This window comes from Grampus griseus (assembly GCF_964374135.1).
Source record: "Grampus griseus genome assembly, chromosome: 9".
NCBI lineage: Eukaryota > Metazoa > Chordata > Mammalia > Artiodactyla > Delphinidae > Grampus > Grampus griseus.
Genome location: NC_139003.1, coordinates 90,694,500 through 90,766,588, shown reverse-complemented (window position 1 = coordinate 90,766,588; position 72,089 = coordinate 90,694,500). Strand labels below are relative to the sequence as shown.

The following is a 72,089-nucleotide window of genomic DNA, read 5'->3' as shown; positions in this document are numbered from 1 at the left end:
TATGACAACACTAACACACTCCCTTGGTTTTCAGTTTACTTCATTGGCTCTTGACTATGCTGAATCCTTATGTTCCCAACCAGGCCTGACATAATTTGGAGTGTGCAGTGCAAAATGAAAATGCAGAGCCCTCATTCAAAAATTATTAGGAATTTCAAGACAGTGAGAACAGAGCATTAAACAAAGCACAGGGTCCTTTAATCACAAGGTCCTGTGTGACAACACAAGTTGTATGCCTATGAAGCTGGCCCTGTTCCCATCCTCAAAATGCTTCAGTGCCGATGGCTCAGTGCTCATCTGTTCATACTTGCTCCTTAAATAATCTCGTCCAATCCAATTAGCTTTAGATGCCACATACAGCAACAAGCCCTATTTTATCTTTAGCCTTAACCTCTCCATTTAAGTCCAAATTCAAGCAGGAAAGGATAGAGAGTAGATCTAGAAGGATACATGAAGAATAATCAGTATACTCTTTGTCCTCTTATTGTGTTCTTTCTTTTTATTGCAGACTGATGTTTTATTATAGATATGTATATATGCATGGATGTATGCCCCTTCATGACAAAGATCCCATCTTTTATATTAATTGCCATATCACCAGCTCTTAGAACAGTGACTGGCACATAGTAGGCACTCAAAAATATTTTTGTGGAAGAATGAATGAAGATTCAATACTATATTGACAATTTCTCATCTTGTTTTTTTCACTCTACACAATAGCTTTTGGTTTGCTTTTTATGTGACTGAAGTATTTTTTCTAAAGGAAATGAAGGTTTATTTGGAGAATCTAATATAAATATACAGAAAATAAAGGTACTACTGAACTAAATTGGTTAAGCAAGATATTTAAAGAGTATTAGTGACTTTATAGTAAATAATTATTCAGATGGTTTAATTGGTCAAAAAAAGATAAAGGTGATAGTGACAACTAGAGCTATTAGAAAAGGCATTTGCTAGGTAGGCTGCAAAGAAGCATCAGAAAATTCAGAGCAATTGCATATTCAAAAATACAAAGCAGAAATTATCTGTAGTAAGGGAAGTAGGGTCAAAGATATTTTGGGAGAAGAATGGGAGAAGAATGGCCATACTGAACCCTGTTAGCTGGGAAATAAATATGGGTACAGAGTGGGGCGGTAAAAGACTTGGTGCTTTTCAGAAAACAAAAAGTCAGTCCTCATTATGTGAATACATTTAAAACACAGTAGTTTTAGACACTAAAGGGATTTTTGGTTCCTTTTCTTTGTCAACTTCAAATTGTTCATTCCTGAAGATAAGCCATTGAGCAAATAACTTCTAAAACAAGCTGATAAATGTATAAACTTCTAAGTGAGTAATATTAATTCTTAACATGTTTTATACAAACTCTATTCACATGCAAAGCTATGGGTTTATAATGACTTTTTTTTAAACGTATATACAACTATATTTATTATAGAAAGTTTAGAAAATGGCTATAGAAAAAGAAAATGAATCAAAACAAAAACAACCACTGTAACATTTTAGTATATTATATTTCTAGAAGTTCTAGCCTACGCAATTAGGGAAGAAAAATAAACAAAAGACATCCAAATCAAAAAGGGGGATGTAACATTTTCTCTGGTTGCAGATACCATAACCTTATATAGAGAAGATCCTAAAGACTTCACCTAAAATGTTAGAAATAATAAACAAATTAAGTTAACATTGCAGGATACAGAAATCAATGTATAAAAATCAGTTGCATTTCTACATACTAACAATGAACTGTCTGAAAAAGAAATAATGAAAGCAATCTCATTCACAATAGTATCAAAAACAATAAAATATGTAACAGTACATTTAACCAAGGAGGTGAAAGATCTGTACACTGAAAACTATAAAATTTTGATGAAAAAATTTAAAGAAGACACAAACCAATAGAAAGATATCTCATGTCATGGCTCAGAAAAATTAATATTGATAAAACGTCCATATTACCCAAAGTCATCGGGAGAGTCAATGCAGTCTTTATCAAAATTGCAATGGCATTTTTCACAGAAACAGAAAAAATCCTCAAACTCATAGAAAACCACAAAAGACCCAAATATCCAAAGCAATCTTGATAGAGAAGAACAAAACTGGAGGCATCACACTTCCTGATTTCAAATGATATTACAAAGCTATAGTAATCAAACAAGTATGGTGCCAACATAAAAACAGATACATAGACTAATGGAACACAACAAATAGCCCAGAAATAAACCTATGTGTACACAGCCAATTTATATTTGATGAGGGACCCAATACTCAATGAGAAAAGAATACTCTCTTTAATAAATGGTATTGGGAAAACCAGATATTCAGATGCAAAAAAAAAAAAAAAAAGAAATCATATCCCTATCTTATATCACTCACAAAAATTAACTCAAAATGGATTAAAAACTTAAATGTGGGCTTCCCTGGTGATGCAGTGGTTGAGAGGCCGCCTGCCTATGCAGGGGATACAGGTTCATGCCCCGGTCCAGGAAGATCCCACATGCCGCAGAGTGGCTGGGCCCGTGAGCCATGGCCGCTGAGCCTGCGCGTCCGGAGCCTGTACTCCGCAACGGGAGAGGCCGCAACGGTGAGAGGTCCGCGTACCACAATAAAAAAAAAAATGTTCAAAGAATCTGAACAGTTTTCCAAAGAAGACATACAAATGGAAAACAGCCAAATCTCCAGCCACCTACATCACCCATGTGCAGAACCTCTCAGCACAGAAGTTCAACTGAACAATCTCTTAACTTGGTTAGTACATTTGAACTGTCTCAAGTATGAGCTATGCTAAGCACCCTGGGTGGGTGGAGGTGGGGGAACACAAAATTGGGAGATCAACACTTACACAATTGTTTACTTTAAAAAGCCAAAATTAAGGAGGACAAAGCATTGTAGAAGCCCAAAAGAGGAACAAGCAGTTCTGACTGGGACAATTCAAAAAGCTTTAGGTATGAGAAGTTAAGTGAGGTATGTAAGAAGGTCTGGCCCTCAGAAGAGATTTGCATTTTATAAACTCTGTGTGTGTATGTATGTGTAATAATAAATATATGTATTTTATATATATATATATACCTATATTTTTATATGCAAAGTTGTAACAATACTACACTAAACTCCCACACAGTCTATATTCATATCAACTGAATTAGAACTGAATCTCAGAGAAAATTCACATCTCCTTTTTAAAGTACCCTAGAATGGAAATGTTTACATAAATAAAGTAGTATTGATCCTAAAAAAAAACAAAAACAAAAACAACCGCTGTGATCATTTTGGTTTTATAATGTTCCAGATGCTTTTCTATTCATTCATAAAAATAAATAATTATATATAATTATGAAAAATTGCACTCAGTGATGTTTAATAACCTGCCTTGGGTGTTGGTTTTTTTTTTGAGTGATGGAACATAGCTTAGTTTTTATTCAAGTTCATTTTTATCAACTTTGTATTTTGTGGTAGGCACTTGACTAGACTGGCATACAAAAATAACTGTGTCATTTCACCCCTAGGAAGAAAAAGCTAAAAAGAATGACAGAAAGAGTGACTTGATAACATGAAGTACTATGTGCCATAATGTAGAAAGTATATTGAAATAATTTGAAAAGCGCAATAATGGCAAATGTTGCCAGGGATATGAGGATACAAAGCTATCACACACTGCCAGTTATAGAATAGATGGGTGGGGACTTCCCCGGTGGTCCAGTGGTAAAGAATCCACCTTCCAATGCAGGGGACGTGGGTTCGATCCCTGGTCGGGGAACTAAGATCCCACATGCAGCGGGACAACTAAGCCTGTACGCCACAACTACTGAGCCCACTCGCCTCAACTAGAGAGCCTGTGTGCCACAAACTACAGAGCCCATGCGCTCTGGAACCCGCACGCCACAACTACAGAGTCCATGCACTCTGGAGCCTGTGCGCCACAAATAGAGAGAGAAAACCCTCATGCCACAGCTAGAGAGAAGCCTGCATGCCACAACGAAAGATCCCGCATGCCACAATGAAGATACCACATACCACAACTAAGACCCGACGCAGCCAAAAAAATTTTCTTTTAATTTTTTAAATAAAATAAATAAAAATTTTTTAAAAGAATAGATGGGTATAGGCATTCTGGAGAACATTCCTGCTATTCCTAGTCAAACTGTTTGAATAGTCTTGTTCTGCAAATCTTCTCTGGGTATTCAAAACAAATTTTCAAATATGTATATAAAAGGATGAGTATGAAGGTGTTCATTGCAGGGTCAGGTGGAGGGAGTGTAGAAGCCCCTCGGAGTGCTAGGCAGGTAAAATGTAACAGCTGCACATCATGAAGAACCAGAAGGTCATGCAACACAGCATCCTAGATGTACAATAGCAAAATGGGTGGGTTTGATTACCAGTTTATTATAAAAGGATATAACTCAGGAACAGCCAGATGGAAGAGATGCATAGGGCAAGGTATGAGGAAAGGACTCAGAGCTTCCATGCCCTCTCCAGGTGTGTCACTCTCCCCAAATTTCCATGTGTTCACCAACCTGGAAGGTCTAATAACCTAAGCTTTGTTGACAAAATAATTTTTATGTATAGTTCTCAAGATAATTATGTTACTATGTTTAAAACTATTAGCATAATAACACATATTAATAGATTTTCTAATGTTGAACTGTCTTTATAGTTTAAAAATTAAAGGGGAAAAATTAAAATTCTACCTAGGGCATATTATTATTTTAATTTGAGGCTAGTTTGATTTCCTAATATTTTACATATAACATAATTGAGATTAGTTTGTAGACTTCTTTTTTGTGGGATATTTGTAAGATTTTAGTACCAGGACTTTATAGAATTAATTAGGATAGTTTACATGTTCTTTTATGCTCTAGAACAGTGATTTTCAAATGATCTGTGGTTAGAGATCTTTTTTCTTCATTTCCAACTCATCATTTATTACTACTTTGTTAAAACAAAATAAAAAGAAATTAAGAGAAAAACAAAATTAAAAAAACAAAAACAATGAAAATACAAGTTAAATTTCTTCATTATTAGATTTAATGGACATAAAATAACTCTGTCAAATTACTATCAAAGTTTTAAAATACTGACTCTCAATTGCTGTATTTATCATGGACCTGCAACAAATAGTTCATGACTGGTGCCTATTCATGGACCATGCTTGAAGAAGAGGTCTAATATTTTTGATGATGCACACCTATCAGCAAAAAATGATGTTAGAATATAACCACAGTATATGTATTTTTTTTATTTTTAAGAGCTTATTTTTATGGAAGCATAGTTGATGTACAATGTTATATAAGTAACAGGTGTACAGTATAGTTATTCATAATTTTTAAAGGTCATACTCCATTAATAGTTATCATAAAATACTGGCTATATTCCCAGTGTGGTACAGTATATCTTTGTAGCTTATTTTATTCATAATAGTTTGTACCTCTTAATCCCCTACCCCTGTATTGCCCCTTTCCCTTTCCCTCTCCCCACTGGTAACCACTAGTTTGTTCTCTAGATCTGAGTCTGACTCTTTTTTGTTATATTTACTGGTTTGTTGTATTTTTTAGATTCCACATATAAGTGATATCATACAGTATTTGTCTTTGTCTGACTTATTTCACTTCACATAATACCTTTCAAGTCCATCCATGTTGTTGCAAATGGCAAAACTTCATTCTTTTTATGGCTGAGTAGTATTCCATTGTGTGTGTGTGTGTGTGTGTGTGTGTGTTATATTATCACATCTTCTTTATCCATTCATCTGTTGATGGACACTTAGTTTGCTTCCATATCTTGGCAGTTGTAAATAGTGCTGCTATGAACATTGGGGTGCATGTATCTTTTAGAATTAGTGTTTTGTTTTTTCAGATTTATACCCAGGAGTGGAAATGCTGGATTATATGGTAGTTCTATTTTTAGTTTTTTTGAGAAAATTCCATACTTTCTTCCAGTATTTGTATTCCACTATATATATTTTATTTATTTATAGATTATATATATAACTAAAATTATTTATAATATTCTGGATGCTTAGCTTTTTTTTTTTTTTTTTTTTTTTTTTTGCGGTACACGGGCCTCTCACTGCTGCGGCCCCTCCCGCTGCGGAGCACAGGCTCCAGACGCGCAGGCCCAGCGGCCATGGCTCACGGGCCCAGCCACTCCACGGCACGCGGGATCCTCCCGGATCGGGGCACGAACCCCGCGTCCCCCGCATCGGCAGGCGGACTCTCAACCACTGCGCCACCAGGGAAGCCCTGCTTAGCTTTTAAATGTCATTGATCCTGATGATTTCATCCTTTTATTAGTTAACACACAAGGCACAATGTACACTTAAAATAAGTTTGTTTTTGTTGATATTGTGTGTAGGTTCGAAGTCTCCAGTAACATTTTTGATCACATTAGCATTATTTGGGCTGATGTTTTTCATATCTAATTAGATCATCTTTGTGTTTGCCTCATAATGTGACTGATGTAGTCTTTTTTTTTTTTAAGTATGAATAGAAAAAGTATTATCTTATTAGGAGCACTCTCTCCAATCTGTTGCTTCTATTCAAGAATATAATCATGCCACTTGTCCATTTTGTAAGGATTCGTTTAGTGCCAACTATAAGATGTAACCCAGGAAGATTGCACTGCAGTGTGAAAGTGCAAACGCGACCATGAGAGGGCCAGGTGGCACCCATACTTTTCTCCCAGGACTTTTCTCTGCTGGGCTATGTGTTCGGCTTGGCCACCTGACATATAAACTCAGAGAGGGTAGTAGATCAATCAGTTTAGAAAAAACTTTAAAGTAAAATGTCTTTCTTTCACTAGGAAAAAAAAAACATAAATGAAAGTTCTATTTTCTTCCTCACTCTATTGTAATTTTCAAGCAAACTTCATATTAAAGACCATGGCTTTAAACAGGTTTCTCAAAGAATAGTATAGTTTTCCAAATATCTGTTTGCTTAAAATTCAGATTCCTGGGTCCCATCCCATAACTACTGCATCAAAGTATTAAGAGAAGATAAGGGTGTTTACTAACTCCTCAAGTGATTCTTTTGCCTAGATATTTTGAAAACCAATGCTTAGAGGCATTTTTTAAATTATAGGAATTATATGTGATCCTTCAAAGCATCACACATAAAACTTGGCATCCTCCTTGTGAGTTAGTTTAGTACTTTGACATCTTCTGCAATTTGTTTTCTATGGTTATTAACCTATGCTATTTTCTGTTTCTTCTTGAGCCAACTTTAGGAACTTTTTTTTTCCCCAGGAGATCATACATTTTAGCTAGATTTTAAAATAGTTATTTTAATAAAATTATATTTTGGAAAAAGTTAATTAATATGATGTTTTTCCATACTTGCCTGATCATATATGTCCCTGTATAGGGATTCAGACCTTAGAGATACCCTTTAGTTTAAGGGGAATGAGAAGAGGGGAGTTTAAGATTGATTTAGCATGAACACAAAGAAAAACACTCAATTTTTTGAAGTTAATATAAAATATGATAGTTTTGAAAGCTCTTGTTTTATAAGAACCAAGGTTTTTTGCAATAGTAATTTTTGAAAACCAAAAGACAAAGATTTGAAAGATCAGCATATAAAACAGCCTACAAATAATAAATTAAGACTGCAGTTTTCCAGGGAATCAATAGGAAGATAGAGAACCTGACAAGGATGGAGGTCAGGGTGACCTTCTGGACAACCTGGAGGGATTGCTCCAAGGAGATTAGAGATCATTTTCAGAAAGAACCTAGTCTCTACCCAAAGAAAGACCAATAAGGCCAATCCAGGGATAGGCGATGGAGCCAAGCCTGTGCTGAGAGCTGTCCATCTCCATTCAACAGAGCCCTGCATGTCATCCTGCCCAGGAGCATCGCTAGTGTCTCTCTTGTGGCCTTCTAGTGAAGATCTTCCTCTGAGAGTTGTTTGCACCTCACCCCCAACCCAAGTACATCCCTGTAGGAATATCGCGTGTATATCATGAGATTTCACTCAGCCCATTTAAAATCTACTGTATTGCTTTCTTTTTTCTTTTTCTTTTTTTTTTTTTGGCCATACCACGCAGCATGCGGGATCTTAGTTCCCTGACCAGGGATCAAACCCGTGCCCCCTGCAGTGGAAGTGCAGAGTCCTAACCACTTGACAGCCAGGGAAGTCCCTATATTTCTTTTTCATAGGTAGAACTTTTTAAGACTCCTTAAAAGAAGGTGAAGACCTGAATATCTGAAGGGAGTGTGGTGATACAGAAGGAACCAGCACCTGAACTTGTGTTGTGTTAGAAAAAAGAAAACAAAAACAGCTCAAAACTTTGGGCCAGAATGGTGGAGAGACTCACTCCTGTTACATCAGCATGAATATTAGTAGAATGTGCTTAGGTCAGTCTTCAACTTTTCTTACTTGGAGAATTAAAACCACCACTTAAGTGATCTCTCTGGAACTATTCTCTATACCCTCCAGTCTTTTTTCTATATTGTTTAGAATAATCACCTTCCAAAAACCCAAATGTTGTCATGTGGCTACTCTAGAAATTTTCATTACCCTGTTGTTACATACAAGAGAAAGGTCGAACTTTGTAGCATTGACTGCACTGCCCTTCAAAACCCAGCCCCAGCCCAATTTTATAGACTCATCGTATGCCTCTGCCCATGATTAAAACTATATTTCTACCATGCCAAATAGACCTGAGCTTTTTAATACTGTTGAATTTTTACTTACTGGTCCTTTCTCATAGAACATCATGAACTCCCTTCTCTGTAAGCTCCTTCTTCCCATCGCAACTTCAGGTGCCTTCTCTGCCTTTCTCCCCAGACCCTGTGTAAAGGTCTTCTGTGTACCAAACGTGCTTCATTCAGACTCATTTAAAGCATCTACCAAATTCTTTTATAATGTTGTACTTACATCTCTGTCTCTCTACCAGGCTGTGGGCATCTTGAGAGAGTTGACTTGGTCATCTTTCTATCTCTGGCTCCAAGCACAGTGCCTGATGCAGAGGAGGCACTCTGTAAACATTTTCTGAATGACTTGTCCACAATGAGTGACACAGCTGACCAAAAAAGCTAAAATACCCTTTGTTCACATAACAGTTTACATCCATTTTTTTGTTGTTCTGATCCAGCTATCTTTTGGACTTAAGAGAAGTTCATTTTATTTATTCATTGTACATCATTTCTTTAGATTTGGCCAATCATTCTCCCCTGACAAGATGGTTTTCTTTTATCTTCTTTTTAAAAGTTTGAGTCTATTTTCCAAGGAATACATTGCCTCTTCCAACTGTATCATCAGCAACATGTATTATCCTGCCATCAATTTCTTCATCCAAGTTATAAATAACAATTCTGGACAGGACATTTTACATGACATTTATCTTCTCCTCCTTAGGATCGCAGTTATCCCTTCTCTTGTTTTGTTAACTGGATTGCAAACTCCTCAAGAGAGGCATCATAGCTCACTCATTTTTATATTCCCTTAGCTTTCTTGAGATTAATAAATACTATGAGATATCCTAAAATTGCTTGAAGGCAATAGCGGGAAGCTGGTTCTGTAATCAGACGTCCAAGGATCAGATAGCAGCTCTCCATTTGGGGATAAACTGGGACAAGTTTCTCAAACCCTGTCATATACAAAATGTGGATCATATTAGTACCTGCATCATAGAAGTATCCTGAGAGAATAAGATAGACAATGTATGTAGCATGCTTAATTCTGTACTTAATACATAGTAAATGCTTTGTGTTTGTTAGGGATTATTATTATTATGGGTGTTAATTGAATAAAGTAAAAAGTAGAAATACCAATATCATAAACTCTGCTAATTTGTTCATCAGTGCACTAGTTTGCTAGGGATGCTATAACAAAGCATCACAGTATGGGTGACTTAGAAATTTATTTTCTCACCATTCTGGAGGCTAGATGTACAAGATCAAGGATTTGGAAAGGTTGGTTTCATTCTAAGGCCTCCCTCATTGGCTTGTAGATGGTCGTCTTCTCTGTGTCTTCACATGGTCTTCCTTCTGTGTGTGTCTGTGTCCTAATCTCCTATTCTTATAACAACACCAGTCATATTGGATTAGAGCCCACCTCAATGAACTCATTTAACCTTAATTATCTCTTTGAAGACCCTCTCTCAAAATACATCACATTCTTAGTTACTGGGGGTTAGGACTTCAACACATGAACTTTGAGGGGACATAATTCAGTGCATAACAATCAGCAATAGACATCACATACATTATGAGTAATATCTAAGTAACTTTGGCAGGTGTATAACCACTAACAGCTACTCTTTTAAGAGGATTGTACATCCCCACCCTCTGCAATTTTGACTGGCATTGCTTCCATGGTGGGAGGGAGGCTCCACAGGCATGGGGCTCAGCTATGTGACTTGATTTGGTCAAGGGTCAATGGTAGGTGAGTGTGTGTGGCATACCCCACTCCCAAGCAGAAGTTTTAAGGGCCATCAATTATTTTCCCATTCTCTTGCTCCTTTCCCACTGCCACAGGAACAGTTAGGGCTGCTCTTTCAGCCTAATGCCCAGAATGAGGGGCTAGTGGAGCAGAACTGCCTAGATGATGAGCAGCTGCTAATGTGTAAATGCAAGCGGCCAGTACATGTTTGTTTGTTTAAGTCACTGGGATTTGAGGGATTGTTTATTACTGTACAGAAGTTGTCCAACGTGATAACCAACAACAATTTAAAAAACAAATGCAGGGCTTCCCTGGTGGTGCAGTGGTTGGGAGTCCACCTGCCGATGCAGGGGACGCGGGTTCGTGCCCCGGTCCGGGAGGATCCCACATGCCGCGGAGCGGCTGGGCCCGTGAGCCATGGCCGCTGAGCCTGCGCCTCCGGAGGCTGTGCTCCGCAGCGGGAGAGGCCACAATGGTGAGAGGCCCGCGTACCGCAAACAAAAACAAAAACAAAAACAACAAATGCATATATGCTTATTACTTTTCCTTGCAAAAGGCATAGAAATTCAATATACCATCAGTGAGGTCATTCTAATAAACCCTAACTATAAAACAAGGAGCAGAGTGTAAACAACTTTATGAGGGATCAAGACCCGTTGGACATACTACTTTCCCCATTTATGTGTAAGAACACATCAGCCTCCTTTGTGGTTAACTTTTCTCCTGAATATACAGGAATTGCACCTCTGTAGCTTTTGTAGCCCTGCCTCTCCCTGTGCTAGAGAGAAATCACAGTGGATATAGAAAATCAGAATTGTCTGCCATCACTTGGCAAACACTAGGACTCCCTAAACCAGTACAACTTCACTCCAACCAGTATCAATTCATCAAAACACATGCTAGGCTCACAGTGCAATTCAATAACCATACTACAATCTCCTGCCATTTCCCAGTTCCTGAGTGCAGGTGACTATTGAGCTAGACTCTGAGGAGTGAGCAGGGTGTTTGGTTGCTAGAAAAAGAGAATAAGGACATTTAAGGTAAATGGTGCAGTTTAGACAAAGGCACAAAGTATGTTCTGGGAATACGAATGGTTGAGGGTGGTTGTATTGTACTAAGGGTGGAGAGTGGCTACAAATAGGGCTGAAAAGATAGCTGACGGACTATCCTTGGCAACGAGTGTTTGTGATTCTAGTTCCGAGCACAACTCAAAAACAATGGGCAAAACTTTAAATGTTATGGGTAAAAAATTTATATGTTCGTGCCTGATTTTGAAAATATTTCTCTTTAAACATACATAATATTGTGTAGCAGTTTAAAACGAAGGCTTTTAAAGCAGACAGCCTGACTTCATACCACAGCTCTACTGTGGCCATGCCGTATTGAACTTGTGCACATTAATTTACCTATGTAAGCTTAGGGTTCTGCTTCTGTACAACAGAATGTGATAATAAGAGTGCGTTCCAACCTGTGTCCATCAACAGATGAATGGATAAAGAAGATGTGGTATATTTACAATGGAATATTACGCAGCCATTAAAAAGGAATGAACTATTGCCACCTGCAGCAACATGGATGGACCTGGAGGATATTATGCTAAGTGAAATAAGTCAGACTGAGAAAGACAAATACTGTACATTTTCACTTATATGTGGAATTGAAAACAAAACAAAACAAAAGATCAAATATAACAAAACAGAAACAGACTCACAGATACAGAGAACAGACTAGTGGTTGGCAGAGAAGAAGGGGATGGTCAAAATAGGTGAAGGAGATTAAGAGGTACAAACTACCAGTTATAAAATAAATAAGTCACAGGGATATACTGTACAGTAGAGGGAATATAGTCAATAATACTATAACTTTGTATAGTGCATAACCTATAAAAATATTGAATCACTATGTTGTATACCTGAAACTAATATAATATTGTAATTCAGATATACTTCAAGAAATTTTTTAAGTTCTTTAATTTAAAAAAAACCACAAAAAATAGTGTTTTCTGTATACAGTGAGGATCATTGAATATAATGATGCATATAAGACTCTTGGCAAACATATATGAGTCAAAGTAGAAGCTCCAGAAATGGTACTTGCTGCATAAATTGTTGCTATTGCAGGTGTTCTGAAATGAAAATTTAGTCATATACCTCTATGAGATTTGACAACCTGTATCCTTTAGTTGTCCTCTGGCATCCTAAATATTCCTTCTTATCTGTCCTAAAATGTTCATAAACTAGAGCCAAAGAGAAAGCCCCACACAAGATGATCAGCCACTGCTGTGGCCTGAGCCCAGAGGCCCTCAGCCATGCCTCTCAGTTCGTGTCTCAGCTCCAACAGGGCTAAGCTCACACAATTCTGAACCAGCCATAGGCCTCACTTCCACTGTGGCCACACCAGAAAGAACTTCAGAGCAAGGAAAAATGAGAAAGCACCTAGCAACTGCTCTCCTAGAAGGTACTTGAGAAATCAGTCCTCTTGGCCACTATCCAGGCTTCTGAGCAGCTTAAATTGAAAACTGTGATTCCACATGAGAAGGTAACTTTTTCTCTATGTGAATATTATTTTCCTTTTCTTTATTGAATCACTGGCTTCATCACTTTGGGGTATATGAGCTGAAATTTCTGTCTTCCTTGAATTAAACCCTGTGGTTAGGTAGTGGTTCTTTTATACTTATTCTGATTGATACTTTTGAAGAAAGGAGGGGAAAAGAAGGAAAAGAAAATGATGAAGATAAAACCACCAGTAAGCTTTTTTCTTCTTAAATATTTTCTAGTTTAGTTTTAGGTAAAACAGTGTTTGATCAATGAATGTTTAAAATATTACTGTACTGTGAGAACTTTGAGGTGGTGTTGTCATGGAAACAGGAAATGGCATAATCCAGAATCATTTTTCCCATCTCCACAAAAAATAAAATATATGGGCACAGGTCTTGAATGAACAGTAACTATTGATATATTTTTTTATAGAGTTTCTCATACTTTTTTTTTCAAGACTCAACCAGAAAAGCTGCTTCTGTTATTAATCAAATGGTCTTAATAAAATATGCCATGCAAGTTTATGATATGGTGTCTCATCCTGAATATAATAGCTGTTTTTCATTACTGATGGATTGAGGGTTCCACTTAAATAATCCGCTTTTATTGGATGATACTGACCATTCTAGACAGTGTTGTCTTAAGTAAAAGAATTTCTCAAATCAACTTTCTCTCTCTCTCTCTCTCTCTCCCTCTCCTGCCTGTATCCCCTATCTCCTTCTCTCTGTCTCTTCCCCCCTTTTCATTCTCTCTTTCTCCAGTTCATTTGTTTATTCAGTCATTCATTCAATCTACATTTATTAGCACTTAAAGGAGCTCCCAGTACAGAATAGGGTAGACTTGGAAATAATCACAATTCAGAAAGATACAGCAGCCCCTAATTAACCCTAAAGGTCAAATATCTCAAAACACTCAAGGGAGAAAAATTTAAGTTGAGATATTTAATCTCTGACGAGCATAAACCAGGTAGGTGTCTAAAGTAACATGTAAATCTATTAAAGGCCGTATATATATATACACACACATACACATATATGTGTATATATATTTAAATTTATTTTATTGAAGTATAGTTGATTTACAATGTTGTATAGAAAACTGATTCAGTTATCATATACCTACATTCTTTTTCATATTCTTTTCCATTATGGTTTATCACAAGATATTGAATACAGTTCTCTGTGCTATACAGTAGGACCTTGTTGTTTATCCATTCTATGTATAATAGTTTGCATCGTCTAATCCTAAACTTCCAGTCCTTCCCTCCCCAACCCTCCCTCCCCTTTGGGAACCACAAGTCTGTTCTCTATGTCTATAAGTCTGTTTCTGTTTCATAGATAAGTTCATTTGTGTTGTGTTTTAGATTCCACATATAAGTGATATCATATGGTATTTATCTTTCTCTTTCTGACTTATTTCACTTAGTATGATAATCTCTATTTGCATCCATGTTGCTTGCAAATGGCATTATTTCATTCTTTTTATGCCTGAGTAGTATTCCATTGTATATATGTACCACATCTTCTTTATCCATTCATCCGTCGATGGACATTCACGTTGTTTCCATGTCTTGGCTATCGTGATAGTGCTGCTATGAACATTGGGGTGCATGTATCTTTTCGAATTATAGTTTTGTCCGGATATATGCCCAGGAGTGGGATTGCTGGATCATATGGCAACTCTATTTTTAGTTTTTTGAGGAACCTCCATACTGTTTTCCATAGTAGCTGCACCAATTTACATTCCCACCAACAGTGTAGGTTCCCTTTTCTCCACATCCTCTCCAGCATTTGTTATTTGTAGACTTTTTAATGACTGATGTGAGGTGGTACCTCATTGTAGTTTTGATTTGCGTTTTTCTGATAATTAGCGATGTTGAGCATCTTTTCCTGGCCATCTGTATATCTTCTTTGGAGAAATGTCTATTTAGGTCTTCTGCCCATTTTTCGATTGGGTTGTTTGTTTTTTTCTTATTGAGTTGTATGAGAGCTGTTTGTATATTTTGGAAATTAAGCTCTTGTTGGTCACATCATTTGCAAATATTTTCTCCCAGTCCATAGGGTATCTTTTCATTTTGTTTATAGTTTCCTTTGTTGTACAAAAGCTTGTAAGCTTCATTAGGTCCCATTTGTTTATTTTTGCTTTTATTTCTATTGCCTTGGGAAGCCTGTATATTTTTATTATTTACAGTGACCAAAATAAAATGTCCACTGCTTTTCCAACTTACAGACTCCAAGTTCTTACTCCCTCTGACTAGATTCCACTGAGTTTCCAGAGATACTGAATGGCTTGAATGTTTGTTGGTATAGCGAGTGAAAAAAACAGATTATCTTAATAACTGGTTGACTTGGTTTTGCTTGTCAGGCAAAGGGATTCACCTCCCTGCCCGATTTTTAGGGACCTGGATGACACTGAAGTTTTGACAATCAGGACATTTTCCTGCTCATCACTGAAACCCAGAAGATGTGAGACTCTCATGGTTGTTGTCTAACAACCCAGAGTCTGTATCAGGGGCATGTCCTGGGGCTTCTCATTTGCCCCATTCTGCTCCTTCTAGAGACAGATATAGAGTGATTTAAATATGCTTCTGCTGAGGAGACTGTGAATGCCCAGAGTGAAATATATCTCTTTTTTAAAAAAAAAAAAAAAAGGCAAAAACACCTGCAGAGTTAGGTAAAAGAGAGCTGCCATTGCTAGTTTTATGTTTATATCCATATGGGTGTACAACTCCTCTAGTAACATGAAATGCTCTGTGTTTATGTTGTGTTAAAAAAAATTATCATCTTAGTTGCTGGCTCTTATGGAAACAACAGCCTTAATTTAGCAAAATACCTGAACAAACCACTTGAAATAGCTGAGTCACTGAGAGCCTTGGTTAGAAAAGGAAAGGAACTAAAAGAAAGCTCAACTCCTCTCAATTAGTAAAGGACAAGGATGTGGGAACTGAGGAGAGGAGAAAAGAAAGGAGAGAGAATTATTGAAGGAGTTGGCCAAGCAACGTGGGGCAACTTCCAACAGGCTCTTGGAGAGTTTTCAGGTTCAGTCTTAGGATGCATCCCCTGCTGTCTGTAAACTCCTTCTGTCTGCTGAAAACTGCAGCAAAGACCTTGAATAATTTTCTTGTTTGTTTGCTTGTGGAAATAATGGAGAAGGGTTGGATCAATGTCTCAATCAGTGCCAAGATGTGGACCGTAAGGAAAAGCAGCAAGTTCGGAGCAGGGGATGATTCAGCAGTGTCTGGACATCATGGCTGAAGGTGACTGTGAGAATGTAATCCCTTCTAAGAATTCAGTGCGCAGGTATTAGCTGCAAAACTGTGAGCACTGAGGGGGAAAAAATCCAGAAGTAGAGACACATATATTGGGATTACCCAACATTGGAATTCACCGTTGAAGAATGATTACTGTATATGCTAATGGGTTTTGTACAAAACCTTTTGGAGTCCCCAAGGATAGAATGACGTACTGAATTGAACAGAAAGGAATTTGCCCAGTGTACTGGGGTTTGGTTGAATGAGCACTTGCTCAATATATTCCATTAAGATGACTAGAGCAGATCATTCTTGCTGGACAAACTTCCATTCAAGTTCCTTATTATAACATTTCTGCCATGAGAGCAGGGGCAAGTACAAACAATTTAAGGAAGCTGTTGTTGGAAGTGCCCAAAGGCCTTCTTATAATCGATTCTTCCCTACTTCGTCCTCTCAGAGTTCTCTCCTGTTCTAGAAGGGCTCAGCCAAATAGACAAGTACAAGAATTTTGCATTCGGTAGAATCACGAAGCATCCAAGGACCTAAAAAAGCCCAGTATGGGGCTTCCCTGGAGGCGCAGTGGTTAAGAATCCGCCTGCCAATGCAGGGGACTCGGGTTCGAGCCCTGGTCCAGGAAAATCCCACATGCCATGGAGCAGCTAAGCCTGTGCGCCACGACTACTGAGTCTGCGCTCTAGAGCCCGCGTGCCGCAACTACTGAGCCCACGCACCTAGAGCCCATGCTCTGCAACGAGAAGCCACTGCAATGAGAAGCCCATGCACCGCAACAAAGAGTAGCCCCCTCTCGCTGCAATTAAAGAAAGCCCACGTGGCAACGAAGACCCAACGCAGCCCTCCCCCGAAAAAATATCCTCCGTCTAGAACTTGCAATCTCTTAAAAAAAAAAAAAAAAAAAAAGTCCAGTATGACCAACGACGGGCCCAGCAGGCAAATCCTTAATAAGCACTAAGTTAAAGCCAGTAAAAAAAATAAAAATAAAAAAGCAAGTTCAAGTGTCAAAGAGCATGAACTGAGCCGAATCAGGAGGAAAAACCTAGACCAGCAGTCAGGACGAACTGCCATAAAATGGGAGAGATTTAGGGGCTAGGACACAGGTGATTGTCTCAGTTGAACTGCCGGGTCCCTGGCTTGCCAGTACTTGCTATCAGCCATGTGGTTTGGGTTTCTGATTGACTGGGTTCAACTTAAATGCATAGGTCCAGGACAAGACATCTCATGGAAAGAGCTCAGAAAACTCAATGGTAGCTGAGTGTTCATGGGAATGAGAGAAACCGGAATGACTCAAAGTTCTGATTAGTTCACCAAAGCTATGATCTAGGCTTTGTGGTATAGTTGAAAGAACATCAACTACAAAAGAAAAATGATTGATTTCCAGCCCAAAATACCCACCTTGCCAGGCTGCTTGTGAGGATAAAGTATATTTGTGAAAATAAATCATGCAGTGTTTAGTAAATACTGGTTTGAGTCTTTTCCTCCCTCCCTCTTTTCTTCCATTCTCTCTCTCTCCCTTTCTTTGTCTCTCCTATTCCTCCTGATTGTCTTCCACAGTAGGCACCTTAGAAGCATCACTTCCTGAGCATCAGACCTACCACGACTTCCAGTTAAGTCTGATTTTCAGTACTCACATAGACCTTCCCACAGTGACCTTCAAATGCATTAATCCGCTGGCTTCCTCCCACACCATCTCAGCTAGGGCGAGGCTCTATGCCCACATGGACGTAAGCAGAGGGTGATCGTAACCCTGAGTCAGGGTCCCTCAGGGAAGATGAGCAGAAACCTCAGCAAACTCAAAGCATGTGTTTCATATATCAGGAGAGAGCACAAGGGCAAACTGTCTGTCAACTGTTTCCACTGCTGACTGGGGAGGCCTTGCTGAGAGCACCCCAGCAATCCCTGTTCAAGCCTCCCTAAGGCGATGCGTTCTCCTTGGCGTTGTGGCAAATCTGCGTTAATGGTCCAGATGATAGGGATTTGGTAACGTCCTCTAGAAGGAAGCTACCCATAGAGTTCCAAAGCAGAGTTCAAGCAGACCATATTGATATCCATGTGATCAAAATTATGCAGTGTTTATTTCGTAAGCAGATGGGGAAAGGCAACTGCAGCCCAGAAAAAAAAAAGTTTTGGAGGTATCTGCAGAAGGGTGGTAGCTGAAACAATGCAATAGGATGAGATCACTCAGGAAGAGAGTAGAAAGCAACATTTAAGGAACAGAAAGAAAAACTGACATTGAAAAGACATAGCCTGATTAATAGGAAGGTACCAGAATAAAGTAGTATCTCTAAAGAATTTCAAGAATTCAAGAGGGGTAGGACTAAGAGTATGCGTTGAAATACAGGTTAAGAGAGAGAAGGCTTTCAATGGTTCTCCATTTCTCCTAGAATGAGATCCCAAATTCTTCACAATGTCCAAATGTCCTTCACCTTCACCTCACACCATTCTCTCATTCTCCCACCTTCTCTGCTCCAGCCTCGTTGGCTTCCTCTTAGTTCCTCTAAGGTACCATGGTCCCTCATACTGCAAAGGCTCCTACCAGGGCCTTTGTATGTGCTGTTCCTCTGTGTGGAATACTCTTCCCCTTAGGTGCACTTGAATTTGTCGTTCCAGTCTCAGATGAAGCATCATTTCCTCAGTGAAGCCTTCCCTGACGAATTCAAGCCAAGTCTAATTCCTTAATTATGTGCTTTTATAGAATCACATTGCTTTCTATCCTAGCACTAATCTCAATTTATAATCATATGTTGATGAAAATGTCTCACCCACTAGAATGTAAACTTTATGAGTTGGACTCAAGGATTCTTAATAGAGCCATTAGGATTTTAATCAAACAGCAATGGTTGCCAACCGGAATCAAGTCTGGTGTGGAAAGAGACTTTCTGTACTCTCTGTCCATTAGTACATGCCTAAACAACCCCATCGAAATCACCTTGGTGTTTCTCCATGATTTGGCACTCAAGACACACCCTGGCACCCTGGCACATCTCAAGCTTACAGACTTGCTGATTAGGTTTATATAAGACAAGCCAGGTTTTCCTGCCACTAGTTCTTAATCTTTGGAAGGGCTATAGACTCCTTTAAGAATCCAATGAAAGCTATGGATATTGTTATGAATGAATTGTGTCCCCTCCAAAGAGATATGTTGGAATCTTAACCCCAAGATCCTGGGAATGTGATCTAATTTGGAAATAGGGTCTTTGCAGATGATCAAGTTCAAGGTGAGGTCATTAGGGTGAGCCCTAATCCAATATAACTGATATCCTTATACAAACGGGAAATCTGGACACAGAGACATGTACAGAGGAAGACAATGTGAAAACACAACGAGAATGCCTTCTAAAGCCAAGGAGTGCCTGAGGCCACCAGAAGCTGGAGAGAGGCTTGGAACAGATTCTCCCTCACAGGCTGCAGAAGGAACCAACACTCCCGACACCTTGATTTCATACTTCTAGGCTCCAGATCTGTGAGGCCATAAATTTCTATTGTTTAAGCCACCAAGTTTGTGGTCCTTTGTTGAGGCAGCCTCAGGAAACTAATACAGATACTTTCTCTAGCAATAAAAGCCCTTATGAACATAAACAACTCATCATGTAATTTCAGGGTGTGTGTTCACAGATCCACCAAAGCCCAGTTAATAATTCCTGCACAGACGTTATAAAATTCCTGGGCCAAAATCCCGTGGGATAAGGCAGAAAAAGAATAGAAGAAAATTGGCATCAGCTACTGTTTGCTACAAGGTTGGCCCTTCACTAGACACTTGACATTTATTATTTCCCTGAATCCTCATAATCACTCCATGAAGTAGATGTTAGCATCCCCATTTCAAAAAAGACGAAATCGAGACCCTGAGAGATTTAACTTCGTGCACAAATTCACATATCTAGAGAGTGGTTGTGCTGGGAATATGACCTGAGTTTGTTTTACCCTAAAACCAAAGCTTTTTCCGTACTTATCCTGCCTCTGAGCATGAGTGATATGTGAGATCCAAAGCACATGATGTGTGGTTTCCGGGGCTGTGAGGTTACAGAGAGACCGGGGTTATGCATGTGTCAGTGGCTTCAAGGGAAACAGGAGAATAGCTATAAGAAAAAAAAGTTAAAGGACGTTTCTTTTAACTGCTTTCCTTCATTGTTTGGCATTATAACTTCTTTTGAACTAAGGATTTTGGCATAGAAGGATTTTTGCCTTTGCTTGGCAAGCATAGAGACAACAAAGGATTAATTAAGTCAAACTGATGGTAATAATTATCAACAGGCGTTTTAAAATAGGATTTTTAGGGGTAGAAGAGTAGTGTGGCTGAAACAGCAAAGCAAAGGAAAGTCAATCTCTCATTCATCAAAAAACATTTTTTGATGACCCACTCGACAGAAGGCTCCATGTTCTGTGGACAAACTCTGGCCACATGGAGCCTTGAATCTCGAGGGGGAAATCAACAGTTATATCAGTCAATACAGTAAAGTAAAATGTGTGTGATAAGCAAAGAAGAGTGAACTATATAGCAAATAGGAGGGGTAACCACTGGGTCTAAGTTTACCTCAAAGTCTGAGTAGTGATTATCCTACCTTAGGGAGTAAGAGAGAGGTGGTTTCAGGCAGAGGAAACATGTGCAAAGGTCCTGAGGCAACAGAAAATATAACACATTTGAAGACGTGAGCCCAATTCATCACAACCTGAGTGTGGAATGGGAAGGGGGAGAAAATAATGACACCAGAGGGCTGTGTGGGAGCTAGGTCTTGAAGGGCCTTGTCAGCAGCTGTGGGATGGAGACTGGGTTTCCCCCAGAGAGTAGGAGGAGGTCAATAACCATTGGCAATAGAGGAAGGAGGTACAGGAGAGAGGGCTGCTGGCTGTGGGAATCCAGCCAGTCTCTTTGAGTCTCTGTTGCCTCATGGTAAGAGATAATATGGGCCATTGTGAAGACTAAATGAATCATGTCATGTAATACTCTTAGAATAGTGCCCCAGGAAGCATCAGTTCTTATATCATAACAGTAATACGGGCCAGACTGGTGGAGCCCTGTAACTGTCAGGTGCAGTGTTCCAAACACCATGCCTTTCCTTCCACACGTCTCCAGAGAACTCCTCAGAGGCAAGTGCTGTAGTGATGCTCTGCCCATAGCGCCCTGGATCGTACACAGGTTTCCAACAGGTTTGTCCTATTCCACCTTGGTCAGAGAGCAATGTTTTTTCCTCCTACCATCCTCAGACAAGATCTGCAAGTCTCCAGGTCTGTGGAAAGAAGGCTGTCCTTGGCTTCCTTTGAGAAGTCAGATGACTTCCATACACTATAATATACTATGAACCTATTATTTTGTTATCTAATAAATCAGCAAACGAACATGCAAAAAACAAACAAACAAACAACATCCCTACCCTACATCAGGGAGGGTGGCAGGCAGAGTCCAGGGCACTGGGCACTCAGCAGCGGACTGCTGGCCAATGGCCCTGGCAGGCCCACCCTCCATCTCAGCTTGGAGCCCACCAAGGCTTATCTCGTTAGGGGATTGCTGTGAGATGGCAGAGACTCACCCCAGAAGTATGCATGTATACTTCTTTGTTTTGCAGCTTTGAAAAAGCCTACAAGCTTTTGTGAGGCCTGTGGGTGGTAATACTTAAAAATATCACCCTGCTTCATCACCATAGAAAAATCCCAGGAAATTCAGTTCACTTGAGGGCTTCCCTCTTGTCTCCTTCATGTGCAATTTTAGAGACTTGGTCAAAATACATGTGGGTGTGAGTGACAGCTCTTCCAAACATGCAGGCTGTGGGACATGAGAGTTAAAATCACATTCATGCTGTTCTCATCTCCTGACATGGGGCCTCTGAAGATGAGGACAGAACCCCTAGATACATGGGTACCAGAGAAAGGAGAATCTCTTTGTTCTGAAAATTTCTTCTCATTAAAGATAGACTCTCATATATGTTGCGTACCCACTATGCTCAGGGACCTATTGTAGCTTTTGGCTCATACATTATCTTTTACTCTACTAAAGCCATGAAGTAATTATTATGATTCTCATTTTCTGCAGCTATGGAAAATGCAGCCCAGAAAGGTCTATAGATTGGACCACAATTTCACATGGGTATTTTCACTCAAAAGTCAACAGGCTCCCTGTACCCCATTGCAGTTAGAGCCTGACATGTGTGAAGCCCAGCTCTACCACTACCTGGCTCTGTGACCTTGGACGAGCTACTTAATCTTGCTGTGTTTCCAATTCCTTAACTATAAGATAGGTAATAAAAATATTCATCTAATAGAACTGCACTGAGTTAAATGAATTAGTACCTGTGAAATACTTAGGACAGTACCTGATGATTAGTAAGTGCTATAAACAAGTTAGCCATTACTATTACTATAACTGGAAAGAGAACAAAGTCCCATCATCATGAGAGCAAAATAGGATATTGCCCAAGGATTCTGGGCTAAAAGTATATATATATATATAAAACCAAATAAATACATTTTAAAAAGAACAAGACAAAGAACATTCAATACGCAACCTCAACAGCTCATTCCAAGAAATCTTCCCTTAAAAAAAAAAAAAAAAGAAACGTCCAAAGCAGATACATGAGAAATGTTGGTTTTTAAAAATTGTCTTCCCATAAGAGCTAATTCCTGTATTTGCGTCTCTCACACCCCCTCTCACTTCCCCGCAGCTTCATTAAGGATCTGGATGAACTGAATAATACCATCTTAGTCACATGATTATCTACCATTACTATTGGCATCCTGAAGTAGAGCCCATACAGAGGAATTTAGAGGAGGTTTACAGTCATTAAAATCTTCAGCCTCAAAGTTTATTCGGCTTATCCTCAGCTACAACTGGGATAATGGAAAGATAAGGATTTTTTGACATTCCTTAATGGGCCTAAGCACTAAATCCTAAATTGTAGCTGTGGTTATGGGCCCAGAACTTGCTATAGGCTCTTCTCAGAGTTTGTTGTTCTACGAATTTCGTTCAATTAGCAAATCTATATTGATCAGTTACCTGCGCAAATAACTATGGGGAATTCAAGAAAAGCTGAAGATGGGGACTTGCTCTTAAGGAAAATAAAGTCTAGCTGGGAAACCACAAACTGGTCTCATATTAAAACTAGTATGTGACTGTCAGAGTCTGGCTGGGGTATTAGGATGGCACCAAGATATCTCTCATACACTGGCTGAAATGTGATTGAAACCATCCCATCATAATTTCACTTTTTCACTCACATTTTTGCCACCCCTCCCTCCTAAAAAGAATCAAATGACTGTCCTGCTCACCTTAGGAATGATTTCCTCTAGGCCAGTGGTTCTCCGACAGCATCAGCATCACCTGGGAGCATGTTAGAAATGCAAATTCTCATGCCCAACCTCCGATCTATTGAAACTGAAACTCTGGGGGTGGAGACCAGCAATCTGTTTTATCAACTCTTTCCGGTGATTCCAGTTCATGCTACAATTTGAGAACTACCACTCTACTCATCCACCCCAAATTGGGCTAAAGTCCTGTGAAGGACACGTGTTTTTGCCTGAATATGTGTGTCTTGGAGAAAAGAGGACCCAACAATTCCATTGCCAGTAAAGGGAAGACTCCAAGATTTTAACAGCCCATCAAGTTGAATTAATACCTTTGATAAAAGATAAACTGATGGTAGAAGAAGATTGCCCCAACTCTCAAAGGTGAATCAAGGGAATGCCAGTGTTCTCCTTAAAAAACAACGTGGAGCCCTATGCAAGAACGGTCAAATTGTTCATTAAAACCTGAAAGTTCTATAACCACAGCCGGACTGCAGGAACTTAGTTGGAAATATGTTTACAGTTGGCAATGCTAAATGCTCATCTCAATAATTTGGGGGTGAGAGTGGAGGGAGGATGGCATAAGAATTTTGTAAGGCTCTCAATTCCATATCACAAAACACTTTCTAGAAATTCACCAAAGTGCAGGTTAGCTGCTGTGTATGAGAGTCCTTATTCCATCATCAACCCTCAGACATCACTGGGAATTATAAACTTTTTAATACTTACAAGTCAAAGAAGGTGAAAATGGCGTTATATTGTTTAACTTGCCTGTCTTCAATTGCTACTGAAGTAGGACATTTTAAACTGTTTATTAGCCATTTGTCTTTCTTCCTTTATAAATGATCTACTTGTGTCCTTTGCTTATTTCCTAATGAACAATAAATATTAATTGATTAGTAAAATGTCGTATTATGTAGGAAGTACATGGTAAAATGTTTTCCTCCAGTTGTCAATTGTCTTTTAATCTCCTTTATGATATTATATTATTTATGATACATGTAATATTATAATCTATTATATATTATATAAACCACATATGTAATATTGTATATATTTATATAATTTTTTTATATAGACAACCTTATATAGTCAGTCTGTTTCTCTCTCTCTCTTTGCTTAAATTTTTTCAATCTGACATCGACATCAGGCTATGTTTTCCTGTATTTTATTTTAGTATCCTTTTAAAAATCCTGGAGTGGTATTCTACTGTTTTAACATCCACCTCTTTAATACACTACTGTTTATTTCAGTGCATGGGTATGGGTAAAACTACAACTAGATTTTGTTTCTTAAAAAAAAAAAGAATGATTTTCCCAATACTTTTTTGTAAGAAAATCCATCCCTCCCATGGGCTTATGATGCTTCATTTTAAGATGTTAAATTTGTGTATCTCTTTCAAGACTATTGTGCCCAATGATTTATCTGTGAATTTTAAAGTCTGTCCAACTTTTTATCTAACACTTCATTTTATAACTAGCATCTCACAGGGAGAGTCCACAGCTGTGCTTTGTTTTCTTCTCTAGTCCCAGTTATTTATTTTTCCAAGGTAAAATTTAAAATTACTTTGTCAACTTACAAAGGAAACCACTTTGGGGTTGGAATTCGATTTTTTTAACCCTTATTTTAAGTGGAAAAAATTTTCTCTGTAGACTACTTAGTAGGTAATCTCAGGAAGTGATTAAAAATTATTATATACTGCTGTACATTTATGAAGTTTATGTATGTTTTTTAACATACAGGTTCCACAAATTCTTGTAAGGGTTATTTCCAGGAGTCTTTGTTTTCCTGATGCTAGTGAGATTATAATTTTTGCCTTCATTTTATTTCTGATTATGTCTAGAATTTTTTAAACTATTGATTTTTAAAATATTTACCTTGAAAATATCTTCTGCTAAACAGATGTTCAACTGAGTAACAAGAGGCCAGTCTCTCCAACGGGCAGACACATTCAGTTTACAGGTGTTGTGGGCAGAGGAAGGTGAGCCTCTTTTCAGAAGCTGTGCACTTCCTCTTCATAGTCCCTGCCTGTATCTTTCCTCACACAAGATGAACTCACTGCATACTGGCTCTCGATCTTTTCATAACTACCTGCTTCTTGACGTTGAGCGCTCTAGTTAAAGGGCACCTCCTCAGAGAGGCCTTCCTTGACCATCTCCATCTGAAGTGGCTATTTATTCACTCTACTTCATCACCCTCTTTTTTCTCTATATAGTTCTTGTTACACTCTGGCTTTTTCAGTGGTTCCCTGCTTACCCACCAACACCAGAATGGAAGCTCCCTGAGGATAGGACCTGGCCTATCTTGTCCTTCACTGTATCCCAGTGCCTAAAAGAGAGTCTTACACACAGTAGCATCTCAGTAAAGCTTAGTGATTAAATGGGTTCCTGAGAATTTGGACAGGTGATGCTTCTTCAGCCTGAAAACCACAATCGCAGGACCCTTTTTTCTCTTTGGGGGACTTCACATACTGTTAACAATGGCCCACTGGCTGTCCTATTTCACTCTTGGCTGCGGCTAGAAAGAGTATTACCTGGAGTTAATTCAGGAAAGTGATGCTATTGAGTAGTGGCATGAAAATAGAGGATGAAGGAATGACTTTGGCTGTCCCCAAAATATTCTCCCACTAGGGGAGATACCTGCTGGCGTCCTGACTGATCAGGCCAGGCTTTTGGCAGAAGTAGTAATAGTGGGTGAGAACATTTTCCTACCTTATTCCTGCTTGCCTGTTGCTTTTCAAAGCTTAGGAGCGGGGCTTCCCTGGTGGCGCAGTGGTTGAGAGTCCGCCTGCCGATGCAGGGGACACGGGTTCGTGCCCCAGTCCGGGAGGATCCCACATGCCGCGGAGCGGCTGGGCCCATGAGCCATGGCCGCTGAGCCTGCGCATCCGGAGCCTGTGCTCCACAGCGGGAGAGGCCACAAAAGTGAGAGGCCCGCGTATCGCAAAAAAAAAAAAATAAAGCTTAGGAGCGGAATGGTCAAGGCCCTTGCTCAGCTGAGCCCTCTGATGGCTAGTTAGTGATCATTCTTGCAGGTTGGTAACCTGCTGATGGATACTTCTTGTTTCCAGCACTGTTGTGGCTTTATATCTTTGTTTGCTTGTTTAAGTGGACATTTGGCTGTGAAGTCTGGGGAAAGATAAGAAGGTGCTGCCACAACCCAGAAGTCCACATGCACTGCTGTCAATCAAACAGACGTGATGTTCACGGTCTTACATGTAGCTTATATTCAAAATTGGTTGTAGAGAACTGTGTTTTAATGTACCCATTCAGTCTTTTCCTCATTTAATAAGCATGACTTTTTTTTTAACATCTTTATTGGAGTATAATTGCTTTACAATGATGTGTTAGTTTCTGGTTTATAACAAAGTGAATCAGTCATACATATGCATATGTTCCCATATCTCTTCCCTCTTGCGTCTCCCTGCCTCCCACCCTCCCTATCCCACCCCTCTAGGTGGTCACAAAGCACCGAGCTGATCTCCCTGTGCTATGCGGCTGCTTCCCACTAGCTATCTATTTTACGTTTGGTAGTGTATATATGTCCATGCCACTCTCTCGCTTTGTCACAGCTTACCCTTCCCCCTCCCCATATCCTCAAGTCCATTCTCTAGTAGGTCTGTGTCTTTGTTCCCTTCGTAATATGCTAGTAGCATATACCTAGGAGGTAAAATAGCAACTGAAAATTGTTATCAGTTATCTTCTCAAGTCAAGCGCATTTGAAATGAACCTCAGTGTTCTCATTTATGAGGTGGTAATAATAATAATAACAACAACAATAATAATAATTTCTAGCTCAAAAGTTGTTGTAGAGATTAAATGAGGAAATCAGTATAAAACTCTGAATAGAGACCCTGACACAGAGTAAGTACTGGTTTCTATCGTCTAAGATTGGGGATGATACTATTTTAATTTTCTCTATCCTTAATGTATTCTGTGCAAAATGGCAAGAACCATGAGAGCCACGTTGATTAAGAGAAAGTCACTGTTATTTTTTAAATCAAGCTTATATTAACCCTGATGGTACCTGAGTATGGCTAAGGATGGGTACATTACTGCCAATGGGTGTGAAGCAATGGAGAACAGACAGAGGTATCCCAGAGGGATGGCCAGCTAACGGATCTATGAGCACATAGAAGGCACTGCCTTCGTGGGTCACCATAACCTAGATAAAATCCTTAGCAGATTTACACAGTCATGAAGGATTGATATTGTTGGTCCATGAAGGGTTGGTCAAACTCTCAGGGGAAAGAAACCAAAGGTAGGAAGTATCTAACATTTTGAGTGCCTATTACTTGCAAAGTCACTGGCTACATACTTTATAAATGCTGTTTCATTTAATCCTAACAAACCCTTTAGAAGGAAGAGGAGAAAACTTAGGCTCATAGAGAGCTCCAATAATTTGTCCACAGTGATAAGTGACCTAGTCAGCCACTCAAGTACGTATGATTTCAAGCCCTTGTCCTTTCTGTTATATCCCATAGTCTCCCTCAGAAACTGACAAATATTAAGCAACTTAACTTTGTTAAGAGACTGGTATATAAACCAGAATGACAATGCATTATTCTACGATGGTGCTTTGAATCTTTGCAGTGAGTGGAATACTTAAATCTGCCATTTAGGACATTTACCTGTGGTAACAAATTATTTGAGAAGTAAAATTTCTAATCAGAGGGGAATCCACCTAGTCTGGAGGAATAATTCTTCTAAGCCACAGAGTTTATCGAATTCTGTCTGTCCCGTAGGCCTTGTTAAATATTTCTCTCGGGTTTGGGTGTTTCTATTCATTGCTCTGAACAGCCAAGGTCTAGGGAAGGCAGTGTTGGACAATGAGGCAAATACTTATCTCCTGTGTCCTTGTTCCTTTCCTCTGGTGCCAGAGGGTCTGCTCTGTGTGACCTTTTGCTGACCTGAGAGTGATAAGATCTACTTGAGTTGGGATTTGTAGTAGAGTGGACCAAGCTAGTAATTTACCCTGCTTTGATTTGTGGCTTCTTTGGCCTCTACTACCTCCACTTGATCTCGCCTAGTTCACCAGAGTTCTACAGAAGTGCTTGGGAGCCAAAGTTCCAGCTAAACAATGGTGCTGGTTTGCTTGGCTCTGTCTTCTGAGTGTGCTCCTCTATGGATCCTAGACAGGAAGAGGGAAGTAAAATCTGGGTATTCCTGGATCTTGCCCAAAGTAACAACACATAACTTTAATCTCAAAATTGTCCCCAACATTCTCCAGATATCTGCCAGATTCCATAATTTTCTCTCCTGCACACAGTTAGATAAACAGCGCCAAATCCTTGGTCTTAGATTCCCTAACTAAATTCCACATAAACCAATCTCCTTCTGTGAAACCGCTTTGTCTTCAAACAAAATGAGAACATTTGAGTGTTCTCTCACATCAGCCCCATTCCAACAGCATCTTGATGAGATAGCATTCCAATGGCAATCTTGCTTTAATAGAACTTCATGAATTCTCCAGTTTTTCAGCCCTGATATGCAGACCTTCTCTTTCCATGGCTTAAATCTCGAAATAACTCCTTTATCCATTCATTATGTATTTATTGGTCTTATATTTTAAATCACAGAGCTTACCATTATATCCAAGTTTGGAAGCAATTAAGTTTAGCCCATTTATATCTAACTTCATTAAGTAAATTTGCTACTATCACTCTTCTAGAGACATATGGATTTATCTTAATAGAAAAATTATTAAACAGTTTATTTTGAACTGACTGGTCATACTGAATGATTATATATGGCAAGAGTCTGGGGAAAACTTTATCTGCATTGCAGGAGCACCCACTTCAAATGCCATTTTAAAAAATTGTCATTGTTGTATTATCTGAACTATCTGAACATCTGAAGAAAAATTGTTTTCCCCTCTTTCTAACCTTTGACCCAGGAAATACAAAGTTCTCATGACTGACTGGGAAGGTAAGGGGTTTAGGAAGAGTAAAGTAGACTCATGAGTTTTCACAATTGTATGATAACCCGTTATCAAACAAGGACTATATACATAATATAATTTCCATACAAAGCTAAACTAAAAAGTGTCCTCCAAAGTTCAATTGCTACACACTTGAACACATCATAATACTGTACTTTAATTGTTCTGAGTAGACAAAATAAAAGTCATTTTAAATTGATTGAACTGAAAAAGCTGAGACAGTATTTCCCAAACCAGTAGGCCTTCTCATTCAGGCTATTTTCCTTTCTCATTAAATGGCAATGTCCACTATAAGGGGCATAGATCCATAGGCATGGAGATAATTCTGAATTTCTGATAGAAGGGGCCAATGGTTAGTGGCTTAGGGAAGAACATTCAGTTTGGAAATACTCTATATTAGGGTGACTTCAAAGGGAGATATTTGAACTGAAAATCTCTAAGGTGCTGGAGAGAGACCTTCAAGATGGCAGAGGAGTAAGACGTGGAGATCACCTTCCTCCCCACAAATACATCAAAAATACATCTGCATGTGGAACAACTCCTACAGAACACCTGCTGAATGCTAGCAGAAGACCTCAGACTTCCCAAAAGGCAAGAAAATCCCCACGTACCTGGCCGTGTGGCTGACAGGGTCTTGGTGCTCCGGCCTGGTGTCAGGCCTGAGCCTCTGAGGTGGGAGAGCCAAGTTCAGGACATTGGACCACCAGAAACTTCCTGGCCCCACATAATATCAATCGGTGAGAGCTCTCCCAGAGATCTCCATCTCAACACTAAGACCCGGCTCCACCCAATGGCCAGCAAGCTCCAGTGCTGGATGCCCCATGTCAAACAACTGGCAAGACAGGAACACAACCCCACCTATTAGCAGAGAGGCTGCCTAAAATCATACTAAGATCAAAGACACCCCAAACACATCACTGGATGCGGCCCTGCCCACCAGAAAGACAAGATCCAGCCCCACACACCAGAACACAGGAACCAGTCCCCGCTACCAGGAACCTACACAAGCCACTGAACCAACCTCACCCACTGGGGGCAGACACCAAAAACGACAGGAACTCCAAACCTGCAGCCTGCGAAAAGGAGATCTCAAACACAGTAAGTTAAACAAAATGAGAAGACAGAGAAATATGCAGCAGGTGAAGGAGCAAGGTAAAAACAAACCAGACCAAACAAATGAAGAGGAAATAGGCAGTCTACCTGAAAAAGAATTCAGAGTAATGATAGTAAAGATGATACAAAATCTTGGAAATAGAATGGGGGAAATACAGAAACGTTTAACAAGGACCTAGAAGAAGTAAAGAGCCAACAAACAATGATGAACAACACAATAAATGAAATTTAAAAATCTCTAGAAAGGATCAATAGCAGAATAACTGACGCAGAAGAACGGATAACTGACCTGGAAGATAAAACAATGGAAATAACTATCACGGAGCAGAATAAAGGAAAAAGAATGAAAATAATTGAGGACAGTCTTAGAGACCACTGGGACAACATTAAATGTACCAACATTTGAATTATAGGGGTCCCAGAAGAAGAAGAGAAAAAGAAAGGGTCTGAGAAAATTTTGAAGAGATTATAGTTAAAAATTTCCCCAAAAAGGGAAAGGAAATAGTCAATCAAGTTCAAGAAGCACAGAGAGTCCCATACAGGATAAATTCAAGGAGAAACATAAAAGGCACATATTAATCAAACTATCAAAAATTAAATCAAAGAAAAAATATTAAAAGCAGCAAGGGAAAAATAACAAATAAATACAAGGGAATTCCCATAAGGTTAACAGCTGACCTTTCAGCAGAAACCCTGCAAGCCAGAAGAGAGTGGCAGGATATATTTAAAGTGATGAAAGGGAAAAACGTACAACCAAGATTACTCTACCCACCAAGGATCTCATTCAGATTCGATGGAGAAGTTAAAACATTTACAGACAAGCAAAAGCTAAGAGAATGCAGCACTACCAAACCAGCTTTACAACAAATGCTAAAGGAACTTCTCTAGGCAGGAAACACAAGAGAAGGAAAAGACCTACAATAACAAACCCAAAACAATTAACAAAATGGTAATAGGAACATACATATCGATAATAACCTTAAATGTAAATGGATTAAATGGTCCAACCAAAAGACATAGACTGGCTGAATGGATACAAAAACAAGACCCGTATATATGCTGTCTACAAGAGACCCACTTCAGACCTAGGAACACATACAGACTAAAAGTGAGAGGATGGAAAAAGATAATCCATGCAAATGGAAATCAAAAGAAAGCTGGAGTAGCAATTCTCATATCAGGCAAAATAAACTTTAAAATAAAGACTATTACAAGAGACAAAGAAGGATACTACATAATGATCAAGGGATCAACCCAAGAAGAAGATATAACAATTGGAAATACTTATGCACCCAGCATAGGAGCACCTCAATGCATAAGGCAAATGCTAACAGCCATAAAAGGGAAAATCAACAGTAACACTGTCATAGTAGGGGAATTTAATCCCCCACTTTCACCAATGGACAGATCAGCCAAAATGAAAATAAATAAGGAAACACAAGCTTTAAATGACACATTAGACAAGATGGACTTAATTAATATTTATAGGACATTCCATTAAAAACAGCAGGATGCACTTTCTTCTCAAGTGCTTCTGAGACATTCTCCAGGACAGATCATATCTTGGGTTACAAATCAAGCCTTGGTAAATTTAAGAAAACTGAAATTGTATCAGGTATCTTTTGCAACCACAATGCTATGAGATTAGATAGCAATTACAGGAAAAAAAACTGTAAAAAATACAAACACATGGAGCCTAAACAATATGCTACTAAATACCCCAGAGCTCACTGAAGAAATCAAAGAGGAAATCAAAAACTACCTAGAGTGACAATGAAAACACGACAACCCAAAACCTATAAGATGCAGCAAAAGCAGTTCTAAGAGGGAAGTTTAGAGCAATACAATCCTACCTCAAGAAGCAAGAAACATCTCAAATAAACAACCTAAACTTACACCTAAAGCAATTAGAGAAAGAAGAACAAAAAACCCCCAAAATTAGCAGAAGGAAAGAAATCATAAAGATCAGATCAGAAATAAATGAAAAAGAAATGAAGTAAACAATAGCAAATATCAATAAAACTAACAGCAGGTTCTTTGAGAAGATAAACAAAATTGATAAACCATTAGCCAGACTCATCAGGAAAGAAATGGAGAAGACTCAAAGCAATAGAATTAGAAATGAAAAAGGAGAAGTAACAACTGACACTGCAGAAATACAAAGGATCAGGAGAGATTACTACAAGCAACTCTATGCCAATAAAATAGACAACCTGGAAGAAGTGGACAAATTCTTAGAAATGCACAACCTTCTGAGACTGAACCAGGAAGAAACAGAATATATAAACAGACCAATCACAAGCAATGAAATTGAGACTGTGATTAAAAGTCGTCCAACAAAAAAAAGCCCAGGACCAGATGGCTACACAGGCAAATTCTATCAAGCATTTAGAGAAGAGCTAACACCTATCCTTCTCAAACTCTTCCAAAATATAGCAGAGGGAGGAACATTCCCAAACTCATTGTACGTGGCCATCATCACCCTGATACCAAAACTAGACAAAGATGTCAGAAAGACAGAAAACTACAGGCCAATATCACTGATGAACATAGGCGCAAAACACTAACAAAACACTAACAAACAGAATCCAACAGAACATTAAAAGGATCATACACCATGATCATGTGGGGTTTATCCGAGAAATGCAAGGATTCTTCAATATAAGCAAATCAATCAATGTGATACACCATATTAACCAGCTGAAGGATAAATACCATATGATAATCTCAATAGATGCAGAAAAAGCTTCTGACAAAATTCAACACCCATCTATGATAAAAAAAAACCCTCCAGAAAGTAGGCATAGAGGGAACTTACCTCAACATAACAAAGGCCATATATGACAAACCCACAGGCAACATCATTCTCAACGGTGAAAAACTGAAACCATTTCCTCTAAGATCAGGAATAAGACAAGGTTGCCCACACTCACCACTATTATTCAACATCATTTTGGAAGTTTTCACCACAGCAATCAGAGAAGAAAAAGAAATAAAAGGAATCCAAATCAGAAAAGAAGAAGCAAAACTGTCACTGTTTGTAGATGATGATACTATACATAGAGAATCCTAAAGATGCTACCAGAAAACTACTAGAGCTAATCAATGAATTTGGTAAAGTAGCAGGATACAAAATTAATGCACAGAAATCTCTTGCATTCCTATACACTAATGATGAAAAATCTGAAAGAGAAATTAAGGAAACACTCCCATTTACCATTGCAACAGAAAAATAAAATACCTAGGAATAAACCTACTAAGGAGACAAAAGACCTGTATGCAGAAAACTATGACAATGATGAAAGAAATTAAAGATGATACAAACAGATGGAGAGACATACCATGTTCTTGGATTGGAAGAATCAACATTGTGAAAATGACTCTACTACCCAAAGCAATCTACAGATTCAATGCAATCCCTATCAAACTACCAGTGGCATTTTTCACAGAACTAGAACAAGAAATTTTACGATTTGTATGGAAATACAAAAGACCCTGAGTAGCCAAAGCAATCTTGAGAAAGAAAAACGGAGCTGGTGAATCAGGCTCCTGGACTTCAGACTTTACTACAAAGCTACAGTAATCAAGACAGTATGGTACTGGCACAAAAACAGAAATATACATCAATGGAACAGGATAGAAAGCCCAGAGATAAACCCATGCACATATGGTCACCTTATTTTTGATAAAGGAGGCAAGAATATACAATGGAGAAAAGACTGCCTCTTCAATAAGTGGTGCTGGGAAAACTGGACAACTACATGTAAAAGAATGAAATTAGAACACTCCCTAAAACCATACACAAAAATAAACTCAAAATGGATTAAAGACCTAAATGTAAGGCCAGACACTAGAAAACTGTTAGAGAAAAACATAGGCAGAACACTCCATGACATAAATCACGGCAAGATCCTTTTTGACCCACCTCCTAGAGAAATGGAAATAAAAAGAAAAATAAACACATGGGACCTAATGAAACTTAAAAGCTTTTTCACAGCAAAGGAAACCATAAAAAAGACGAAAAGACACCCCTTAGAATGGGAGAAAATATTTGCAAATGAAGCAACTGACAAAGGATTAATTTCCAAAATTTACAAACAGCTCATGCAGCTCAATATCAAAAAAACAAACAACCCAATCCAAAAATGGGCAGAAGACCTATAGACATTTCTCCAAAGAAGATATACAGACTGCCAACAAACACATGAAAGAATACTCAACATCACTAATCATTAGAGAAATGCAAATCAAAACTACAATGAGGTATCACCTTATACCAGTCAGAATGGCCATCATCAAAAAGTCTACAAACAGTAAATACTGGAGAGGGTGTGGAGAAAAGGGAACCCTCTTGCACTGTTGGTGGGAATGTAAATTGATACAGCCACTATGGAGAACAGTATGGAGGTTTCCAAGTAGAAATAGAACTACTATCCAACCCAGCAATCCCACTACTGGTCATATACCCTGAGAAAACCATAATTCAAAAGAGTCATGTACCACAGTGTTCATTGCAGCTCTATTTACAATAGCCAGGACATGGAAGCAACCTAAGTGTCCATTGACAGATGAATGGATAAAGAAGATGTGGCACATATACACAATGGAACGTTACTGAGCCATAAAAAGAAACAAAATTGAGTTATTCGTAGTGAGGTGGATGGACCTAGAGTCTGTCATACAGAGTGAAGTAAGTCAGAAAGAGAAAAATAAATACCATATGCTAACACATATATATGGAATCTAAAAATAAAAATGGTTCTGATGAACCTAGGGGCAGGACAAGAATAAAGACGCAGACGTAGAGAATGGATTTGAGGACACGGGGAGGGGGAAGGGTAAGCTGGACTGAAGTGAGAGAGTTTCATGGACATATATACACTACCAAAGGTAAAATAGATAGCTAGTGGGAAGCAACCACATAGCACAGGGAGAGCAGCTTTGTGCTTTGTGACCACCTAGAGGGTTGGGATAGGGAGGGTGGGAGGGAGATACAAGAGAGAGGGGATACAGGGATATATGTATATGTATAGCTGATGCACTTTGTTATACAGCAGAAACTAACACACCATTGTAAAGCAGTAATACTCCAATAAAGATGTTAAAAAAATAAATACAAGAAAATTTAAAAAAGAAAAAAAAAGTTTTCAATTTAACTTTTATACAACTTTGTTTTTGCTGGAAGAGAATTCTGCATTTTATAGTACTGGGTTGGCCAAAAAGTTCATTTGGGGTTTGGGCCAATCCAATAGAATTTAATGGAAAACTTGGCTTTGCTAAGATGTTCTTATTCCATAAGATAGGACAGCTGTACCATGACTCTACAACAAACCACTTCTGCCACGAGGAGTGAAACAAAATCAAGAGACCCTAAATATCTATTTCATATAACCACCCACTCTAGCCTGAGACTATACTGTTTATCAAACAAGTTTGTGTATTTAGTTAACTGGGAATTTTTCAAAAGTTTAGGTTGGTACCTCCTGGTTGGGAAACTAACACCAGTGTTTTCCCAACCTTTCTCCAGGCTGAGAGAACTAATCAACTAGGCTGAGAGCTTAGTTAAAAATGTACCTTAGGTCTGAGAAACGATTTCACAAGATAACCTTTAATTTATTGTGTTTTTTGATAGTTTTCTTTATTGATATTATAGAGCTCAAGTGAAATTGCAATGATAGCAGACGTATTTTAATAAGAAGAGTACTTATTTTGTCATCAAAAAGTACACTGATGAAGGAAAAGAGCACTTAGTTATCCAATTCGAACAAATGTACTTTAAAATAAATATACACTGTACCACTGGGAATGTTATAGGTGTAGCTGCAGCACAGAACACACACATGTAAACTCAGATTACCCGAATACCATGAATGTTGTATCCACTGCAAATTATTCCTAAATTATAGGATAACTACATCCCACTTCCCGATTGCTGAAGCTACATTACCCTTTCCATCTTAATTAGGAAATAGATACAGTAACTATGGTTAATATTTGCCCTAATGAAAACAATATGAATTTTAAAGTAGGGATACAAAAGTGTCATTCTCCCTGAATAAAATATACAATAAATTATAGCTCAATGTCTTTTCTGCACATTGCTGAAATAATAATTCTGCTTTAAAACAAAAGTACATTTCAGTTGTAATTATCCTAGCAGAGTTCTTAAAAGATTATTGATGCTAGAATATCCATATATGAAGTTAAGTTTATCATTTTAAAAAGATGGCCGCCCACAAGGCCTTTAAATCTCATAAATTACTCACAAGACTTCGGCTGAGGAGGCCATTCTCTCCTCCAACTGAAGTCAGCAGAACAGCAAGGACGCTGTTCCTGCATCTGAGGTGCCTTCAGTAGATGGAGGAAAACACAATCCACATGCTTGGAAAAACTGAAAAACACCACCGTGTGGCACAGGTGAATACACCAGTTTAAAACAGAGGGAAAATTGAGAGGGTGGAGTTAGTAAAGAAAATCCAGCAAGGGGTGAGTATTGAGTTTTCAAATGGTGTGGAATTTAGCTTGGTGGGAAATTTAGTACTTCACAGGAAATTTCCTCAGAGATCTAAACTTTCTGGCCTTTTAAAAATATTTAAATGCTTTCCTATTTTGAATACTGTGTCCTAATCTTAGGAAATGCAGCATTATCTCAATTAGCAAAGCTTCTTGTAAGAAAGTCACCCTGATAATTAGAACAATTGGGGCCAGAAAGGCCAGGCCCGTTTCACTCCACATGGGCCAGTGGGAGAGGGAGGGATGGCTCTCTCCCAGGGCAGGGCCTTTAGAGTTGAAGGCAGAAGGTAGAGAAGACCACGGGGCTCGCATGGATCCTGGCAGTTTGCCTTGGGAGGGGTGCAAGGAAGTTGCTCCGACATAGCATAAAGGATCAGCAACACATGAGCCAGGGGGTCCGCAAAGTGGGACCTAAGCCTGGTGCAGGCCCACGTCAGGAATGGCATCCCTGTCCGCAGATAAGTGAGGCGTCAGATGCTCCTCTTCACTAATACGGACCAGTTCCTGCCCTATTCAAGAGCACTCTTAGTTTTTACTATGATGGCCACTAGCGAGTTTTACACAAGATTGGTGACTGAGAAAACCCCCTATAGTCAGAGGTAACCCAAGCTTCACTTCTCAGGCTCTTGTGGCCATTGGGAAACAGAGAACAGTGCCAAGGACCGAGGCTGGAGAGGGAGTCAGGGCCTGATCAAAAGGGCCTTGGACACCAGGCTAGAGAGCCTCAGCTTTACCTGTAGGCAGTGGAGAACCACAGGGGCAGGGCAACCATCAGGTGTGTATTGAGGTCCCACCAGACATAAAATCCTTCCGGAAGGAAGACTTGGCTTAACTGCGAAGGGGTTTAACGACCAAAACGGGCAAACTGAAAAACGAAAGGCACCCACTTCACGTGTCCTGGATAGAATGAGTTCCCTTCCTTTCTGCTTTGAGTGGGGCTGTGGACTGGGGTGGGCAGATGCGAAGATCCGAGGCTAACTAAGAGGGGTGTGCAGTTTGGAATGGAGCGGGGCTATCTTTTGGGTGGAGAGAGAGAAAGTGGGGGAAATGCTGTCACAAAGGCTTGATCAGGCTGGACTGCCTCGAAGGCAGCTGTGAAAGTTTCCCCAGGTGTCATTCCAGATTCCGGCCTTGACTGGGCTGCACGCTACTCTGTGACTCTAGGAACCCACATGGGCACTGGAGACAACAGGGATTCAGGACTGGCTTATGAATGAATGAATGAACAAACGAACAAACAGAGGTTGGCTTCTAGAACAAGGACAAGGACAGAGTGTATAGAGATCTTGCAAAGGCCAGCAGTGCTAAGAGACTGGACCTCGATGATGGCTGCTGAGGGGATGGACAAGAGGCAGTAGCTTTACTCTGATGGGACTCGGGACACTGACCGCCTATGAGGACTGAAGGAGAAAATATAGGTCAAGAATGACTCTGAGGCTTCTGACCCAGGCAACTGGACTTTAAGAGGAAGAGCAGGCTTTTGAGAAAGGAAAATGAATTTGGTGTAGATCACAGGAAGCACTTTATTCATTAGAGAAGCATTTTAACTCCCTTATAGCCGAGATAACCCATATTTATTACAAAAACAAATATATCAAAAAACACTAAGAAATGCAATTAAATTTGTTTATTGAAACAATATAGATAAACTGTGAGTAATACAGATTGTTTTCAGCGTAATATAAGCATCGCACATTTCTCCTGGTAACAGATGATGGATAGATGGCCAGATAAAACACAATAGTAGAAGGAATCTAGAATGATAAATTTTATTACTAGATATCTCCCTAGAGATCAGCAAACCCAATCCCATTTAACAGATGAGGAAGTAAGGACCAGAGAGGCTAGCATTCTCCACTCTACATATGTTTAGGGCACTGACCACGTGCCAGGCACTTGGTGCTGGGCATATAAAAGTAAACAGAACATGGTACCCGTACTCACGGCGCTCATAGCCAGGCTAGTGAGTGAGAGCATCCAGGAAGCAGGAAATTTAGACACAGTCTAGTAAGCATTGTCAGACTAGCATGTTCAAGCTGCGAGGTGTACCCAGTCCAGGCTTGGGAGCAGCCTCCAAAGGCCATGCATGAGCTGACCTGGGAAGGCTGAGCAGAAGTCAGATAGACAAAGAGGCTGTGAAACGCTGCCCCAGCGATGCAGAGGTGAGGGGAAGCATAATATGTCTAGTGAATCAAAGGAGTTCCAGTACAAGGCAATTCTTGTCCTGGATTTCGGAAACAATAGTCCCCTGACTCCCAGTTCAGTGCTATTGTTAGAATGCTACCTGTCTCTACAGGTCTCTTGACAAGTATGTGATGATTCAGCACATATATCAATCCTCTTGCATAGAAAAAAAGGAAGCATATATGGCTCATGCTTACCCAGAAATAGACATTAAGATTTTCCAAACCCTCCTGTTTAAAATATATCTTTAGAGGAATCATTACTTTGTGTTACAGCCTTTCATTTCCTCCCCAAATGTTTACATCCATTGGGTCATGCCATAAAGCTCTTAAGGCCGGAAGGGATTTTAAGGCATCACACTGTCAGCAGCCAAGGGAGCACAGGGTGGGGGAAAAGGAGGTGCTGGAGGCATGCAGCAGTGGGCTCAGCCACTACCCTGGCGCAGGCAACAAGCGGGTCATTGTCTGTAAAGAGCTGGGGCATTAATACCAAAACTGACCAAAGTCGTTCTGCTCCTTTTATCACCATGTGCCAGCCATCTAGCAATTCCCAGTAAGGTCGATAACAACACATTCACCCCTGCTGACCCTCCCCTCGCCCCGTGTATGCCACCGCACTTCCCATACACCTGCACACAGAAAGCGCAGCTCCCAGACAGGCTTCGGAAACATCTGAGGTCCCCGTGTTAGCCATCTCTTCATATATTATCACATACTCTCCATTCCATTCCTTTTTGTAAACCTAGCCCAAGTAGTCACAACCACACATACAAAACAAAACAAAACACACATCGAAGTTTATCTTCCTAGAATTATGATATTTATCTCTAATGAGAGTCTCATCTCTCAAGTCTCAAATCTGGTTCGAGCTGGGGCGGCTGGCATCTGATGTCTGATGCTGTCCCTTCCGTGTTCACACGCTTATCAGGAGCAGTCCTCGCTCATCCTCTCCGGCTGGGCTGTCTGGCATGTGCTTGGCGGGGTAAACACCGACGGGTCTTTAATGCCCAGCTGTATGTCGAAAAACCGTGTGGACAACAGCACACTGTAATTTTTGGTGAAGGTTTCCTGGACAGGATAACAATCCTTGAGTGTATAAATGCCAATCCAGGTTTCATCTATAGGAGGAAGGCAAGTTGAGTTTTTAATGTACAAGACAGGCAAAATGTGTGTATTTTTAATTATGCAAAATATACATAAAATAGACCATTTTAACCATTTTTAAGTACAGTTTGGTGGCACTAAGTACATTCACATTGTTATGAAAGCGTCACCACCATCCATCTCCAGAAATTTCCCATACCCCCCAGTTGAAACTGTCCATTAAACACTAACTCCCCATTCCTCCCTCCCCCCAGTCCCTGGAAACCACCATTCTACTTTCTGTCTCTATGATTTTGACTATTCTAGGTACCTCATATAAGGGAAATTATACAGTATTTATCCCTTAGTGACTGGCTTCTTTCACTTAGCATAATGTCCTCAAGGTTCATCCATGTTGTACCATGTGTCAGAATTTCCTTCCTTTTTAAGCTTCAGTGATTTTCCACTGTGTGTATACACCAGCTTTGTGTACCCATTTGTCTGCTGATGGACGCTTGGGTTGTTTGCACCTCTGGCCTTGATGAATAATGCTGCTATGAACATGGATGTCCAAATATCTGTTTGAGTCCTTGCTTTCAGTTCTTTAGGGTATATGCCCTATATTGCTGGGTCATCTGGTAATTCTGTGCTTCACTTTGGAGGGAACCATCATACTGTTTTCCACAGCACAAAGGCCTGTGTTTTTGAAACAGTCTTGGGGGAGGTGTGTTGGCAGCATTGCAGAGAAGAGCTTCACATCTATGTATAAAAGCAGATATAACAATGGCAGTAGGTCTGGTCGCTGCAACTTTAGTTAGTGTTTGGGGGAAAGGAAAAGGAGGCACGCAAATCTAATGTGTGACTTAGACAAACACCTTCCATGTCACAGACCTCCAGGGCATCATGAAACATCAGAGCCAAGGCCAAGCCCATAATAGTCAAAGTGGCAGAAAGTTACAGGGGGCCTTAGAAGGCTGAGGTGTTTGTTCAAATGCCTTGCTTAGATCCCAGCACTACACAACTAGCAGAGTACATTTGGGGACTGCAAATGGAGTTAAACAATTTGATTAAGCTTCTAAATTTCCTTAATGGACTTAAACATTATTTCCCATCCTGCTTCCTGAGATGCAATACTTGAATACTTTGTTGAACCCTTACACGATCTGGCTGACTTTCTGTCCGACCACTCCTGGACGGTGATCTGCTCCTGGGGTCCCCCAATGGAGTACTGGTCCTCAAAGGTGGAGTTCTGAGGGATGTCTAGAGGGTCCCAGGGGTCTGTCAGGGTGATCTTGGAGCACTGCTTGGTGGCTTGTTCAATCTGAAACATCACTCCATCCTTATAGAGCAAAATATATTCAAATAATCTGGAAGACAGATTGAAAGAGAACAGTTCAGGACTTTATGTTACAATCACCATGTCTTTTATCAGCATAAAAGCCAAAGACCTTTGATACAAGTTATTCTTAAAATAGAAAAAAATAGTTTTGCTGCTAGGCAATCATTTACTTACTTATAAACACTAGGTGCATGAACTTGAATATAAACTAATTAAAATTCAGGGATCAAAACCGAATATTCATGAGACTGTTAACCTATCATACCTATCAATTACCTATTACCTTATCAAGTACTTATTGTATGACAGACCCTGTGCTTGAGATACAAACATGAGGAAGGTGAGGCCCTGGGTTAGCAGCTGGTTTGTGACCTTTTAGCCTCAGAGACACAGGAGGATTTGACTCTTGCCTTAGTTGTTGAGTCCTTGTAGCACTGAGTCAAGGGACCACAGGGGTATGCTGAATGCAGGATGCCAAGAGCCTGCTGAGGACGCATCAGACTCCTGTGCCCCACTGTCTCAACTGTCATCATAGGAATGGGCTTTGGTGAGGTGCAGCTGTGCTGGAAATGGGCTGAGACAGGCAAGGACAAAAGCTGAGGGGACCCCAAGCGAATGGCTTCGCTGAACTGAATTTGTCTGCGTGTTCTCAGCCTCGTCCCTCATACCCAGTGCACACCCTACGTGCAGAGCAAGCCGGAAGTATTCCCAGTCTGTGCCCGAGCCCACAGACTGCCCGCCGTCACCTTGCACGCTGTGTGGTCACCAGCCCTGTGTCTTTCCTAAAGCTAAGCCATCTTGGTGTTGGGTGAAGCTCGGTGAGTTTCCATGCATTCAACTGTCAATCTAAAACTCAGGGCACTGCTATTGATCAAGTGGAGTAAGGTTGCAGCCCTGATCCAAAAGTGAAATTTGCAACACCTGAGGGCAGAAGAGCCCAGAGAAGTAGCTTTTCGTGAGCAAATAATAGCCAACAGACTATCTGTGATATGTAAGGCTCACCCCACTCCACAGCCCCCAACGAGGATGCCTGTTCTCCATCCCAAGTCAGGGTTTGAGATTTCTTCAGAAAAAATATTATAAATGATAACTGTCCATATGGTCAAAATAGTACCATTATTAGGATTATATTTCATTTTCTATGAGCTAGCATAAAAATATAAACATAACCTCATTTTACGTATTTAGAAATATCGACCCTGCTTATTCTAGAAAATGTTTGAAATGACTTACAAGGGTAAAACCCAAGCACAGACCTTGAGAAGTGGGAGTGAATGGAGAAAGAAAAGGAAGTGTTCACGTTATGCGCTACGGCTCAAACATGGAGCCAACCTCCTAGACTATACATGCAGGGCTCACATCAAAGTGCAAGCCCTTTGGAGGAGTTTGGAGTTGGACTGTCACTGCTTCCTCATTCACGGTTAAGTCCCTGGCGCATCACAGTCTAAACATTCATGGAAGGAATATAGAAACATTAGCATCAACTATAGAGCATACTCCAGCCATAATATGGGATTCTTGGTCCATACACAGATCCTGCCCCACGATCCTCTCAGGGAGAGAGGCCGCCCACGAAGCCCCTATACCGTGTGCTGTCAGGCCTGGCTATGTTCATCCTCCCCATCTCCTTGTGCTTTCCCAAGTTCAAGGTGTTTAGGCTAGAGAGTCAGGCCTAGCTTTGGCTGATACTCCAGTTGCGTGCAGTGATTGTCCCCTCAAAGCTTTGCACCCATGTGCAGGAGAGGGGGGTTTCCTTCTTGAAACTCAGCCCCCGAATCCACAGAAGCACAGAAGTGGGAGCCTGGCGGCCATGTTTGTGTACATGACCTGGCCACCCTCCTCAGAGGGGGACATCTGACCCAGGGTGGGACAATCAGATGCTCCTGCTCGGACATGTGGAACTGCCACTGAAGGTCTGCTAGTCAGTCTCTTCGTGTGGCTGGTCATGTCGTATGTAAACACAGGAGCCATGGGAGGCTAATTTCCAGCAGGTGAACTGGATAAGAATAAAGAATGAAGCACAGAGAAGCAGCTGCAAGCTGGGATTCCAACAGCTGTTCATTTCCTGGATGCATTTCCTCTCTGAGGCCTGGTGCCTACAGATCCACCTGCAGAGTTATGATAATAAGTTTCCTTTGTTCTAATAACTTTCCTTTTTCTGCTTGGAACTTTTTGTGTGACTCATAACCAGGACTCGTTTCTAATACAGTTGAGGACTCCACTGTTCCATCTAGAGCCCTGGAACAGCCGCCAGCACAGCTGTTCTGGGAGAGGCACCACACGGGCCACTGAAGAACCAAGGGCCATGGATGCCTGGTCAGTCAACTGCCAGGGAAGGGGGCAGCAGGAAAGGAACTCTGCTAACTTCACTGTTTTCCCGAGGCCAGCTCTGTCCATATACAGAAGTAAAATGAAAATTCTAGACTTGGAACAATCACTACAAAATGTTAACATTGGTTAATCCTGGGGAGTCTGAACACAGGTGTTTGTTATGATGTTCTCTGTACTTTTCTAAGTTTTCAAAATATTTAATTTGAAAAAAAGAGGGCACAGTATGATACTGAGGTTATGTTGACAGTGCCTTAAGTAAAACAGAAAATATTAATTTAATGGGAAACAAAATAGAACTGTATAAGTCATTTTTTTCAAAATCCCATGTGGCTATAAATGCTAGTACTGCTACACTGAAAGTTTTGGAAAAGAAGATTTTCATGGCTTGTATGTTTATATGAACGTCTTCATAGTCAAGATGTAGGTTCTCCATCACAACTAGGATAAAGGGCCTGGAGCCCGATAGAGCCAGAAGGTCAAAATGTAGAGATCAGCCAGGGTTGAAATGAATCATCTGCTTGGGATGCTGTGCGGGTAATAACCCGTAGATCTGAAGCAGTGATGGACTTCAACAGAAACTGGATCCTGGGAGGTGAGATCAAAGCCTGGCTCTGAAGTGGAGGAAGCTGTGAGGGCAGGAGTCACCCCAGGGTGCAGTCAGGCAAGGTGAGGGGCTGGAATGGGTGTGAAGGACGAGGCAGGCGCGCCAGCACTGGGTCAACAACAGCCTGCAAACTTCGCCTCCTCGCTGGCCAGACACCAAGCAAAGCATTGTTCCTGGAAGGGCCCTGCCGCTGGGTCTCAGGTTCTCCCCACCCAGTCAAGAGGTCAGCAGGCCAAGCTTTTCATGGCAACCAAATGCAGAGGAGGTGCCCGGCGGGCCACTTGGCCTCTCACCTCATGGGACAAAGGATTTTTGTGTCTTCTGACAAAATTCTCAGGCTGTGTGGACAATTTCTATTGTTTCCTGAAAAATCCATTTTCCTAAAAATTGAAACTAACTTAGAGAAATAACAACTCTCTGCATACGTGTCTACTGATTTTTTAATTTTAATTGTGGTAAAATACACATCACATAAAAGCTACCATCTTAACCATTTTTAAGTGTACTGTTCAGGAGTGTTGAGTATGTTCACATTGTTGTGCAACCAACCTCCACAACTCTTTTCACCTTGCAAAACTGAAACTCTGTACCCATTAAACAGCTCCACATTTCTCCCTCCCCCAGCTCCTGGCCACCACCATTCTACTTTCTGTCTTTATGAACTTGACTACTCTAGGTACTTCACATAAGTGGCATCATACAGTATTTCTCTTTTTGTGACTGGGCTATTTCACTTAGCATAATGTCCTCAAGGTTCATCCATAGTGTAGCATGTATCAGAATTTCCTCTGTAAGGCTAACTAATATTCCATTGAGTGTATATATCACATTTTGTTTATGCATTCATTCAAGGATGGACACTTGGGTTGTTTCCACCTTTTGGCTATTTTAAATAGTGCTGCTATGAACATAGGTGTGCAAATGTATTAATTTTTAGTGTACTATACACATTTTACAAAAATAAATAATGATTTATATATTTTCTAACCTGCATTTTAAATTCAACAATTTGTCCTTGGTAGTCTCCCAAGTATTTCCATAAAGTACATATCAATGGAATCATTTTTCCCTAATTTATTATGAAAATTTTAAAACTGCAGAAGAGTTGAAGGTCTAATACAATGATCACCTTCGTATCTACCATTTAGATTCAACAATTGTTACATTTTGCCATATTTGCTTTATCTATTTCCTAAATATCTCTTACAAACAAGACTCTGTACTTCATGTCCCATCACATCAGAAGACAAGTGATGTCCCATTCCGCTATTAATGCTACCAACTTTCATCACCACGCCACGTGGTTACTCTAGATGTCTCCATCATAAAGGCATTTCCTTTTGCAATTACCAAGTAATCGGTGGGTAATACTTTGTGATGCTGAGAATATCTTGTTACCCCATAACTGTCACCTAATCATTTTAGGTAAAACAATTTCTTGAATCAATTATTTCACTGGAGGTTGATATGATGCTACCAATTGTACAGCAAATGGTACCTATCCATCTGTCTATCTAGTATCACTCTGCACTCGGGTTTTTATTTATTCAACATACGGCAAATAATTAAAGTCATTATTCCATTTGATGTTCAAATTATCCCAAGTTCAGTCAGTGGGAACTCCTTCCACCTGCTATTTGTGACTTATAACATGATTCCATTAGTCTTTTGAGTGATTCCTGGGTTTCTGTGACACAAGTGTCCCAGGCTCATCTTAGACTTTCCTTGCACCATATCTAAAATCAGTCATTCCTCTAAGGAAACCTGGAACTTACTGGGAAACAACTTAGAAACCAACATCTGGGCCCTAGATGTGCTCATTGTCATTGGGATATCATTGTTTTAAGGACCTTTCAGTGGTCAGAACTTCTTACGTTGAAAAAAAAAACCAAAAACATGAATTCATACTGATATTTCCAATCTAAATTTGACATTATAGGTTCTCCCCTATCATTTTTGTTTTTATGTTTACATATATTTTCTCTTCAAATAAAAGTCATGCTTCCCAAAAACATTAGCAAATTTACTTATTTGCTTTATCCTACAATAGCTTTGAAATAATACTTTTAAAAGTGTTATCAAAAAAAAAAGTGTTATCAAAAAATACAACTGCCCGGTGAAGTTGAAGATTTTATTGCAGTTCTTTTTGTCCTTAGAATATAACTCAATACTGCATTAAAAATTCACTTGGACTAACCCTGTTCCCTGGGTGGCTATGTTTCCAGATTGATATATCATTAGGTTCATTTGTTTGTTCTCAATTCGGGGACTTCACACTCTTCCCCTTTGATTTAATTATATTATTTAAATATGTAAAGTTTTTCATCTTTCAGAACTCAGAACAATATAAAAAAACACATTCAGGGAAGTCTCACTCAAAATTAGAAAAAAAATTTTTAAAAACTTGTTTAGGAATTCCCTGGCTGTCCAGTGGTTAGGGCTCTGCGCTTCCACTGCAGGGGGCACGGGTTCGATCCCTGCTTGTGGAGCTAAGATCCCACATGCCATGTGGCGCAGCCAAAAAATAAAAAAAAAATTTAAAAAGAGAAGTCTCACTCCCATCCCAATCCCTGCCCCATCCCTTATTCTCCCAATGGATAGCACCTTTCATTGGCTTCCATGTTATTTTCCTTCATTTCTTTTGACCAAACTAAGCAAACACATGTGTGCACTCTTATTTCTCTCTTCTTTCCAGAAAGGGTAGAATTCTGTATACACTTTTCTACACCTTGCTTTTTCCTGTCTCTATTAATACACAGAGGTCGTCATTATTCTTTTCTATGGCCATATAATAGTTTATTGTGTGTAAGTACCATTGGTTATTTAGTCAGTCTCCTGCTAATGAACATTGGCTTGTTTCCATTCTTATTATATTGCCCAAAACAAAACACTGAATAACCTTGTGCTATTTTGGAGTTATATATTTAGGATAAATTACTGATATGAAACTACTAGGGCAAAGGGTATTTTGTTAATATTATCAGATTTCTTTTCAAAGAGTTGTGCAGTTTTGCACTTCTATCAGTAATATATGAGAGCACCTGTTTCCTTTATAGTCTTGCCAACAGATCATGTTGTCAAACTTGGATTTGTGCCCATCTGATAAGTAAGAAATGTTATCTGTCAGGATTTTTTTTTAAAGACCTTTTTCCTTTTTTGGTAAGCGTAATGAACATACAATGGACTGCATACATCTAAAGTGTAGAGCTTGAGAAATTTTACAAAGTGAAGAATTAGGAAGCCCCCACCCAGATCCAGTTATGGCACACCAGAAGCCTTCCCCAGCCCCTCCCAGCCACTTCCCTTCCACAAGGGATAGTGCAGGTTTTTTGTCTGTTTTTTTTTTTTTACATCTTTCTTGGAGTATAATTGCTTTACAATGGTGTGTTAGTTTCTGCTTAATAACAAAGTGTATCAGCTATACGTATACATATATCCCCATAAATCCCCCCTCTTGCATCTCCCTCCCACCCTCCCTATCCCAACCCTCTAGGTGGTCACAAAGCACCGAGCTGATCTCCCTGTGCTATGCGGCTGCTTCCCACTAGCTATCTATTTTATATTTGATAGTGTATATAAGTACATGCCACTCTCTCACGTCGTCCCAGCTTACCCTTCCCACTCCCCATGTCCTCAAGTCCATTCTCTACATCTGCATCTTTATTCCTGTCCTGCCGCTAGGTTCTTCAGAACCATTTTTTTTTTAGATTCCATATATATGTGTTAGCATACGGTATTTGTTTTTCGCATTCTGACTTACTTCACTCTGTATGACAGACTCTAGGTCCATCCACCTCATTATGAATAACTCAATTTCATTCCTTTTTATGGCTGAGTAATATTCAATTGTATATATGTGCCACATCTTCTTTATCCATTCGTCTGTCAATGGACACTTAGGTTGCTTCCATGTCCTGGCTATTGTAAATAGAGCTGCAATGAATATTGTGGTACATGACTCTTTTTGAATTATGGTTTTCTCAGGGTATATGACCAGTAGTGGGATTGCTGGGTGGGATGGTAGTTCTATTTTTATTTTCTTAAGGAACCTCCATACTGTTCTCCATAGTGGCTGTATCAATTTACATTCCCACCAACAGTGCAAGAGGGTTTCCTTTTCTCCACACCCTCTCCAGCATTTATTGTTTGTAGAATTTTTGAGGACAGCCATTCTGACTGGTGTGAGGTGATACCTCACTGTAGTTTTGATTTGCATTTCTCTAGTGATTAGTGATGTTGAGCATCCTTTCATGTCTTTGTTGGCAATCTGTATATCTTCTTTGGAGAAATGTCAATTTAGGTCTTCTGCCCATTTTTGGATTGGGTTGTTTGTTTATTTGATATTGAGCTGCATGAGCTGCTTGTACATTTTGGAGATTAATCCTTTGTCAGTTGCTTCATTTGCAAATATTTTCTCCCATTCTGAGGGTTATATTTTCATCTTGTTTATGGTTTCCTTTGCTCTGCAAAAACTTTTAAGTTTCATTAGGTCCCATGTGTTTATTTTTCTTTTTATTTCCATTTCTCTAGGAGGTGGGTCAAAAAAGATCTTGCTGTGATTTATGTCATAGAGTGTTCTGCCTATGTTTTCCTCTAAGAGTTTTCTAGTGTCTGGCCTTACATTTAGGTCTTTAATCCATTTTGAGTTTATTTTTGTGTATGGTGTTAGGGAGTGTTCTAATTTCTTTCTTTTACATGTAGCTGTCCAGTTTTCCCAGCACCACTTTTGAAGATGCTCTATTTTCTCCATTGTATATACTTGACTCCTTTATCAAAAATAAGGTGACCATATGTGTCCGGGTTTATCTCTGGGCTTTCTATCCTGTTCCATTGATGTATATTTCTGTTTTTGTGCCAGCACCATACTGTCCTGATTACTGTAGCTTTGTAGTATAGTCTGAAGTCCAGGAGCCTGATTCCTCCAGCTCCGTTTTTCTTTCTCAAGATTGCTTTGGCTAGTCGGGGTCTTTTGTGTTTCCTTACAAATTGTGAAATTTCTTGTTCTAGTTCTGTGAAAAATGCCACTGGTAGTTTGACAGGGATAGCATTGAATCTGTAGATTGCTTTGGGTAGTAGAGTCATTTTCACAATGTTGATTCTTCCAATCCAAGAACGTGGTATATCTCTCCATCTGTTTGTGTCGTCTTTAATTTCTTTCATCAGTGGTTTATAGTTTTCTGCATACAGGTCTTTTGTCTCCTTAGTAGGTTTATTCCTAGGTATTTTATTCTTTTTTGTTGCAGTGGTAAATAGGAGTGTTTCCTTAATTTCTCTTTCAGATTTTTCATCACTAGTGTATAGGAATGCAAGAGATTTCTGTGCATTAATTTTGTATCCTGCTACTTTACCAAATTCATTGATTAGCTCTAGTAGTTCTCTGGTAGCATCTTTAGGATTCTCTATGTATAGTATCATGTCATCTGCAAACAGTGACAGCTTTACTTCTTCTTTTCCAATTTGGATTCCTTTTATTTCTTTTTCTTCTCTGATCGCTGTGGCTAAAACTTCCAAAACTATGTTGAATAATAGTGGTGAGAGTGGACAACCTGTCTTGTTCCTGATCTTAGAGGAAATGGTTTCAGTTTTTCACCGTTGAGAATGATGTTGCCTGTGGGTTTGTCATATATGGCCTTTATTATGTTGAGGTATGTTCCCTCTATGCCTACTTCCTGGAGGGTTTTTATCATAAATGGGTGTTGAATTTTGTCAAAAGCTTTTTCTGCATCTTTTGAGATTATCATATGGTTTTTCTCCTTTAATTTGTTAATATGGTTTATCACATTGATTGATTTGTGCATATTGAAGAATCTTTGCACTCCTGGGATAAACCCCACTTGATCATGGTGTATGATCCTTTTAATGGGTTGTTGGATTCTGTTTGCTAGTATTTTGTTGAGGATTTTTGCATCTATGTTCATCAGTGATATTGGCCTGTAGTTTTCTTTCTTTGTGACGTCGTTGTCTGGTTTTATCAGGGTGATTGCCCCCTCTGCTATATTTTGGAAGAGTTTGAGAAGGATAGGTGTTATCTCTTCTCTAAATGTTTAATAGAATTCGCCTGTTAAGCCATCTGGTCCTGGGCTGTTGTTTGTTGGAAGATTTTTAATCACAGCCTCAATTTTGGTGCTTGTAATTGGTCTGCTTATATTTTCTATTTCTTCCTTGTTCAGTCTCGTAAGGTTGTGCTTTTCTAAGAAATTGTGCATTTCTTCCAGGTTGTCCATTTTATTGGCATAGAGTTGCTTGTAGTAATCTCTCCTGATCCTTTGTATTTCTGCAGTGTCAGTTGTTACTTCTCGTTTTTCATTTCCAATTCTATTGATTTGAGTCTTCTCCCTTTTATTCTTGATGAGTCTGGCTAATGGTTTATCAATTTTGTTTATCTTCTCAAAGAAAATGCTGTTAGTTTTATTGATCTTTGCTATTGTTCATTTCTTTTTCATTTATTTCTGATCTGATCTTTATGATTTCTTTCCTTCTGCTAACTTTGGGGGGTTCTTTTATTCTTCTTTCTCTAATTGCTTTAGGTGTAAGGTTAGGTTGTTTATTTGAGATATTTCTTGTTTCTTGAGGTAGGATTGTATTGCTCTAAACTTCCCTCTTAGAACTGCTTTTGCTGCATCCCATAGGTTTGGGTTGTCGTGTTTTCATTGTCATATGTTTCTAGGTATTTTTTGATTTCCTCTTTGATTTCTTCAGTGATCTCTTGGTTATTAAATAGTGTATTGTTTAGCCTCCATGTGTTTGTATTTTTTACAGATTTTTTCCTATAATTGATATCTAGTCTCATAGTGTTGTGGTCGGAAAAGATACTTGATACGATTTCAATTTTCTTAAATTTACCAAGGCTTGATTTGTGACCCAAGATACGATCTTGGATGTTCCATGAGATGTTCCATGTTCCTGCAGAATGTTCCATGAGCACTTGAGAAGAAAGTGTATTCTGTTGTTTTTGGATGGAATGTCCTATAAATATCAATTAAGTCCATCTTGTTTAATGTATCATTTAAGGCTTGTGTTTCCTTATTTATTTTCATTTTGGCTGATCTATCCATTGGTGAAAGTGGGGTGTTAAAGTCCTCTACTATGATTGTGTTACTGTCGATTTCCCCTTTTATGGCTGTTAGCTTTGCCTTATGTATTGAGGTGCTCCTATGTTGGGTGCATAAACATTTACAACTGTTATATCTTCTTCTTGGATTGATCCCTTGATCATTATGTAGTGTCCTTTGTCTCTTGTAATAGCTTTTACTTTAAAGTCTATTTTGTCTGATATGAGAATTGCTACTCCAGCTTTCTTTTGATTTCCATTTGCATGCATTATCTTTTTCCATCCCCTCACTTTCAGTCTGTATGTGTCTCTAGGTCTGAAGTGGGTCTCTTGTAGACAGCGTATATACGGGTCTTGTTTTTGTATCCATTCAGCCAGACTATGTCTTTTGGTTGGAGCATTTAATCCATTTACGTTTAACGTAATTATCGATATGTATGTTCCTATTACCATTTTCTTAATTGTTTTGGGTTTGTTATTGTAGGTCTTCTTCTCTTGTGTTTCCTGCCTAGAGAAGTTCCTTTAGCATTTGTTGTAAAACTGGTTTGGTGTGCTGAATTCTCTTAACTTTTGCTTTTCTGTAAAGGTTTTAACTTCTCCATCGAATCTGTATGAGATCCTTGATGGGTAGAGTAATCTTGGTTGTAGGTTTTTCCCTTTCATCACTTTAAATATGTCTTGTCACTCCCTTCTGGCTTGCAGGGCTTCTGCTGAAAGATCAGTTGTTAACCTTATGGGGATTCCCTTGTATGTTATTTGTTGTTTTTCCCTTGCTGCTTTTAATATTTTTTATTTGTATTTAATTTTTGATAGTTTGATTAATATGTGTCTTGGCATGTTTCTCCTTGGATTTATCCTGTATGGGACTCTCTGTGTTTCCTGGATTGATTGACTATTTCCTTTCCCATATTATGGAAGATTTCAAGTATAATCTCTTCAAATATGTTCTCAGTCCCTTTCTTTTTCTCTTCTTCTTCTGGGATCCCTATAATTCCAATGTTGGTGCATTTAATGTTGTCCCAGAGGTCTCTTAGACTGTCCTCAATTCTTTTCATTCTTTTTTTTTTTTATTCTGCTCTGCAGTAGTTATTTCCACTATTTTATCTTCCAGGTCACTTATCCGTTCTTCTGCCTCAGTTATTCTGCTATTGATTCCTTCTAAAGAATTTTTAATTTCATTTATTGTGTTGTTCATCATTGTTTGTTTGCTCTTTAGTTCTTCTAGGTCCTTCTTAAATGTTTCTTGTATTTTCTGCATCTATTTTCAAGATTTTGTGTCATTTTTACTATCATTACTCTGAATTCTTTTTCAGGTAGGCTGCCTATTTCCTCTTCATTTGTTTGGTCTGGTGGGTTTTTACCTTGCTCCTTCACCTGCTGCATATTTCTCTGTTTCCTCATTTTGCTTAACTTACTGTGTTTGAGTTCTCCTTTTCGCAGGCTGCAGGTTCGTAGTTCCTGTTGTTTTTATTGTCTTCCCCCAGTGGCTACTGTTGATGCAGTGGGTTGTGTAGGCTTCCTGGTGGAGGAGACTAGTGCCTGTGTTCTGGTGGATGAGGCTGGATCTTGTCTTTCTGGTGGGCAGGACCACATCTGGTGGTGTGTTTTAGGGTGTCTGTGACCTTATTATGATTTTAGGCAGCCTCTCTGCTAATGGGTGGCATCACATTCTTGTCTGCTAGTTGTTTGACGTAGGGTGTCTAGCAGTGTAGCTTGCTGGTCATTGAATGGAGCTGGGTCTTAGTATTGAGATGGAGATCTCTGGGAGAGCTTTCGCCACTTGATATTATGTGGAGCCACGAGGTCTCGGGTGAGCCAATGTCCTGAACTCGGCTCTTGCACCTCAGAGGCACAGGCCTGACACCCAGCTGGAGCACCAAAACCCTGTGAGCCACACGGCCCAAGTCTACAGTTGTTCCCAAAGTCCACTGCCTCAATTTGGGGATGATTTGCTGTCTATTCAGGCATTCCACAGATGCAGGGTACATCAAGTTGACTGTGGAGATTTAATCTGCTACTCCTGATGCTTCTGGGAAGTGTGAGGTCTTCTGCCAGCGTTCAGTAGGTGTTCTGCAGGAGTTGTTCCACATGTAGGTGTGTTTCTGATGTATTTGTGGGGAGGAAGGTGATCTCCATGTCTTACTCCTCGGCCATCTTGAAGGTCTCCTTCAGTGGCTTTTTCATTCCAGCTCCTTTCTTTTTCATTCCCGCTCCTTTCAGCTCCTTCAATAGTGTAGTTTTAATTTGCCTTCACTCATTATAGTCGGTTGAACATCTTTCCATATGTTTAATTACCATATACTTTCTAAATTTTCAATAGCTAGTGATTTAACCTTTTGTGTCTGATATAAGTTGCAGATATTTTTTCTCTGCCATTTGTCTGTTGACATTATTTACATTTTTTTCTACAATGCAAAAGATAGTACTTTTTTTTTTTTTTTTTTTTTTTTGCAGTACGCGGGCCTCTCACTGTTGTGGTCTCTCCCGTTGCGGAGCACAGGCTCCGGATACGCAGGCTCAGCGGCCATGGCTTACGGTCCCAGCCACTCCGCGGCATGTGGGATCTTCCCAGACCGGGGCACGAACCCGTGTCCCCTGCTTCAGCAGGCGGACTCTCAACCACTGCGCCACCAGGGAAGCCCAAGATTGTACATTTTTGAAGTCAAATTCCTTTTATTGCTCTTGCATTGTGTCATATTTAGAAAACCTTTCCCTACTTTCAGGTTATAAAAAAATTCACCCATGATTTCTATTATCTCTGTATGGTTTTATTTTGTTAACATTTAGATCTTTATCTCATTTGGAATTTATCCTTGTGTATGGTGTAAAGTATGGGTACAATTTTATCTTTTCCCAGTTGTTCTAACATCATCCATTTAAAAGTCTATCTTTTTCCCAGTTATCTGAGATGCCACCTTTATCATATACCAACTGCAGATCTATGTCAGTCTGCTTCAGGACTCTACTTTATTCCATTGGGTTGTCTATCTATTCATGCACCTGTGTCACACTGCTTTAATTACAGAGACCTAATAGTGTGTTGTTTCATAATCTCGTAGAATTTGTCAGACCTCCTATTGTGTCCTCCTTTTCCAGGATTTTCCTAGATATTTGGGTTTTTAAATTTTTCCATATGAAATTTAGAATTAACTTATTTAGCTCCAACAAAAACCACCCTTTTGGTATTCGGAGGGGGAAGAATGGATATCTGTATGATGTTGTCATCCTATTCCCCTGCAAAAAAAAAAAAGTCTTTACATTTTTTCAAATCTCATTTTGTGTTTTTGTATCTTTCAGGAGTGTTTGAAAGTTTTCCTGTACAGATTTTGCAGATTTCCTTTGAGTTTATTCCTAAGTGGTTTGTCTTTTGTTGTTTTTGATGTTGCTGTTTTTTTTTTTTTTTTTTTTTCGCGGTACGTGGGCCTCTCACTGTTGTGGCCTCTCCCGTTGCGGAGCACAGGCTCCGGACGTGCAGGCCCAGCGGCCATGGCTCACGGGCCCAGCCGCTCTGCGGCACGTGGGATCTTCCTGGACCAGGGCATGAACCCGTGTCCCCTGCATTGGCAGGTGGACTCCCAACCACTGCGCCACCAGGGAAGCCCGATGTTGCTGTTTTAAATGAGATCTTCCATTGTTATTTTCTAGCAGACTATTGTTTGTATATATTAAAGCTATTGACTTTTCAGGTTAATTTTATATACAGATACCTTACTGAACTCTCTTAGTTTGAATCAGTTTCAATTAGTTTTATTTTTTAGGACCTTTATGTTTTCCAGGTATACTGCACCCATATCACTGGTAGAGATAGTTTTTATCTCTTCTTTTCTAATTCTCGTGTCTTTAAATATTTTATCTCTATGATTATATTGGCCAGTAAATCCAACACAATATTAAATAAAGTGGAGAAAATGGCCATCTTTGCCTTCTTCCTGAGTTTAGTGGGAAAGGGGCTATGGTTTCAATATTAAGCAGATTAAGAGCGCTACAGATTTCATCATATTAAGGAAGCATCAATCAGTTCTTTTGAATGCTTTGTATCAAGAATGTTTATTGAATTTTATCATCTGCCTTTCACAGATGTTTACAGATTCCCTAAAATTGAATCATCCTTACATTCCTGGAATAAACCTCATTTGATCATAATGTATTCTTTTTTTTTAATGTGCTATTGGGTTCGGTCTGCTATTTGGGAATTTTTAATCAGTGATTGCATCAATTTTCATAAATGACATTGCTTTACAATAATTTAACAGATGCGTAGTTCTCTTGTACACATATACCATAATTTGCTTCAGTAGTTCCCTACTCATGACCACTTAGATTATTTCCACAGTTCGTTAGTATTTACAATGCTAAATACAAATTGGAGATAAGCCCTTTTGCCTTTCTGTTTCTATATCCCTATTTAAAATTTATAGCCTGGGATTATTGGATCAAGGGAAATTCCCATTTTATATTTTATGAGGTACTACTGTTTCCCAAAAAGGAACAGTGGAGGTTTTAACTGGATGTAGAGCTTCATTATTTTCTTCCCATTAGAAAAGTTACCAGAAGTTTACCCTACTGTGAGAAAACAGGAGATACCCTTTCTGTCTAATTTTCCTACCTCAGGATATGGTTTACAAACAGCATGAAAAGCACTGTAAAGTAGCTTTGGTCAAGGAATTAAGGCTCCCTGTCTACCACTGGTGAGCTGTATGATCATAATTTTAATCTCCATGTTTCCCATATATAAAGAGAAATTAAAATTTTGATCTCACAGCATTATTATGAAGATGATTTGAGATAATGGATGTGAAATTGTTATGTAAATGAAAGGATATATAGAGTTTTGTAGGAAAGTCTGATTACAGTTGTGTTTACTATAATCAGTTAATGTTTAACAAGTAAACTGCTCATTTAACTTGTACACATTAAGATGTGGTCTGCTATGTAACAAAGAAGGGTTAATTCATTCAGATGAGATGGAGAGATGAAGGAGAGAACACTCCTGAGGGCATAATAGACCCCTTTGTGTAAGACCTAGCAGGCATTCTCACCCATTCTCCCTGACCTGCTTCTCACTATAGAAGCTAAGAAAGTATACTCATGTACTCGTTTTCTTAGCCTTCCTACAAGCTAGGAGTATTACTGGTTCTGGCCTTGGAGACCTAAAGGGAAGTCTATGGGGAGAGGGAATCCTCTGGAAACTTCTTTTCTCACAAAGAAAGAAGAGGAGAGTCTCTGTTGCACTCCACTTCCTTCATTTTCTGTCTCTGAACGTAGTTGGGTGAGAACTTAATGCTTGGAGTGGAGGCAGCCATCTTGAAGCCATGAGGCAACAAGTCAGCATGCCCTCTTGCAACTACGGGCCAACATTCCAAGAATGGCAGAGTGGATGCATGGAGAAGAACCAACCAGGGGCCCTGGTGAAACTGTTGGGTCAAACCTACAGATACGTATCACCAGAATTCTGAGGTAAACAAAAAAATCCTTATAATTTAAGCCTCGGACAGTGAAATTTTCTGCAGCCAAAAGCACCTTACATGAAATAAGTAAAAACCAATACTTTACAGGTATGACCTATTGGATTCCTTATAACAAGTCTGTGAAAGCCTTCCCTTCCAGAATGAGCAGGGCCCAAGGATTTGGTTAATCCTAGAATGCAAAATACCAGACACTGGCCTGGGCATAAATGAACCCAAATAGCTACTGCCTTCACAGCCAAGGAGCAACTGTTTTTCTGTCCTGAATTGGGTTAGTCAGGAAAAAAAAAGTCTAAGGCAGAAGTTACAGACTGACAAATTCAGCTGGCTGACATGTTATTAGCTTTTTTCTTTTTTTAAAAAACAGATGAGAAAATATAAGGCTCAGAGCATAATTTAGTAGTAAATAATGGTGCCAGAATCAAACCCAAGATGTGATCTCCAACCAGACTCATTCTAATTCACTGATACCACATTCTTTGCCTCCTTTCACAGGGGAAAGGAGTGATTCTTACCATCCATGTAGGAGTACTTGGCCATCCAAGATATACTAAATTACAGAGAAGGGAGTGGACAAATATTATATTGTGATTACAAAAGTACTCTGGCTTTTATGGAAGAAACTGGACAAATTTTGGATTTGTTTAATATGCAATATAATAGATTAGTAATGCATGCTGGCTTTCTGACTCTCCACAGGAAGAATTGAGCTGTGGCCACTTGACATTCTGGTGTATACCAAGATCGAGTTACACCCTACAGTAATCATGAGACATAAAAGAAAAACACTATTTCAAAATTGTTGTGTTAGACACCAACTCATCGTGCAGGCTGATGCCAACCACATATAACAAAAGGAAAATTAAATTACTTGAGAATGCAGCCCTAGGAAAAGTAAAGTCAAAGAATAATTACGTGTGCCATTTAAGAGGCTGTAAGGTGATGGGCCTCCGCTGCTTGGATTCTAGTTCAAAAGAAGAAAAGGGTGCTCAAGAAATTGAAGAGTTTTATGTTTCAGAAATGTATCGGGATGAATATTGGCAAAGTGTAGGCATATAGTCTTTCATCTGATGGAATATAATAAAAAAACCTTCTCATGAGGCAATAGTTCAAGCTGGCTTTTTTTTCACCACCACTAAAAGAAACAGCCTCTTTAGTACTGAGATACCCATGTTGCCATGGTACACAGTGACTTCTAGAACTTCGTATCAGGGGTATTAAGGAGGTTGGGAGGGTATAAGGATAGTCAGGTTCATACAGTCAGCACTATGCTTTTCAGCAGAAAAATATCAGGTCTGAAGCAGGTGCTGTCTCCGCTTGAGTTCAACCAGCTCAGATAGCTCCATGGTGGCCCAAGCATCTTCCTCAGAGGAACGTCTTCCATTCCCAGCCTGGAATCCTGGGTCATCGGCTTCTCGGTGAGACACTCTGGGCAGTAGGCCTTACAATTCCAGAGGATATAAGAGGTATCTCAGTAAGGGACTTGGGGGCAATGTTTTAGTAGCTTTGGAGTCGATGCAGATGGTTCTGCTCACCACAGTCTTCCCTGAAAGTATTTTCAAGCAACCTCAGAGCCCTTGCATTCATCATGGCTGCTCCTGGATGCCACACTAACTAGTCTGGTGGTTCATGACGTCAGATATAGTCCTCATAAGTTATACGTCACCTGTAGCTGACAAGGCTACATCGGACCTAGGAACTGTTATGCCCCTTGGCCCTGTGCCACCATCTTTCCATCTGCCAGCATTTTCCCTGGCAACTTCTGAGATGCTCCAGAGCAGCAGATTCTCTGTGTTCTATGATCTGAATGTTTTTACCTCCCCCAAAGTTCATGTTGAAAACCTAAAGCCCAAGATGAGTATTAGGGGTGAGACTTTTGGGAGGTGATTAGGTCCTGAGGGTGGAGCCTACATGAATGGGATTAGTGCCTTTATAAAAGAGTCCCCAGAGAGCTAGCTGGCCCCTTCCACCATGTGAAGATACAATGAGAAGTCTGAAACCCAGAAGACGGTCCTCACTCACTGGCAGAGCTCACACTCTGGACCTTTCCCAGTAGACCTAACTTTAAGCCACAATAAGAGCAGCCTTCTGTGAAGGGGCAGGGGTCATCCAAGGCACTGCAGCCTTTTTGTCCAGGAGCAGCTGCTGCTTCTGTTTGGGGGCCATCTATCCCAAGAGTTTCTCCTTTCTTTGCAAGGTCTGAGGGCAACGTAGTCGCCCTGCTAGGGTCTGATTCTTCAGATGGCCTCTTGGTTCAAGATGCACTGCTTCTGAAGAAAACCACTGGTGCTGGGGAAACTTCCAATGCCCATATTGGGGGAAATTCTCCAAACCTGAGATTGAGGAGCAGGAGAACACTGAAGGCAGTGTTTGATGAGAGAAGAGCTGAGAGTAGCTCATGCATGAAAGGAGCCTGGGTGATCCATTGGTCATGGCATGCCCTCCTACCTGTAGTGGAGTGTATGCTCCACTATAACCCTGCTTTAAAACTTTTCAAAATATGGGTAGGCACTGTAATTTAATTCTCAAAAATTGTCCTTAACAAAGAAGATATAAGATGTAAAATATAAGGGAATGATAAACCATAAAACCATCACACGTATCCATTAGTTTATTGTTAAAATGTAATTCTGAGGAAAAAGATAAGAGAATACAAATATAGAATATTGGGAAGAAAAGGGGATATTGATAGATAAGGTGAAGATTTTTAAGTTAACAGAATATTATGAATGGACTTGAGGACAAGGGGAGTGGGAAGGGTGAGCTGTTACGAAGTGAGAGAGTGGCATGGACATATATACACTACCAAATGTAAAATAGATAGCTAGTGGGAAGCAGCCGCATAGCACAGGGAGAGCAGCTCGGTGCTTTGTGACCACCTAGAGGGTTGGGATAGGGAGGGTGGGAGGGAGACGCAAGAGGGAGGAGATACGGGGATATGTGTATATGTATAGCTGATTCACTTTGTTATAAAGCAGAAACTAACACACCATTGTAAAGCAATTATACTCCAATAAAGACATTTAAAAAAAGAGAGAAATATTATGTACAAATGTGTTATGATGACAAATAGAATCTTGATGAAATAAAAGCTTTTCTAGGAAAATATAAACAACCAGAACTAAGACTTAAGCAGAAAGGTAAGCAGGTCAATAACCAGAAAAAAAAATCCTTACAATAGCCTAGTGGCATTTTAGATGTTCGATCTTAAAAAGAGATCAAAGAGTTACTTCTTCAAAAGGAGTTGGGTCCACATGGTTTCATGACTCAGTTTTTTCCAACCTCAAGACTATAGAGCATAGAGAAATACAGAAAGCTTGCCAATTCTTTTACAAAGCTGTGAAAACCCTGACATTAAAATATAGAAAACACAAAAATATAAACTATAGATCAAGCTAAATTATGGCTATAGATTAAAAACAAATATTAAATACTAGCAAATCAAATCAAGCAGACTATTTAAAGAATAATGCATAATAATAAATTGGAATTTATTTTAGAAATGCAAAGATGGTTTAATGTCAGGCAATCTATTAGTACAAGTCACTAGGTTGGGGAAGTTTAAGATTCATTCTGATTAGAATAAATTCTTTATAATATAGGTCAGAAAAATATTTACTGAACATGATAGTGTATCTTTGTTAAACCAGCAGCCAGTAGGAGACTTAAGTGTGACAAATTAGAGGCATTCACTTTAGAGTGAGACTCATGACAAGGGAGTGTGACATCACTGCAGGTATGTCATTTTGCCTTTCAGTTTCTTGTTTATCATATTTGAAATCACTAAAAATAATTAGGCTCCTTATAGGTGTGAGTGTGGGAAACATGAACATTCATATTCTGCCAGTTGAAATATCAGCTGGAACAACCTTCCTGAAGAGCAAAGTTGTCAAAAATTTATAAATGTGCAATCCCTTTTCAATCATTTTCTTATCGAAGAATCTATCCAAAATATTTTTAAAGTGGTACACATATAACTGCACACAAATACAAGGTCATACATGTAGTTGTTTATACTAGTGAAAAATAGAGGGGAAAGAAATATAACTGGGGACTTCTCTGGTGGCACAGTGGTTAAGATTCCACACCCCCAATGCAGAGGGCCCGGGTTCGATCCCTGATCAGGGAATTAGATCCCGCATGCATGCCGCAACTAAGAGTTTTCACGCCTCAACTAAGGAGCTGGTGAGCCACAACTAAGGAGCCCGCCTGCCACAACTAAGGAGCCTGCCTGCCACAACTAAGACCCGGTGCAACCAAATAAATAAAGAGAAAAAGAAACATAACTGTCCCCTATAAGGGACTGTTCACAGAAACTCTGTTCCATCCATTAGCCAGAATACCATTCAGTCATTAAAAATGATTCTGTTAAAGATTACCTAGTGGCATGAGAAATATGTACAATGTTTTGTTAAATTTAAAAAATCACAAAGCATGTTTCCACTGTAATTTTAGAATTGTATATACAGAAATAGAAATTAAAAATCCAGAAGCACATATATAAGGGTTGTTAATCCTGGACAACAGGACTCTCTTTACTCTATTTTGCTCTTCTCTGTTATCTAGATTTTCCACCATGAACATGTATAATGCTAGAAATCCCAAAGTCATAAAAAATGGTATTTATTCATTCAACACACATTTACTGAGACTTACTATGTGCCAAGCACTTCTAGGTGCTGGGCTTTTGGTAGTAAACCAGACAGATCAAGTTCTCCTCTCACTCCAGGGAAGAGAGACACAAGGCAATGTCACTCAGTGATAGTGTCCTAAGGGAAACAGAACGAGATGTGATGGAGAGTGGCTGGTGGGGAGGGCTTTGTTGGACAGTCACAGAAGGCCCCTCTGAGAAGGTGATGGGCTAAGACCTGAATGAAGAGAAGCCGGGAGTTCAAAGATGATACAAGCAGACGAGTCAGTATGGATGAGCTCGCACAATATTATTAAAGGGAAAACAGCCTATTATAAAACAGTATGGGCTACGGTATGTAGACTTCGCATCGAAAAATCTCTTAGGATATTTAGAAGATGTTACTAGTAGTCGTTATCACTTTGGCAGTTATGGGTAATTTTTACTTTTCTCTCTCTGCTTATCTGTATTTTAGATATCCGTTTACAATGACTATGTATCATTGTTACTCATTCCCTCATTCAAAACAATTTAGTCAGGCCTGTTCTATGGTGCTGGAAATACAGCAACAACCAGAGAAAAATCCTGGACCTTATGGAGCTTTACTTTGGATATGAGGGAACAGACTTTAAAGTTTTAAATTAAATTAAATAGTATGCTAATAAAATATTAATAAAAATATTAAATAGTAGGTAAATATCTTGAACATAAAAGGCAGTGAGGTGGGATGTATGAAAATGTGGAGAGAAGGGACAGTCTAATTTGGGGGTGGGCCGTACAGCTTTTTAGGGAAAAGGCTTTCTAGGCAGAGGAATCAACAACACAAGTGCCAAAGGAGTGAGAATGCTGAGGCCACGGGCTGGAGTGAGTGAGCTGGCAATGAGGTGATGATGGATGGACGATGGAGTGAAGAGGTCAAAGACAAGGTGTGGAGGGGGTCGGGAAGCAGATCCCACAGGGTGGTCAAGTCCATGCAAAAACATTTACTCTGAGACACAGAAAGGCACAGGAGGGTTTTTGAGCAGACATGAGACATGATACAACAATTTTTAGCAGAATCACTCGGGCTGCTATGTTGAGAACAGACCAAAGGGAGCAAGGGCAGAAGTAGGGACCCATTAGGAGGCTATTGCAAGAATGATGAAGGTTTGGACCAGGATGACAGCAAAGGTGTGGTCAGATTCTGGTCTACAAGTCTGGGTCTATATCAAAATTAGAGTCAATAGAGTCTGCTTCTGGATTACTTGTGGCAAGTGGGAGAAAAAGAAATCAAGGATGACTCTAAGGGTTGATCCTGAGCAACTGGAGTTGTTATTAGCTGAGGTAAAGAAAACTGCAAGGGGAATAACTTTTGTTTGTTTGTTTGTTTGTTTGTTTGTTTGCAGGGGAGGCATTAATTTTGGACATGCTGAGTTTGAGTAGTTATTAGAGATCCAAAAGAAGAACTCAACCAAGCAGCTGGATATATGAACACAGAGTTCAGGAGAGAGCTCTAGGCTGGACATGCACATGTGCGAGTCCTTCAGGTAAGGATGGCATTTGACTCCATGATCTAGATGTGATCACCAAAAAAGGGGTAGAGACAGAAAAGCAAAGGGATGGGAAGCCTGCGCCCTGGAATATTCCACTATTAATGATCCAAGAGAAGAGGAGAAAGAGCAATGGAGGCTGAGAAGGTAAGAAATGAGGTGGAAGGAGAGGAACTAGAAAAGCACAGTGTCCTGAAAGCTACATGAAGAAAATACTTCTAGATGGAGGAAATGACCGACAGTAAAATGAGACCAGATAAAAGATCACTTGATTACTAATGTGGAGTGTACTGCCCTTGACCAGAACCGCTTCAGTAGAGCTGTGATGATCAATGTTTGATTGGAGGGGGGTCCAAGAGAGCATGGGAGGACAGAAATTGGAGTTAGCATGAGATTTGCTTTAAATAGAAGGGGAGAATGGGGTTTCAGTTAGTAAGATCAAGAGAAGATTTTTTTTTCTTGAAAGCTGGGTAAAATAAAATAAATTATAAAGGGGGAAAATAGAAGATTTTTACTGGAATTGGGGAAATATAAGCCTATCACATTTATTCCAGGAAAAACAAACCACTAATTGGTGGAATATTTTCAGATCTTTGGGCACTTTGCCCCTGACCACCATCTTTGAGGTCAGAATCAGGAAGAAACAATTCAAGGTTAATGGAGAGAAATAAAGATGTTTTCAAAGCAGTATGGTGACCACCTCTGGCTTCTTTTTATAAGTTAGTCTCCTATCCCACCAGTCCCTTTACTCTCCTGGGCTTATCTTCCTTGGAACTTCTTTTTCCTCACTGCCCACTTTTTCCACATCCCAGCATCAACCCTCTGAAATCCAGGGTCAGTAGACCCACAGAATTAAGACTCTTAAAGAAAACTTTATGCGCTTCCAATAAAATCTCTTTCTTGAAGAAAAACTCAGTATTGCAAATCAGCATGGTTTATTTTTCGAGGATCAGAAGGCCACAAGCAGTCAGACTTCCTGAGCCAATAAAAGAAAATACTGGCTCCAGTTATCAGAGACCAAGAGGAGGGAGTAAGGGCAAAGGAGTCATTTTTCTCAAATTCTGAAAGTCAGGATTTCTTCAAATGGGAGCCCAATCCATGCAAAGCAGGGCTCAGGATCAAACAAATTGGTTGAACATTTCATACTAATTCATCTCCCTGAGGATTTACGATGATGTTGCCCCGAGAAATCCAAAAGAAAAACATATAAAAAAATGTAACCTGACCCTCCCTTCCCCTTATTAAACAGTTTAGTCTAAAGCCATTAGACAGGGCCAAGCAAGGTACGTGTCTGCATGGCCTGGCCTGGGGTGCAGAGCCCAAGAGGAAGGCATCCATGTAGGGAGGGGGGTACCATAGCAATGCCTGACTGGTTACCTACTGCAGTTGAATAAAGGCACCCAGTTTTCTCACACCCTAAAAAGGGAGGTACGAAAAATGAACAGGAGTACACTAGAATGATCCATGTGGTGTGGATCAGAATTAGAGATATCGGTATAAATATCTCTATGTATTAGAATTGGAAGCTCAGAAATAAATGTAGATACAAATGTTTGTATGTATGTGTTAGTGACTCTGTGTGTGTATGTGCATATGTATGTATGCATTCAAACCTACATCATCTTGCTTTGTCCAGTGAAGGGGCCTGGAAGCAGTGCCATCCAAGAGCCATGAGCACAACTAGACCAGGACCTAGGCTTCCAAATATTATTCTCCAGTGAAAGTAACCAGAGCTTCTTGAGAAATGGCTTATTCCAAGACTCTGGCAGGGAAAGTACAGATGATCTTGGAATATCTTGCCAGAAAGCAAGGAAGTGCTCAAAGAATAAGGGAGACCTGTCAAAAGAACATAGAAGCCAACTTGAAGAGGTTCCCACTGGCGCAATCTGGGACAATTTGAACATCAAATAAACAATGAGAGCAAATGCAATTCAATGAGAATCCTAGCGTCCATGCTGATAAAAACAAATGAATAACTTGAAACTTCAATGAAGAATGGGATATGTACATGGTCCTAAAATCTCTCCCTATAAAACACTTATGAATTACAAAGTATAAAAGTGTTACTTCGCACTGAAGAAACCATGCAGACATCAGTAATCAAGTCATCAAAGTAAACATCCAGATGTGACAGTCCTACCGTTCCTACCGTAAGTGAATAACTTGAATCTAATTATGAGGAAACATCAGACAAACCCAAATCAAGGAACATTCTACCAAATAACTGGCCTGTATTGAAGTGCAAGAAAGAATGAGGAACTGTTCCAGACAGAAAGAGACTAAAAAGACACAACATTTACATGCAATACTTGAATATAAACTGGGTCCTTCTGCTGTAAGAACATAAAAAGCACAAGTGGAAAAATTTGAATGAGACCTGAATTTCAGATGGTAGAAATGAATGCGTGTTAATTTCCTGATTTGTATGGTTGTGTTGCAGTTATGCAGGTCAATGGCCCTGTTTGTAAGAAATAAACACTGAAGTATTGGGGGTCGTGGGGATATCAAGTTGGCAACTCACTCTCAAATGATTCAGGGGAAAAAATGGGTATGGACCAGAATTGCAACTTTTCTGTAAGTGGGAGATAGTTTCAAAATAAAATTGTATATTTGGAGGAAAAAAAACCTAATCCTGATTCTCAAACACATATGATTGTCGAAGTTGCCTGGCGTGATAACACCCCTTGGAATTAATCTTCCACAGCAGATCCTTGGAGGGGCACTTCTGTAAGCAGTCCTATTCAACCCCTTAGTGTAGGGAGGCTCCATGGAGAGGACAGCCTTCTGAGTTTGGAGCCAAAGCGTTTAAAGACAGCCTTGCTCTTCTCTACCCATGAACACAAGCTTAGGTGAAAAGAAGGAAGAAAAAGAACTCTGAATTGTCTACACAAGGGGACAAGTTGAGAAAACATTTAGAATTTATGTCAAGTTCATTGCATCTTGGTAGAAACAGGAATCAGCCTAATATAATAAAAGTACAAGGAGTGCTCTCATGGTATCATTTAATCTTATCTGTACCTAGCTTTTAAGGAAGAAGTCCTAAACATTATTTAGTATAAACGTTGTAGGGCTTCCCTGGTGGCGCAGTGGTTGAGAGTCCGCCTGCCGATGCAGGGGACACGGGTTCGTGCCCCGGTCCGGGAAGATCCCACATGCTGCGGAGTGGCCGGGCCCGTGAGCCATGGCCGCTGAGCCTGCGCGTCCGGAGCCTGTGCTCTGCAACGGGAGAGGCCACGACAGTGAGAGGCCCGTGTACCGCAAACAAAACAAAACAAAACATTGTAGATATCATTAAAATCAAATTAAAAGATGAAAAACATTGACGTTCTGAGAAGCAAAGGACCTTGTGGAGGTGAAGCCAGGATTAGAAGGCATGTTTGGCATCCCACGACTGTCTAAATGGATGTCCATGCTCTCTCCACTACACTAGGTGGTTTTCTCTAAGAATAGAGAAATTATATTCTGTTCTCCAAGAAACAGAATGGTCTGGAAAAATTGAGACAGAGATGAACTAATCAGTATTTGAATAAGAACCCACTTGTCACTCTATTTAAGACATATTTTTTTAGTCTTTTACCAAAAAAGAAAAAATCCCCAAACATGTAGGATTGGTAGTTGAACAGTCTTCTAAGACATATTCCTAATTTACCAATGCATGTCCTCTTAATGCTTCTCTGCTCGCTCTGCTTCATTAATTCCACCTCCCAATCCACCATCTTGTAAATGGGAGCAGTAAGTTACTGGTAACCTAACAAAATTCATTCAGCATCTACATTGCTTCTCCCATAAAGTTCACTATGTTACTGAAATACAAAGTAATCTTGCTTTTCCTTCAGTCTTCCAAATGTAATACTTGTGAGTTTATAGGAAAGACAGTTGGAACCAGAAAATGAAATAGTATCAATTACTAATATTTCCCATTCTCTGCTAAGGCTTGTCTTATCTGAAGCTTGTAAGGTTATTTAATCTTTTCCATCATCTCAGGGAGAAGAAAGCCTGGAAAATCCTAGTCATTCCACAGTAACTATCAGTGGGACTTTCCATAACTAACTGGATGCAAAATAAAAATCTTAAGAAGTTGATCCAATTCTAAAACTACTTCTCAACTTATAAATAAATATGAAGAGACAACCCATCCATATTTTCTTCAAATAACATCTGGTTTCTTGGCCAGACTGCTAATACCTGAAAAAGTTTCTGAGTTTGTTCCAACAAATCTACATTTAAAGAGCTTAAAAACGCATTTATGCACTAAACATTCTTTTCTACATCTGACTTAGGGCCAGAGATGGGACTGTGAGACAGAACCTTGCCAAGAAATTGGAAAGATGGGGAATAAAATGGCCTTCTAAAAGCTAAACTGTGAAATCAACACTTGACGGATCAGGGCAAAGAAATGAGAAATCACCACATGGACAGAGGGAACTATATTCAGTGTCCTGTAATAAACCATAACGGGAAAGAATATGAAAAAGAGCATGGATATATGTATGTATAACGGAATCACTTTGCTGTACACAAGAAACTAACACAACATTGTAAATCAACTATACTTGAGTTAAAGAAAGAAAGAAACAAATCACCACATGGGGACAAAAAAGCTTCTAGGCCAGCAAGGTTTGGCTGTGACCCCACTAAAGATATAATACACATATCTGAAGACTATATTAATTGATCATGGAGTCATAGAAGAAGGATTGCTAAGACAACCGGAGCAGTACCCTCCAAGGCCCCGTGCAGAGCGGAGGGAGTCTGAACCAGCAGCATTGGGGTAGCATAGAATCAGCGACAAGCACCACTCTGGTGAAAATGATGCGTCACTTTATCTTAGCCTGATTACGCTGGGCTGGCCCGTCTTATGCATGATGGAAAGCTCAACATTGAGCACACGGCCTAGCCTAGAGCAGGCAGTCATTAGACTCCATGAATTTGCTCCAACTCTTTGCTCACAACTTCCTGATTAGAATTTGGCTCTCCACATAGGTCTGCCTACAGGGAGAGAATGAGCTAGTCAGATTTGAGAATGCTGGCCCCCATGCCAGCCGCAGCACTCACTGAAATATCCAGTGTAACATTTGAGCTTGTTTGCTCCTAGTCTGCTCCCAAAGGAAGGGCCCTTGAGTGTGCTGCCAGATCAACTGTCTGAGCCCACAGGGCTGGCAGGGAGTCTCTGGGCCATGGTACATTCACCAGGATGGCGATGATGGCGGTGGCCACGGGGATAGCTGCGGCCGCACACTGAGCGCCTTTTGTACTATGTGTCAGACCAGTGCACTATGTGCTATTCACACTTGAACTCATTTCATCCCCACAACAAAGCAATACATTAGGCATTAGTAGTATTCCCATCTAGTAACTTACCCAAAGACCCACACTAGGAATCTGAATTCAGAGGCAGATTTATCTGACTCTAGAGCCTAATCCCTTACGTTGTGAAAATACTACCTTGGGGCGTGGGAGCGGGGGCAGCCATGAACCCTATCCTTGTCCTGGCCAAACTCCTCTGTGTCAGCAGTGTGCTTTGGGCCATCTCAGCCCACCTTCAACATGACTACTCATCAATACGCCACTATCATAAAAGGCTTCACAACAACGAACACAAAGAGTAGCGCTTGACCCTTTATCACAAGTGCAGAAAACCAAACCCCATCTCAGCGAACAGCATCCCCATCTACTCATGCCATCAGTACTGTAAGCTTCAGAAGCCAAAAATGACTATTCCCTCCCCCTCATCACCCTGCAGCATAGCGTCTAGTCATTTGCACCTCCTTCAATAAGCCTCTTCAATATCCTCAAGACTTCCCTAATGCGTCCACTTCTCACCATCACCATTGCCACTCCCCGTCTTTCACCTGGCTCTCTCTACAGACATCTCCTAGGTCATGTTTCGGCTTCTTCTCGTTTTTCTTTATTCTCGACCATACAACCAGTATTCTTTATAAAATCCAATCACGGCATTCCACTGCTTAAATATCCTTCCCTGGGTCCCCAACCTCCCGCCATACTCCATGCTTCAGTCTTAATAGTGACTGGCCTGCAGTTCTTGGAATATTCTCAGCCCTGCCTGTGGCAGGATGTCCTGGAATACACCCACATCCCCCTGGACCAGTCTCCCCTCCATGCCTCGTTCCCTCTAATGGTCAGCTCGTCCAGGGGTTTTGGGACTCGCTCCTGTCCCACCTCCTCCAGGAAGCCTGGGTTAGGTGCCTGTCTGAGGTGCTCTCGTGTCCAGCTCATCCTTCACCCCACTGTATGGGAATTCTTACTGACGTGACTCCACCCCCAGACCGTGACCTCCCTGAAGCCCAGGACTCACTCTGAATACAAAATGCCTGACACGAAAAAATGCACAGTGAAAGAATGAATGAACGGACAAGAGCCTGTTACATCATAGATGTCAGAATCCACTCAGTTTCCTCAAGTCCCAGCTCTTGGTCTTGAGAAAGCTGTCTAATCTCCCTCAACCCCAGATTCTCTGTCTGTAAACTGGAGATCATAAAACCTGCATTGTCAAGTTGTTGTGAGATTTAAACTAAATCATATGGTATGTGGAACGTCTTCAGCACCAAGCCTGGTACATAACAAGTACCCAAATGTTGGTTGTTGCTATTATTATTACAAAGACCTTCGCCACTTGACAGAAAACAGTCATGTTCTTGAAAGAGAACAGATACCCCCAGTGCACCACGATGACTCGGCTGCCCCAGGCCTCCTCAGCATTCATGGTTTACAGTCATCATGCACTGTTTTCATTCTCGAACATACTCCTTTGAAGGGTTCTGGCACTTCCATACTGTCTTCAAGATGCCTAATACTTGGACAAATGCTTTTAGGTAAAATGATATCAAATTTGCCCCACATCTTACTGCCCACTGGAACCTTAAACTATGGACATTCACATAGCACCTCCTAATGATGCGAATGCCATACGAAGAGGCCAGCATAACCCTGGGAAGAACACACACAGAGAAACAGGAACGGGGGGCAATGGACAGGTGGTGATCCCAAAATAGAAATCAGGTCTTAAAGAGGTCAGAAGCAAGCTGAGGTCTCAGAAAGAGAGTGTCCTTTGTCACATGAGATTCAGAAAGGTGAATGATCAGACCAGTGGTTAAAAAACATTGTAGCATAACCCCTCTGTGGAATATTGTGCAGCCATTAAAAATAGGTAGGGACGGGGACTTCCCTGGTGGCGCAGTGGTTAAGACTCCTCGCTCCCGATACAGGGGGCCCGGGTTTGATCCCTGCTCAGGGAACTAGAGCCCACATGCTGCAACTAAGGCCCAGCGCAACCAAATAAATAAATAAATATTTAAAAAAAAAAATAGGTAGGGGCCAACTAATAAAATGGTAAATACGAACACATAAGAGATCGTGTTATATAAAAAATATAGACATAGGATTTTTGATTACAGAATGTAAAACTTGCTTAAAAGAAAATGTAAGGGAGTAGACCGAAATTTTAATGGTTATGACACAGTGATGAGTTTATTTTTTTTTTAACTGATTCCACACACCTTTTGCAGTGTTGTCACATTCCTTTAAAATGTGAAAAAAAAAAAATCTGCCTGTCGTCCTCGCAGATGGCTCCTCGAAGAGCTGAGATAGTGCAGAAGACACGCCCTAGGCTGAAGGGGGCACCAGGAGCCAGGAGGCTGACTCAGCAGCCTTTGAGCGTGGGCGAACCTGGGCCTGGAGCGCCCGGCAGGTCATTTCTTCACCGGCCACCGCCCCGCGGGGTCTCACTGAGTGCACGCTAGCAGGCCGCCCCCGGTGGGCCCAGCCGCCACCCAGCCCCCGACTGTGTTGTCCCCAAGCGATCCTCTCGGCGAAGTTTGTCTTGGAGAGGAGGGAAGCGCCGCGAGCGGCTGTGGAAACCCCGCGACCTCGCCCTCCCCGGGCCTCGCGACCCCACGCTCCGCGCCCTGGCGCCCCGCGTACCTCTTGCAGGGGATCAGCGCCTTCCTCTCGTCCAGCACCCGCACGCGTTGGTTGAGCCCGTCGTAGGAGAGCAGGGCGCGGCTGTAGCGCCCGGTGCTCTGCCGGTACAGCACCTGACGCCCCTCCCACTGCTGCGGCGCCTGGCACGGGCGCTGAGACCCCGGGGAGTCCCCGGCCCCGGGCCCCGGGGCCGCCGCCGCCGCCCCCAGGCCGCAGAGGCCGCCCAGCGCCCAGACCCAGAGGCCGCCCAGCAGCCAGGCGCCCAGGGCCCTGCGGGCCACACGGAGGAGTGCGCGTCCCGGCATCGCCGTCCGCCGCGCCCGCCGCCCCCCGAGGCCCAGCCCGAGCCCGAGGGGGCGCTGAGCAGCCCAAGAGAAGCGCAGCGCGGAGCTCTCTCGAACTGTGCCCGAGTGCGGTCTGGGCCAAGTTGCTGCCGGTCCCGGCGGCGGCCTCTACGGCTCTGGGGATCAGGCCTGGGCTCCGGGCCCTGGGCCCTGGGGAAGCTCCGGTGAATCGTGCGGGAGCTATTTGTGCCCGGGCCGCTGCCCGCTGCAGCTTCTGTTTTCACTTGCTCTCTGCTGCCAACAGGAAATGCAGTGGCAGCGGTGCCACTAGCATCCTGAAGGGCATCCGTGTTTTAAAGGGGGGCGGGGGGGGAGCGATGAGAAGGGAAATGTTTCTCTGCTAACTTGAGTATTCAACGGGTAACCAACTCTGGGGGACGAGCTCGAGGTCAAGGTCGGGAAAGCAGGGCCTCAGCACTTGCTGTGCCGCAGGTAACCTGTCCCTTTATCAAAATTGCCACCTGCTAACTCCAAATTAAAAATGGAAAAAAGGGTTCCTTCCTGAAGAAATGACACCAGTCATTTATCATGGCCGTTTGGCAGTCCCCCACTCCCCGTATAGAGCCTGGCGGA

General features: G+C 40.4%; 1 protein-coding gene across 1 annotated transcript; it reads right to left on the bottom strand.

Annotated features, from left to right (window-relative positions):
• Positions 1-38,628: 38,628 nt before the first annotated feature.
• On the bottom strand, positions 38,629-71,686 carry EPDR1 (ependymin related 1). Its single transcript, XM_082661627.1, has 3 exons — positions 71,173-71,686; positions 41,441-41,649; positions 38,629-40,317 (listed from the first exon to the last, which is right to left on the bottom strand). The coding sequence occupies exons 1-3, from the start codon at positions 71,475-71,477 to the stop codon at positions 40,124-40,126; spliced, it is 708 nt and encodes a 235-aa protein (XP_082517753.1). The 5' UTR covers positions 71,478-71,686; the 3' UTR covers positions 38,629-40,123.
• Positions 71,687-72,089: the final 403 nt, after the last annotated feature.

Bases quoted from the DNA above. Each gene is read 5' to 3' on its own strand.
- EPDR1 (XM_082661627.1), bottom strand. From the start codon at position 71,477: ATGCCGGGACGCGCACTCCTCCGTGTGGCCCGCAGGGCCCTGGGCGCC. The intron at 41,650-71,172 runs GTACGCGGGGCG...TCTGTCTTCCAG, and splicing joins GCGCTGATCCCCTGCAAGAG to ATTATTTGAATATATTTTGC. The intron at 40,318-41,440 runs GTAAGGGTTCAA...TTCCTCCTATAG, and splicing joins CAGAAAGTCAGCCAGATCGT to ATGAAACCTGGATTGGCATT.